The sequence below is a fragment of the Hemiscyllium ocellatum genome, chromosome 5, assembly GCF_020745735.1.
Source record: "Hemiscyllium ocellatum isolate sHemOce1 chromosome 5, sHemOce1.pat.X.cur, whole genome shotgun sequence".
In the NCBI taxonomy this organism is placed as follows: domain Eukaryota; kingdom Metazoa; phylum Chordata; class Chondrichthyes; order Orectolobiformes; family Hemiscylliidae; genus Hemiscyllium; species Hemiscyllium ocellatum.
Window position 1 is genome coordinate 71,391,521 of NC_083405.1, and position 72,089 is coordinate 71,463,609.

At 40.9% G+C, this 72,089-nt stretch overlaps 1 protein-coding gene across 1 annotated transcript; it reads left to right on the forward strand.

The window, feature by feature from the left end:
* Positions 1–859: 859 nt before the first annotated feature.
* On the forward strand, positions 860–40,992 carry pdia4 (protein disulfide isomerase family A, member 4). The gene is made up of 10 exons (XM_060825500.1): positions 860–1,122; positions 18,191–18,365; positions 23,407–23,612; positions 30,744–30,882; positions 31,150–31,355; positions 33,897–34,055; positions 34,734–34,885; positions 35,235–35,391; positions 37,838–38,071; positions 40,290–40,992. The coding sequence occupies exons 1-10, from the start codon at positions 1,041–1,043 to the stop codon at positions 40,703–40,705; spliced, it is 1,926 nt and encodes a 641-aa protein (XP_060681483.1). The 5' UTR covers positions 860–1,040; the 3' UTR covers positions 40,706–40,992.
* Positions 40,993–72,089: the final 31,097 nt, after the last annotated feature.

Consider the following 72,089-nt stretch of genomic DNA (forward strand, 5'->3'; position numbering starts at 1 on the left):
GGGTATGTTGTTAAAACGGTCTTGGGTTATTAATAGCCGAAAATGTGTTGCTGGAAAAGCGCAGCAGGTCAGGCAGCATCCAAGGAGTTGGAGAATCGACGTTTCGGGCATGAGCCCTTCTTTAGGAATTCTTTAGGAATTCTGAATCAGGGGTTATGTCTGAAACGTCGATTCTCCCGTTCCTTGGATGCTGCCTGACCTGCTGCGCTTTTCCAGCAACACAATTTCGGCTCTGATCTCCAGCATCTGCAGTCCTCACTTTCCCCTTGGGTTATTAATATCCAGAGTAAACCCAAAAGACCAGGGAAAAGGTGAATAAAAGCCTGTAGTTCCTCACTGCAAAATTCTCACCTTCTTAATATTTATATGGCTGCTCCAGTAAGTTTTGCATCAATGGTAAACCCCTAGGGGTAGATTGTATGGAATTAAGTGATGGCAATGCTCTTTTCCTCAAAACCATCCCTTTATCTATCTAATTTGGTATTTAGAAATCTGTAAATTTCTGAATAGTCTGGAAGGCTGACCTTCCATAGCCCTCTGGGTTAGAGAATTGGATTTTGAACAGCGAACGCCACCTTATGCGTAGAGTGACGTACTGCCACCCTGAGAGTTGAATCTTTAAATATAAAAGCTCATGTGACTCAGGCTTACGTTGAATACAATACTTCGCACCCACCCATACAGTAACATCAATACAAGCGGTTCCCCAGACAAGCCCCACCACTCCGCCACTCACTTGCTCCCACGTCGAGCTGCGCTCCGCTCACCCCGCCTTTCCGACTCTCCGAGTGGCATCATCCCATTGGGCAGCCTGGCTGGCCAATAGGAAACGGGCAGCTCAGGGAAGCTTGCCGAATGGGAAGAGCGACGCGTCTCCGTCCGACTCGCGCAGGCGCGGTGGCCCGGGGATATACCCGCGAGGGAGCGCGAGCCGGAGTTTTTGAAGTGGAGGACAGTTGTTGAGCGCGAGGTAGAGTCTCCGAGGTGGGGGAGGGGGAAACGCCTGAGCTCCTCTGGGACTAGAACCGTACTGAGCTCGAATGGAGCTGAAGAAAGTGTCGTTGCTACTGCTCCTCCTCCTGACACAGCTCGCCCTGACCACGTTGGCCCAGGATGAGACGGGTAAGCACCGCTCAGGTGGCATCCACGGATTCTCGTCTCCAGCCAGTGCAGCCGCCGGTTCCCCCCTCCGCCTCATGCATGCAACCTCCCCCGTAGACGGTTCATTTGCAGACCGGTTTCGTACTCGCTCCTGTTCCCCAAGATAGTCAGTCCAATCGGTCTCGATGCGTCGCGACACCACTTGCAGGCACCGGAACTTGATTTTGAAGTCCTCCAAAGAAACTGTGACCTTTTGAGCAGGAGTAGACAAAATCGTGAGCTTGTTAATGTGTTTTGAGAGCAGAACTTTGGGCGTGATGCAGGCAGGGTACACGATGTTGATGGACTCAGTTGCATACGAGGCGTTGCTTTCTATTCGGCTTAGTTACATGTTTGCTAAACTAATAAAATACAAAAATGTGCTAACAATAGTGATCTGTTCACTGACTTGTAGTTAGTGTTAAAGGTAACACACGTGGAACATACTTTGTGTTCAAGCGTTTGTGATTGGTATGAAACATTTTCAGCATTTGGCTCATCAACTTGGTGCTAAACAAATCTGTGGATGCTGGAAATCTGAAATAAGAACTGAAAATGTTGGAACTCAGCGGGTCTGGCAATATCTCTGGAGAGAAAGCAGGTAGTATTTGGAGTCCGGTGACCCTTCAGAACGGATTGTAGATAGGAAAAAAGTTGGGTATGTTTGCGGAGCATGGGGGGAATAATAAATGAAGTCTGGAGATGGAGCCTGGAGAGGGAACAGCAGCACTTGAGCAAACAAAAGGAATGGGTAAAGATCAGTCGGGGAGAATCAATAGCTGCTAATGGGGACCATTCGTGACAGGCATTGGGTTGATTGTGGGAACAGCTGGTGTGATGCTAAAGTTGTGTGTATGGAGTTGGGGGAAGGACATGGAGGAAGGTGATTGGGTCCTCTGTTGTTTAACTTTTTTTGCAAATGCTTACAGTCTTCATTCATCAATGTTTAAAATCAAAGCTAGGTATTCTGGTCAAATCAAAGGTAACTAAAATGTGGAAGGTCCCCTCAGATGTAGTGGTTGAAAGTTCCAGACAAAAGAACCAAAGACCGTGGATACTAAAAATCAGAAACTAGAACATAAATTGCAAGAAAATCTCAGATGCTTCTGAAGAAGGGTCACTAGACCAGAACTATTGATTCTGCTTTCTCTCCACAGATGCTGCTGCTTGACCTGCTGAGTTTCTCCAGCAATTTATTTTCAAATCCAGACAAAGTTGATTAGGTGGATTTCACTTCTGGCTATTCTATGAAATTGGCAATGAGATGTTTTGTGATTCATTATGCATTTAAGTTAGTGACTGTAGTTGTTTAATTACCTTATTCTGGTCTCAGCATTTAGATAAACTTTTTCTGATCTATGAATGAAAATTTCTTACATTTGCTTTTAAAGACTATTTTGTGCTTTTAGCGAGTGTGACATTCATGAGTGCACAGCAGGAAATGGATGTATTTTAAAATGTCAACTAAATTTGTGGTCATGGAGTTGATTTGGATTAGATTAGATTACTTAGTGTGGAAACAGGCCCTTCGGCCCATGGATGACAAGCAGTAAAAAGTACAAGCAAACAAAAATTGTTGGGGAAATTCAATAGGTCTGTCAGTATCTGTGGAGAAAAGAAGTTATTGTTTCAAGTCCTGTGCTTCAGAACCAAGTATGTATTAATAGGATATTAGCAGAAATTTAGTCCTTTATGATTTGATAGATTTCCTGCTGTCTCAAACTCTTATCCTGTTGTATGGCTGATTCAAATTTGGAAAGCAACAAGCCTGTCATTTGAGTACATTTGCATTTTATTTTGGGGACTGTTAGAAGTGTGCAGTGTATTGCCTGGCAAGTATGTCCCTTTATTTCCCAGTAACATTTGTTAACAAATGGCTTCCTTTTTTTTGCCCCAGTAACACAATATGATCTTTCTTTTGTTACTCTGTCATAACCAAATCTTTGATACTCCAGCTGAAACATCACAAAAAGTCAGTACATTCAATTCTGTAGGATAAAAGCAACTTAGTGACTGCAGTGAATTGATATAACTACACTACATAAATGCAGTCAGTACTAGAATTCATTGTAATACTAATTTTCAGTGGATATCTTTTTAAGCAATATTCATTTGGCAGATTAACGTACTTAAAAATAAATCTTTTTGACAACTGTGGATTCCTAAACATAGTAGCTAGTTGGCAAGTTTAAAAAAAATTAAGTAATATTGGCCAAGATGCAATTAAAGTCCCTGCTCCTGAGATTTTTAAATCTACTGGAGCAGTTAGAAAAATCTTTGGTTTCTGTCACCCCAAGACAATAGGGCATTAATTCAAGGGAGATCTTGAATGTGCACAAATTGATTGTGTGCTTTAAGCCTATAACACTTTTTTTTAAAGCAAAATAAATTGCCAACAGCAATTTAATGTTAAGCTTTGCACAACTAATTGGACACATGGAAAAGCTGATGGATATCACTGCAATTGCTTATGGATGTTGGGACTGAATTGGGCAAGTTGAATTAACATTGAAAAATCAGCACTGGTGATCCCTCAATCCTTTTGCATTTTGCCACATTATAGAATTGTGGATCTGGGTATATGAGACAAATAGTTGAAGATGCTTAGTAGTTCAGGCAACATCTGTGGTTAGTTTTTCGGGCCCAGTAATCTATCTTCAGCAATTTTGTTTTTGTCTGACCTATGTTTTTGAAATCCTTTGAGATCTGATTGCTGAAACTAATGGAAAATCTTCAGACTGCATTTTAGTTTCCGATGATAAACTGTTGGAGCTTCTGCTATTGAAACTTTAATTTTGCTTCAAACTTTTCTAGAGGTAGTGCTGCTTTCAGCTCTGGGCTCTGATTTTTACTGGCAGACAACACTACACCCTTGCAGAACTTCTCCAGCTGCCCAAAGCTGTTAGGTGTGTACTGGGAAAAAAATGCCCACTACCTCACCCTAATGGCTGTTGCTAGGTGACAACAGTTGAGACCGTTAGGGCTTTTTGGGTCTGTTTGTTCACTGTGATTAAAGTAATAAAACTCTGAATAGCTTCACTAGGCATGTTTCCAAAGGCCTTTTGTTTTGTAAATAGGTGAACCATAGCCATATCAGCCTTTTTGGACATTCCAATTTCAAGCAAATGTTAAATCTTTTGCAAACCCATCATGTCCAATCTTGTCCCTATTCTAATTTGCGTATACATAAATATGTTCCCTAGCCAGAGAAACAACAGCCAACCTGCTGGACACACAGAACAGACAACAAGATGGGGAACCTAACAACAAAGACTGCATACTCAAACTACTGGACCTGTGCCTCACAACACACTTCACATTCAACAACCAAATATATGAACAAATCAATGGCACACCCATGGGCTCACCCATCTCTGGACTCCTAGCAGAAGTGGTAATGCAAAGATTAGAGCAAACAGTCTTACCGCAAATTCAACCCAAACTCTGGGTCAGATATGTAGATGACACCTCTGTAATCATTAAAAACACAGACAGAAATAGAAAACACACACCGGATCATCAATGCCACACTCAGAGGAATCAGATTCAGTAGAGAGGAAGTAAAGGATAATAAACTCCCATTCCTAGACATGATGGTACAGAGAACACTGAACGGACAATTCACCACAATTGTATACAGGAAAGCCACACACAGACCAAGTCCTGACCTACGAAAGCAACCACCCCAACACCCAAAAGAAGTTGCATCAAGACACTGTTCAAAAGTGCCACAACACACTGCAGCACACCAGAACTGCAAAAAGAAGAAGAAGAAGAACACCTCTACAATGTATTCGCCAAAAACGGATATCCCCACAATTTCATCAACAGACGCCCAAGGTAAAGACAACAGAATGAGGACATGCCACAACCCAAAGGAATATCCACGTTACCATACATCAAGAACATTTCTGAGCTGACAGCCAGACTATTATAACCACTAGGACTCCAACCAACAACCACTCTCCGACAACAACTCGCCAGGACAAAGGGCCCAATACCCAACATGAGCAAAACCAACATAATATACAAAATCCCATGCAAGGACGCCACATATGACAAACAGGAAGACTGCTAACGATCCGTATCCATGAACACCAACTAGCCACGAAACGACATGACCCGTTATCCTTAGTAGCCACGCGGATGACAAGCAACATGAGTTTGACTGGGACAACACTACTATTGTAGGACAAGCCAAACAGAACAACCAGGGAATTCCTAGAAGCATGACACTCATCCACAGATTCTATCAACAAACACATCGACCTGGACCCAATATAACGGCCACTGCAGCGGACAGCTGGAACTGACAACTGGAAGCGGCGGAGACAAGCCACTATAAATGCCGGAGGAAACATCACAGGAGGCTCACAAGCACTGAGGATGTCACCTAGACAGGGGACGAGACGCCTGCAACACAAATTCCCAGCTTGGCTAACAGAACCACAACATCGGAGCTACAAATAGTCTCTCTCAAATGTTGAACACCAATATGTACATTAGATTAGATTACTTACCGTGTGGAAACAGGCCCTTCGGCCCAACAAGTCCACACCGACCCGTCGAAGCACAACCACCCATACCCCTACATATACCCCTTACCTAACACTATGGGCAATTTAGCATGGCCAATTCACCCGACCCACACATCTTTGGACTGTGGGAGGAAACCGGAGCACCCAGAGGAAACCCACACAGACACGGGGAGAACGTGCAAACTCCACACAGCCAGTCGCCTGAGGTGGGAATTGAATCCAGGTCCCTGGCGCTGTGAGGCAGCAGTGCTAACCACTGTGCCACCATGCCGCCCCTCAATACTCATTCAGTGAAGAATACAGGAGAGGGGGTGCCAATGCAGCACTAAGTGTACCTAAAAATGAGGGGTCAACCCAGTGATGCTGCAACTCAGGATTATGTACATTTCCATACAATGCATGCAATATGCAATTGACCAAGCTATGTAATCGCAAAACCAATATTCTCCAATCTTGACACATTCACCCTTGAATGTTGGTGGGCAACTAGCAGATTAGACATATTGAAATACCTCCACTTTCAACAACAAGATAGATAAGTTGCTACAAAAGACAAGTCCAAATCGTTTGTATCCATCTTCAGCCAGAAGTGGCTCATAGATGATCAACCTGTTATGGTGAAAGGAAAGGCTGGTAGGTATATGTAATGCTGGATGACCAAAGAAATTGAGGGTTTGGTTAAGGAAAAAGAAGGAAGCATACATTTGGTATCACCAGGATAGATTGAGTGAATCCTTAGAGTATAAAGGCAGTGGGAGTATACTTGAGAGAAATCGGGAGGGCAAAAAGGGGACATGAGATAGCTTTGGCAAATAAAGTTAAGGAGAATCCAAAGAGTTTTTAATAAATACATTATGGACAAACTGGTAACGAGAGAGAATAGGGCCCCTCAAAGATCAGCAAAGTGGCCTTTGTGTGGAGCCATAGGAGATGGGGGAGATACTAAATGCATATTTTGCATCAGTATTTAATGTGGAAAAGGATATAGATGATACAGAATGTAGGGAAGTAGATGGTGACGTCTTGAAAAATGTCCATATTACAGAGGAGAAAGTGCTGGATGGCTTGAAATGCGTAAAGGTGGATAAATCCCCAGGACCTGATCAGGTGTGACCTAGAACTCTGTGGGAAGCTAGAGAAGTGATTGCTGGGCTTCTTGCTGAGATATATGTATCATCGATAGTCACAGGTGGGGTGCCGGAAGACTGGAGATTGGCGAATGTGGTGCAACTGTTTCAGAAGGGTGGTAAGGACAAGCTAGGGAACTATAGACCAGTGAGCCTGATGTCGATGGTGGGCAAGTTGTTGGAGGAAATCCTGAGCAACAGGGTGTACATGCCTTTGGAAAGGCAAGGACTGATTAGGGATAGTTAGCATGGCTTTTTGTGTGGGAAATCATGTCTCACAAACTTGATTGAGTTTTTTGAAGAAGCAACAAAGAGAATTGATAAGGGCAGAGCGGTAGATGTCATCTATATGGACTTCAGTAAGGCGTTTGACAAAGTTCCCCATAGTAGAATCTTTAGATCTCATGGAATACAAGGAGAACTAGCCTATTGGATATAGAACTGGCTCAAAGGTAGAAGACAGAGGGTGGTGGTGGTGGAGGGTTATTTTTCAGATTTGGAGGCCTGTGACCAGTGGAATGCCACAAGAATCCGTACTGGGTCCACTACTTTTCATCACTTATGCAAATGATTTGGATGTGAGCATAAGAGGTATAGTTAGTAAGTTTGCAGATGACTCCAAAATTGGAGGTGTCGTGGACCGCGAAGAAGGTTACCTCTGATTACAACGGGATCTTGATCAGATGAGCCAATGGGCTGAGAAGTGGCAGATAGAGTTTAATTGGATAAATGCGAGATGCTGCAATTTGGGAAAGCAAATCTTAACAGGACTTGTGTACTTAACGGCAAGGTCCTCGGGAGCGTTGCTGAACAAAAACGACCTTGGACTACAGGTTCATAGCTCCTTGAAAGTGGAGTCGCAGTAGATAGGATAGTGAAGAAGGCATTTGGTATGCTTTCCTTTGTTGGTCAGAGTATTGAGTATAGGAGTTGGGAGGCCATGTTGAACTGTACAGGACATTGGTTAGGCTACTGTTGGAATATTGCATGCAACTCTGGTCTCCTTCCTATTGGAAAAATGTTGTGAAACTTGAAAGGGTTCAGAAACTATGTCCAAGGATGTTGCCAGGATTGGAGAATGTGAGCTATAGGGAGAGCCTGAATAGGCTGGTGATGTTTTACCTGGATTGTCAGAGGCTGAGGGGTGACTATAGAGGTTTACTAAATTGAGGGGCATGGGTAGATAAATAGACAGCCTTTTCCCTTGGGTGGGGGAATCCAGAACTTGAGGGCATAGGTTTAGGATGAGAGGGGAAAGGTATAAAAGAGACCTAAGGGGCAACCTTTTCACACAGAGGGTGTTACGTGTATGGAATGAGCTGCCAGAGGAAGTGGTGGAAGCTAGTACAATTACAACACTTTAAAAGGCATCTGAATGGGTATATGAATAGGAAGGGTTGGAGGCATATGGGCCAAGTGCTGACAAGTGGGACTAGATTGGGTTGGGATATCTGATCGGCATGGTTTCCGTGCTATACACCTCTATGATTCTATAACAGATGAAGTGGCAGACTCCTAAAGTCTCTAGCTGACAGCACATCACGTGAAATGAACTAGCATTTAATGCTTGACAGCATTGACTACTGCACAGTCTGGAGATATTGATAATGTTCCAGTAGTCATTCTGAGACTTAGTATTTCAGAACTAGCTACACACAACCAAGTTATTCCAATAAGGTTACAGCACTGCCATCTAGCTAACAATGTGGAAAATTCGATAAGCATACCAGAGCAATCGAGCAGAACAAATTCAGCCTTGGCACCCTTTCATTCTACACTTGACAATAAGCAAACTAATCGAAGATGTCAACAGTGTTGTCAAGCAGCACCTACAAAAGAATAATCTGCTTGCTGATGCTAAGTTTGTGTTCCACAAGGGTGTACTAGTTCCTGGCCTGTTGTTGCAGATTTGATGCAATCATGGACAAAAGAGCTGAAATCTTGAAGTGAGAGTGACAGTCCTGGACATCAAGGCAGCAGTTGACCAAGTATGGTGTCAGAGCTCTTGTAAAACAGGATCACTGTGAATCATAGGATTGTACCAATGGAGGGTTTTGTCTCCAGCATGAAAAGGGAGGCAATTGTGGTTGTTGGAGGGTAATAGCCTCTGCTCAAGAACTTCCTGCAGGCATTCCTCAGATTAGTGTCTGAGGTCCACACTTTTTCAACTGTTTCATCAATGACCTCTTCTCCATCATAAGGTCAGAAGTGGGAATGTTTTCCATCAGCAGCAAACAATGTTCAGCATCACCTTCAACAACTCTGACTGAAGCTGCCAGCGTGCACGTCCAGCAAAATTTGGGCAACATCTAGGCTTGGGCTGAAAAAATGGCTGTACCATTTGTGAGACAATGATCATCTCCAACAATCTGCCCATTATCCTTGATGTTCAATAGTGTTACCATTCAATAATTTACCCCACTGTCAATGGCTGGGTATTACCATTGATCAGAAAATGAGCTCGACCAGCTATATGCACCGTGGTGCCCACAAGAGCAGGTCACAGACTAAGAATTCTATAACTCCCCTCCTGTTTCCATAGTGCCTGATTACCGTTTACAAGGCTTCAGTCTGGAGTATGATGTGATGCTCTGTTTGTGCCTGGATGAGTGCAGTTCCTATAACTCTTCTATATGGGCAACCCATCCAAAACCTTCAGTATTTACTCCCCTCACTGCTGGTGTGCAATAGCAAAAGTATGTACTATCTACATGATTCACTGCAAAAAATCTCCAAACTGCCTTCCACACTGCCATCTTGCCCACACCACATGGACTTGGAACTGTGCCATTTCTTTCCTGTCTCTGGGTCAACTCTAGAACTTTCTAACCATTATGGACTGCAGCATTTCAAGCAATAGTTGGTCTCCCCTCCAGGGAGATTGGGAATGGGCAATAAAGCCAATGATACCTCTGTCTCAAATAAATAATTTTTACAAAACCTTGCCTCCAGTGCAGCCCTATGGATGCCTGTAGATTTAATGACCTTTTGCAATAGACAAGGGTTCTAACCAATGCACAATCACTACCACTGAACTGCTCATTGTGATTAATGGCATTCAAAAATGTACAGAGACAGCAGCTATCTGAAAAATCTGAGCTAACTTTCGTTTAATAAATGTACAAGTTAATGTCTTTGCTAAACACCTTGCCAATGTTGATCTTTAAACATGCAACATTTGGAGAATATACCACTATAAGTGGTGGTAATATATGTAATAACGCATGATGGGTAGCAGACAGATATTGATTTGCATGTGTTGTGGTATGTCGCCTTAGAGTATTTTGTTTTTCTCTACTTGTGGTTGTTTGCTGTGGTTAAAAGTAGCATTTGCCTATCTTTAGTTCCACTTGATGGCTGTAGTGAACCACCGTTTTTAAATTCCTGCAGTCCATGTGGTGAAGAAAATTCTTAGTGCTGTTAGGTCTAGATTAGATTAGATTACTTAGTGTGGAAACAGGCTCTTCGGCCCAACAAGTCCACACTGACCCACTGAAGCGCAACCCACCATACCCCTACATTAACCCCTTACCTAACAGTACGGGCAATTTAGCATGGCCAATTCACCTGACCCGCACATCTTTGGACTGTGGGAGGAAACCGGAGCACCCGGAGGAAACCCACGCAGACACGGGAAGAACGTGCAAACTCCACACAGTCAGTTGCCTGAGTCGGGAATTGAACCCGGGTCTCAGACGCTCTGAACTCTTTACCCAGCAACAATGAAGAGACAATGTCAGTGATGCTTTTTTTTTTACTTCATTCTCATGCTCCTGCTGTTTCCTTCTAAGTGATTTGATTTCAGTAGGGTATGTAGAAATAACTTTGAGTTTTGGAGGTGAGTCTCTCCCTACAAGTATGCCAATTTTCTATTGTGCTTGGCCTGACTAACCCATAGAGTTTTCCTCTTGATTTCCAATGCGCTCAATTTTCACTGTCTGTCATTATGAAGCCCGGGTGCATATTTTTCTTGTTTCTGACCAAAATGTTATAAGCATTTTGTTTTTCCATATTATCAGGTAGGTAAACTGGGGTAACGTGACCAGGGAAATGTCTAATTCATAGAACACAAGTCTTCTGCACTGTCTGGTTGAGGGCAGGGTTGATGATTTTCATTTATACAGTGTGTTTTGTCATGTAGAGTAAAAGGATTATGTGGAACCCTAGATTTGTAATGGAGAGTTTGGGAGATAATAAATCATTCATTCAGCATTTTTGACTAAAGATTGTGTGAATGTTTTCAACCTTGGCATTTGTGAATGTCTGTCTGAGGATGGAAATATTCATGGAGCTACTCCTAATTAATTATTTAATTGTCCACTGCCATTCACTCCTACCAAAATATTACCAGGACTGGAAAGTGAACTACGATCATAAAATGAGATAATCACTGAAAGTCTCACATTTTTACTTTCCTACCGTATGTCTACTAACTCCTTTAGTGGCTTAATGTCTGTCTCAGCCTTGAATATACTTAACTATCCAACTTGATAGCCCTCTATGATAAAGAATTACAGAAATAGCATGCCTTCTGAGAAAGTCGTCTTTCGTATCCGTACTGAATGTGTGACCTCTTATACTGAGATTGTGCCCTCTTAATCCTAGATTCTCCCACAAGGGAAAACGTGTTCACATCTACGCTATTAAGCCCCACCCAAGATTCTTGTATTCTTCAATGAAGTCACCTGTCATGCATTCATTAAAATTCCAACAAGTATAGGTCTTCTCCTCAAAAAACACCCTCCATACTTGGTATCAGTCTAGTGAATGTTCTGTGAACTGCCTCCAATGCCAGTATATCTTTCCGCTAGGAGCTCCACTGTTCCCAGTGTTACAACTGTGGTCTGACTAGTGCCTTTTATGAGACTGTGTTCAGACAAATGTGTATCATGGGTAGCAAAGCCACCTTACTTTAATATTTGATTCTGTTTGAAATAAAGGCCAACATTCCATTTGTCTTCCCTATAACCTGTGAACTTTGGATACTAGCTTTTTGTGGTTCATGGACAAGGACTCCCAAATCCCTATTATGTAGATTAATTGATCTGTTCAGATCTGCCCAAACTCTGAGTTTCAACTCTGAGATCACAAGACAAGATTTTTAGGAATACAAGCTTTGAACAGCAATGTTTTGTTCATTTTCTTTTTAAAAGAAATCCAGCTCTGAGCTTCTCCAGCATCCCCTCTACTGCCCAGGAGTTAAACTGCGATATGTGCTGAGCCATGAATCTAAAGATTATATGGTGGAATACGAATTGCACAAAATGCATTCTGAATGCCTAGCTTTGAATTGCTCAATTTTTGCTTTCCTTTTATTTTTCTGTCCTATGAAAATGCCACATTTGGATGCAGGCTGCTTTTGAAGCACCTCACTTCACTGACCATTCTACTCATGAACTTGTACAAGAATGGCCAAGAAATATTAAGTATCATAACAATGTGTTTCCTCTTCACCTCAGATTTTTGTCACTGCTGCAGCTTTCAACACCTTACCAGGTATAGCAGGGTATGAAACCAATTGAGCCCAGATCCTTCAGTAGTTGTTTCATACTGGAAAATATGCAACTCAAACAAACTAAATTGTAGTTTTCCAACAACGTGTTTTTTTCCCCAAAAATTCTATGATAAAATACTATATTATACCAGCACTCATACGCACATTTAGATTTCTATTGAGATTACTTAAGCCTGTGATAAATATACAGTGGCTTGTATAAACTTTGTTTTGTAATAGCCAAAGTTATTACACTGACCAACAGTCAAATGTTCTGACTTGAATACATTTTGAAACAGAAATAATTAAAAAGCACTGCTGCCTCAGTGTCAAGGACCCTAGTTTAATTCCCTCAGGTGACTGTCTGCATGGATTTCCATTGAATCCTCCCCACATTCCAAGAATGTGCAGGTTGGTGGTTTAGCCTTGTCGAAATGCAGGTTTACAAGGATAGGTTAGGGTGATGGGTATGGGCGGGATGCTGTTTGGAGGGTCACTGTGGATTAAATGGGCCAAATGACTTGCTGCCATGCTGTTCCATGGTTCTGTTAAGTATAGCAGTTGTCATGCAGCACAGGGTGTCCTCGGTAGCAAAGTGTTTTTCATTTCTACAGGGGCTGGCTGATAGTGACTTCTGCCAAGATTGTCTTGGAAATAGGCATCTATCCCAGTTGATTTTGTCCTTTAAATGATCTCATCACTTTTTAAGACCTTGAGGTGGTTATGCCTAAATCTGAGGCATAACCTATAGGGTGCTACTGAGTTTAAAAACTGAAAGAACTATGGATGCTGTAAATCAAAAACAATCAAATTGCTGAAAAAGCTCAGCATCTCTGGCAGCATCTGTGAAGAGAAATCAGTTAACATTTCAGATCAAGTGACCATTCCTCAGAACAGCCCTGAGAAAGAATCACTTCACCTGAAATGTTAACTCTGATTTCTCTCCACAGATGCTGCCAGACCTGATGAGCTTTTCCAGCAATTTTTGTTCTTGTGCTACTGAGTTTTGTTTGGTAATGGATGTTGAAGTTGGTCAATATGGAGTCCAGTGTTTGCTCCTAGATACCCTTCACCTTGATGTTTATCATTGTCCTGGCAAATCTGTGGATGGTTTCTCAAATCAGATTTTTGCTGAAGATATGATGCTGAATATATGTCAGAATGTATGGTAGAACGTTAATGCATTTGTGGAGTACTTCTCTTGGCGTGGATCCTCTTAATATTTGTGAGCAGGATTTTTAGGACAAACCAAATCAGATGTGCTTTCTATCATGTTTTTGTCCCTTGACTTTCCCTATGGCCTCTATTATTTTCTTGGACAGTATCAAGCTGCATGTTTGAGGCTGAGTGACTTGCTTTAGCATTGAGCGCAGTTAAGATTCAGCCACATAATTCTGTATCTGAATTACATAGGTCAAAATGCATTATAACAGTAGGTTTCCTGAGCCAGATTTTGAAGTGATCTGAACTTGAACCTTATTTTGGAGTTTTAAATTGAACTTTCAAGCTGCCACAACAAAATTTGAATTTGTCTCCACGTTTATCACCTGTGTAATAACAATTTCACTATACCACCATATTTGTCTGTGGATATCTGAAATAGGAAGACTCGAGTTTGGAAATGGAAGTAAAAGCAACAGCTCCTACAACCTATAGACCCTGCTGTACCATTCCGTAAGACCTTAGATGGTACGGTTGTAGCTTTGTCTCAGCTTTACTGCCAGATCCATAATGTTTGATTTCCTTAGATCAAAAGTCAGTTTCCCTGTTTTTTTTTGATGTACAGAATTTCTAAATGACCCACTTGAAGAATAAATCTCTCTGAAATGGCAGATTCCTTTTTAATTTTAAACTGTCCCATAATTTTAATTTAGATTCCCCTACCCCTCAACTTTTTTTTTCTTGCCGTAATCTAGTGTAAAGTTCACCATGTTAGATCAATCTTATCAGGAAGGCCATTTTTACTATTAAAGGCTTATATCATTATGCATTGCCATGCATGTTACTGCTTCTAAAAATGGGCAGTTGTTTGGTTCCAGGACACTGTCCTAAGGAGCTTTCCCAAATCCACAATGAACTTGTCTGCCAAGATTTTCTCTTGTATCTTGTTTTTTATCTAATCCGTTTTGAAGATGAAAATTAGTCCATGAATATTCCTGTAAAACCCAAACTGTTCAAACATATTCCTGAAAGCAGCACTTTCATCCAACGATTTGAGGATTATGGGGACTAGATTTTAGGCTGCAGTTGGGTCAACTATGATTTTATTGAATGGCAGAACAGACTCTGGATTATATAGCCTACTGTACTTTTGGATGTTCTTGCGACCCATTTGCACAACTAGTGTTTTTTTCTACTTGTTTTGATCGTAGATTTGGCTACTCTCTGTATTTTGGTTCCATTTTAAGACTGAGATAGTCAATTCTTCTATTATGCAATGGTTGTGTTCATGTGCAACCCTGCATTGTAGAAAAATAGAGTTTCAGTAACAGTGCTTATTGTTGGCACTATCTATCTCACCCTCATGTATATACATGGACTCTGCTCCCACAGTGCTTTGTGGCAAGGAGTTCCAAAGGCACTGAACTCTGAGAGAAGAAATTGTTCCTCATCTCAGGCTTAACTTGGTGCCTCTTTAGTTTGAAACTCTGCTATCTGATCCTAGACTCTCCCAAGACGGGATGCATCTTTTGAATTCACTGATGGCATGTGGTTGTCATTGGCTGGTCAGCATTTATTGTCTATCCCTACTTGGCTTTGAAAGTGATGGTGAGCTGCCTTTTTGAACTGCTGCAGTTCATGTCCATTCAGCATTGTCAAATGTCTTAAGAGGCATAAAGATAAAAAGAACGGAAACCGGCCCTTCCGTCCAACTCCGATATGCTGACTGGATATCCTAAATTAATCTAGTCCCATTTGCCAGCACTTCACCCATATCCCCCTCAACTCTTCCTATTCATATACCCATCCAGGTGCCTTTTACATGTTGTAATTGTACCAGACTCCTCCAATTCCTCTGGGAGCTCATTCCATGCACACACCACCCTCTTTGTGAAAAAGTTGTCCTTTAGCTCCTTTTTTTAAAATCTTTCCCCTCTCTCCCTAAATCTACGGTCTCTAGTTCTGGACCCTGCCCGCCCCGCCCCAGGAGACTCCACCTTCAAAGAGCTATGAACCTGCACTCCAAGGTTTCTTTGTTCAGCATTACCTAGGACCTTACCGTTAAGTGTATAATTCCTGCCCTGATTTGCCTTTCCAAAATGCAGCACCTCACGCTTATCTAAATTAAACTCCATCTGTCACTTCTCGGCCCATTGAACCATTTGATCAAAATTCTGATGTACTTTTGAGGTAACCTTCTTCACTGTCCCCTACACCTCCAATTTTGGTGTCATCTGTAAAGTTACTAACCATACCTTCTATGTCCATATCCAAATCATTCATAAGTGACGAAAAGCAGTGGACCCAGCACCAATCCTTTATGGTTCACTACTGATCAGAGGCCTCCAGTCTGAAAAGCAACCCTCCACCACCACCACCACCACCACCCTGTCTTCTACCTTTGCCAATTCTGTGTCCAAATGGCTATTTCTCCCTGTATTCCATGTGATCTAACCTTGCTAACCAATCTACCATGAGGAACCTCGCCAAAAGTCTTACTGAAGTCCATACGGATCATGTCCACTGCTTTGCCCTCATCAATCCTCTTCGTTACTACTTCAAGAAACTCAATCAAGTTTGAGATATGATTTGCCACACACAAAATCATGTTGACTGTCCCTAATTTGTTCACGCCTAACCAAAAATATGTAAACTCCATCTCTCCGGAATCCCTCCTACAACTTGCTCACCATCGATGTTGGGCTCATTTCTGTAGTTCCTAGCTATTCCTTACCACCTTTCTGAAATAGTGGTACCGCGTTAGTCACAGGTGAGGTGCCAGAAGTTGGCTATCGATGATCCAAGTATCTCAGCGATGGGCCCAACAATCACTTCCTTAGCTTCTCATGGAGTTTTAGGGTATGCCTGATCAGATCCTGGGAATTCATCAGTCCTCATGCATTCGAAACATGCATGGTCTTAAATGAGAGAACCTCTCTCTTTCTAAATTCCACTGAGTAAAGTCCCAACCTGTTCAATCTTTGCTCATAAGACAATCCCTCCATACTGGAATCATCCTATCAACCTTCTCTTGACCACCTTCAATATTTCCATTGAATAAGAGAAGCAGAACTGCACGCGGAAATCCCGTGTAGTCTATCGGTATTTTGAACCGTTGCAGTGAGACTTCTACTCTTGGCCCTTATAACAAAGGGATTGAAGTCTAACATTCCATTACCTTTTTCCTTTTACCTGTGTGCTAGCTTTCGTTTTCATATACCCCCAAGTCCCTTTTGTGTTGCAGAATCTTTCTTTCTTTCTTTCTTTCTTTCTTTGTTCTATCTGTGATTGATACCCACATGGGCCACAACTGAATCTTTTCCCTCCCGTTGCTGAGGAGTTGCCCTTAACCCCTGGCAGTGAGCCCTTTTCAGGATTTGTTGTCAGCTGTTAAGAATGGTATTTCTGTACCAAGCTAATCTATGATTGCCACTACATTTCTTTACACTCCCACTTGAGTGGCCCCAGCACCATGGTGCATAGCATAGTTTACTCCCCTTCCTCCGGTCGCTGCTCTTGTCCACACCAACCTCTAGAACCTCAAACCTGTTGGACCATTGCAAGGGTGCGGTTTCAGCATTGCTCCCTTTTGAATCCCTATATGTGCTCTTTTACAGTTAAACCACATTTAACGACAGACTAAATTTGAAATCCTAAGAGGGTGTGACTCCTTCCTGGAACAAATGTCCAGTTAACTATCTCCCCAGTATCTCTGGGCTTATGTTCTTCAGTTTTGGTATCTCCGGCTCCATCTCTTGACCTACTTTGTTTCTATAGAAACATAAAACAGTAGCTTGGCCTCTGTGTATTAAATCCATTAAGTTACTAAATATCCCAGCAAAAGTACATTGCACATGATCTCATACCAGACTCCATCTTACTTAAAATAAGCTCGACAGATATAGAATATTTATTCCACTAAATTGAGACAGCAGTTGTTTAAAAGTTTTGGTTGAATCTGCTCTAGTTCAGCATCCTGTTTGCTGTAATAAACTGTTGACTTGTCCTACCCAATTGATCATCAGATTCTGTTTCAAATTTATTACTCAGTAATGTGGTTGAGGATTAGCTGTAATACAGAATGTTAAGATCTAAAAGCAGTTAGTAGTAAATTGATTTTATCAAGCAGTCACGTGTGGATGTCAACACTCGTCAGCATCTACTCTGATGGTGGAGTAACTAATTTTTCTTGAGCTAATTCTCCCTGGAGAATTCTCTTCTCATCTCCCACCCCCTCCCCCCAAAAAAATTGTCATTATGATTTCATTGCGCAGCAGACGTTTTAACTGACATCTTGGAACTCCCCACATTAAATGTAATAACATGCACTAAGTAATAGAAACATGGGTTATACACATCACTATTCTACTGTACTAATGATTTATACTGTACATGGAACTTTGCCGTAAAACGTACCAGCAGCGAGCCTTCTGACTTGCATCTTCAACTGACTATTCTGACATTGTGCAGATTGGGATAATATAGTAAACTATTTGAAGTGTATAATTTTTCGCTGGTTTCTTGAGTGCTGGTTCATAAGGTACCAATTAAAACAAAGTTTGCTGTAGTTATAAGGATCACTAAATATGACAGCATGTATTGTGTGTACATTTAAAAATGTAGTTAATGACTAGCAATTATTTAAATATTTGGATTAATAGTTTAGGAAAAACAGGCAGATAACCTATTAAGTATCCTTGCATGATTGATTTTTATTTGACTGTTTCTAGAATCTGATGGAGATGGGGATGATGATGATAGTGATGAGGAGGAGGAGGACGATGATGAAGAGGACGATGATGACTCTGTCAAGGAAGAAAATGGGGTTTGGATTTTGACAGATGCAAATTATGATTCCTTCATTGCAGGCAAGGAAGTTGTGCTAATTGAATTTCATGCCCCCTGGTAGGTAATACTTCAATGAAATTCATGATTATTGTTCACAGCAATGAGTGCACCTTTTACTATGAAGTTAATTCAAAATTAGTCAACAGAACATTATTTGGCCCATTGTATTTGTGCTTCTCCTGACAGATGTTTTGTTGTTCCACTTTCTCTGCTCCTTGCCTGTAGTACTGGTAAATAGTTTCTTTTGATCATTGCTATTGAATCTATTTTTCTGACAGTTTGTTCAATAGATTTTTTTAGTCCACAATCTTCCTTTTTCTCCTCTGTGACTGCAGAGTTAAAAGCCTTGTGGAAGCATATTGTGACAGATGGGCAAGATCCAGTATTAACTATTTCTCCATAAGTAGTATTCAGAAAAGATAAGAAAGGAAGAGGGGTTAAAAGCATTGCAGTACTGGCAAAAAAGGATGTCCTGAGGGTTCAAGGGCAGAAATCAAATTGGCTAGACCTAAAGAACAGAGGTTCAGTTACATTGCTGGATATAGTCTATCCACCACCAACTGATGGGAAGAATGCCGAGGAACAAATTTGCAGGAAGATTTAGATGCGAACATTTATCCAATTGTAATAAGGAACATTTTAATTATCCAAATACAGGCTGAGATGTTGGTACTGAGGGGCAGATGTTCCTAGATTATCTTCAGGATCATTTCCTCCAGCATTGTGTCGAGACCAGCATGAGAAGATGCATTCTTAGACATGGCTCTTAGAAATGAGGTGTGTCAAGTGGATCAAGTTAGTTCAGGAACATTTTAGGACAAAAGTCATTGTCATTCTAAACTCTGATACATTGGTCAATCTAGAGTAAGAAAAGTCTATTTAGAGTGCTGTTTTCAATGGGGCAAGAAAGGAACTGCGCAGTGTGTTGAAAGGAGCATTAGTACTGGTTAGGGACCAAAAAGGGGATTTTCAAATGGAGGCAAGGAGCATGGCTAAGATATTAGATTTTAATATGTTAAGCTCTCGCTCACACGTGCACACACACACGCGCGTGCTCTCACACACCAAGGAAGTAAACGCTTTCTAGGCCATCGTAACAGAAGGAAGCTGTCACTAGAGTTCAACAGTGAAGTACCAAACTGTTGGTACTTAGGCCAGATGAAATGCATCTGTGGGGGAAAAAAAGAAAGGGAAGTTGCAAGGCACTAACAATAGTCTTTCCAGTTTTCTGTATTGGAGAATTAAAATCATACTTTTATTCAATAAAGCTTGTAAAGATAAGCTCAGCAGTTGAATGGTCAGTTTAACTTCACTGGTGGGGAAGCTTCTGAAAACAGATATCAGGATAGAACGGATTGTTGCATGAAAGAGTGATTTGATTTCAGCAAGTATAGATTTCTAACAGGGAAATCATGTTTAATTAACTTGGAGGTTTGTTTTTGAAGAAGTAACAAGGATTGAGGGTAATTCTGTGTATATGGACTTTCAAAAGGCCTTCAGTACAGTGCTACATAACAGGATTGTGTGAGAAGTCTTATAGCTCATGGAATGCAAGGGACAGTACCAACATGAGATATAAAATATACTGAGTGATAGGAAACAGTAATAGTCAGTCAGGTTTTTTGGGCTACAGGAAGCTTTATGCAATTTACCAGGGTTTGATATTGAGACCTTGCTTTTCTTCATGTAAATGATGAGATCTTAGTGTACAGTACATTATTTCAGAATTGCAAATGGTAATGAAACTTGGAAGTTTGTGGAACCTTGAGAGGACGTGGCCAAGTTGGAGGAGTGGGCAGATAGGTGGCAGATGAAGCTCAATGCAGAGTGGTGAGGATGCATTTTAATACATGTAAAGATTTTTTTTCTGTATTTCTAGATGCAGACTGAAATAGTAAAATAACTGGGGGGAAGGGGTGGAATCTTCTCTCGGCTGTAGAATCATAGATGTACAGTGCAGAAACGGACCCATTGGTCCTACTCATCCATACTAACCAGATATCCCAACTCCTATCTTCAGCCTGAAAGCAGTCAGCTAGTTTATTTCTCCTTTTATCAGTAGCTGTATGATCTGACTTTTTTAAGTCCATTTTTATTGATACAACCTAGTAATCCTGTGCCTTCTGCAATCAAATATAAGTACCTGGAGATGAAAGATCGAGAAATTGCATTCTTCTGTCAGAATGAGCAAAATGGTTATCTCTGCAAATGCTGTGGACGAGTACCACTAAACTGACTTTCTGATTTCCTCTGTCCATAGTACCCATTTTTAGCTTCCTCTGTCTGTAGTTATGTGTACTTGTAGCAGAGTTTCATAAGTACGTTAGTGTTTTAAGTGGTAGAGTTATGTCTGGTTCATGATTCGTTATCTATAAATCACTTCTTCTGTAACATGATGGTTGCATTCTTGTGCAACCCTGTGTTAGAGAAAAATCATGCTTTAGGAACAACACTTAGTATTGGCTCCATCTCATTACAGCTGATGCACGTTTTAAAAAGTTCACACTGTACAAAGTGTCCCCAATTTGTCAATTGCATTACAGCAAATTTGCATTGATGAAACACTTGTTACAACAGAATGACCTATAGTTACAAATGATTCCAATAAATAGTAACTTAAGTACAGAAACCTCGTCTGAGTTTTGAGTCTTAAAGGTGAGTTAATTTTTTAAAATTCCTCAATTTGTGACAATTCTAGGTATTGTAGTGCTTGATTTATTACATGGTATCCAGTGAGGTATAGGAATAGAAAGAATGTAGACAGACAATATAAACTAGTGCCTGGAGGAGCAGACAAACCTTGGTGTGTATATGCGTGACACTTTTGAAGGTGGCAGGACACGTGGAGAGTAGTTAATAAAAAAGCACAGTACTGTGTTCATCAGTAGTAGAGTACAAGAGCAAGAAAATGACACTGAACTTGTATTAGACATTTATTGGATCTCAGCAGGAGTATTATGTGCAGTTTGGGTGGTACATTGTGGAAACACATTGAAGAGAGTATAGAAGAGATTTAAATGAATGGTTCCAAGGATGAGAAACTTCAGTTATGAGGAAAGATTGGTTTTACTTGCAGCAACAAAAGCTAAGAGAATACGTGAGAGTACTTTCAAAATCAGAAGAGACTAGATAGAAAGGCAGAGAAGCTGTTCCAGCTAACAAAAAGTTAGTAGTTGAAGGCGCATGGCTTTATAATGATTTTAGCAAGAAGCAAATTTGATTTGGTTTAAATGTGGAATGCATTTCCTGGGAGCGTGTTGGAGACTGGTTCTTTTGAATCATTCAACGGGTAGTTGGATATTTGTTTCTATTTAAATAATATGGAAAGCTGTGGAAAAGGCAGGAGAATGGCACAAATTATGATCCTCATTTGGAGAGGTAGTGGATCTAATGACTTCCTGAGCCGTAACGTTTGTGTGATTCTGTAACTTTGCCTCCCTCTAAATCTACCACATCCTATTTGCTCTAAGCAGCACATTTCTCTAGTGTCTGAATAATTAAAGCTCTTCAACCCTTGTACCATGTATGACAAATCTCTTTGACATGCATTTCTAGGCTCTGATGTCCTCTCTGGAATGGTATATAATATTCTGAAGGATAACTTTACAGATCACCAGTTTACATAAATTCCTTTTGTACTCTGAACTTTTGTCTACAAAATGTAGAATGTCAATGCTCTTTGACAGCTGTATCAACTTTACACCCCACTTTTCCACACTATTTGTGTATTTGTGCTACCGGGTCTCTGTTCCTAAACCCCCTTTTAAAATTTAACCACTTTTCTCCATATTGAAATGTATCACACTTCTGTATAGTAAATTTTGTTGCTGCTACCTAAGTGGGTTTTTTTAAAAAAATGTTTTTTTGTGTAATGAGTGAAGCTTGAAATAGGCATAGAAAATGAATTGTTTAGGAAAGAATTTTTAAACTGTGTTTTGAAGCTTCAATTGATTCGTGGCTGAGTAGGCAGCTTTGCTGACTGACTCAAAACATCATAGTTCAACCCTGTCACTGAGGCTCAAACATAAACATGTAGACCTCCTCATTACTGCACTGGAAGAGTCAGCTGCATGAAGGCTGGCAAGTTTCAAATGAGACATGAAACGTTATCCATCTGCATGTGAAAAATCCCATAGCACTATTTGAAGAACACAAGGAAGCTTATTCCTGATCTGTTAGCCAATGTGTATCCCTTGATCACAACTAAACAGATTACCTAGTCAATATCACTTTCTTTTGAGCTTGCTGTTTGCAAATTTATTTCCTATATTACAATGGTGACTACCTTTTTTAATCATACTTAACAGGTGATTTTTGTGAAGATTTGTAGCTCAGGTTGATAATCTCTGACGACCAGACGACACTGGCCCCATGGCATCACGGTAGCCCATCAACCTACCAACATACTGAAACTGCTATTGATAAATCTAAAGGACCCTGTACCAACAACCAGCAGAATGAGCGTCTTTTACAAAATACCCTGCAAGGACTGCACCAAACATTGCGTCAGACAGGCAGGCATGAAACTAGCCACCAAAGTACACTAGCACCAACTAGCCGCCAACACCAACGAGCGCTAGTATCCCTACACACAGACAACGAGGGACACCAGTTCAGCTGGGACAATACATTCATCCTGGGATAGGTTTAACAAAGACATACACGGGAATTTCTAGAGGCCTAGTATTCAAACTGGAATGCCAACAAATGTATTGATTTGGATCCCATTTACCAAACCTTTCGGAAAAAGAACCAAAAGTGATATCACCCACCACAACAGACCAAGACACAAGTAGAAAGCTGGACAGTACACAGCGCTTCAATGGAGGCTCACTGATGTCACTATGCTAGGTAACGAAGCATCTGAAAACCAACCTTCCAGCTCAGCGAACAAACTTACAACATGATACTTAATAGGCTTACAACACTGGGGCACCCTGAGTTCTGAAAGATGCCATGAAAATAAGTCAGTTTTCAGAATTAATATTTTGAAATATTACTGACTCTTTGGAATGTTCTATGTATATGTTACGTTTTGCAAAGAGGCCTGGCATTTAGTATGACATTAATCTCTTGAACTCTTCAAACACATCTCTAGGTGTGAACAATGTAAGCAGTTTGCAACAGCATACGAAAAGATTGCTAGTGAACTAAAAGAACATGATCCTCCCATCTATGTTGCCAAAGTCGATGGCCCATCACAATCTGGCCTGGGCGTTCGGTTTGACATTGGCATATACCCCACATTCAAAATTATAAAAAATGGAGAACCAATCCACTACAAAGGACGAATTGGAAAGGATGGTAAGTGAAATTTTCTACTCTCTTATTCTGAATAGATGTTGAAGATTTTAATGGGTGCACCATAGATTTTTTTTTTGCAACAGATTGAAGAGTTCATACATTCATTAACAATATTTAGTTGTCTGAGAATTCAACTGAGCAATTGCTGTAGCCTTGCTTGCTTTGTTCACTGTGACAAAGCAGTGGTTATTTTGGTATAGTGCATCTCAGAAGGATACTTTAATCTCAAAGATACCGTTTTGTGATGTGTATCTTAGGCGATACATTGGGCAATATCACAAAGTGCACAACTGTCTTCCATGCAGAGATTTAAATTTTATTGAATGTTTTAAAAATCTTAGCCAATTGGAATGGGTTGATGACTGACGTAGTCCTGCAGGTTGATCACCATAATCTGAGCCTGTCATGCCCAATTGCGTGAGTTCTACAAATGTTAGAGTTCATAAATGCTGACTCTCCAGTAGTTATTTTTTTGCTTGTGACATCCTGCCAGCAATTATTGTACTTAAAATTGAGAACCAGGCATCATTCCATCTGATAGAAGGTAGCAGTGATGTAGAAGATTGAATGAATCAATCAATGTTGGAATGATTCAGCATAACCATTCTATCCATAATGTTTACTCTAGCTCTTCAGTAGAACTGCCCAGTTCTGCTGCCTTGTTTTTCCCAGTTGTTTTGTTTTTTGCTTTCAAAGTGACAGGTTTTTTTTAACATCCACAAGGGAGCTGGATTTTAATCATTTTAATCTGCTTCCAATATCGTTCACACAGTCCATCCTAAATTCAACATCTCCTGTGCTTATTTTAAAACTTTCCATGTGTCACGTAATTCTTTAACAGATTTTTAATTTCTCTGAATTAAAGGATGGAGGAGTGGCAGAAAAATATAGTTAGAACTGTGATCATATTGCTCATGCTTTCAAATGATCGTATGGGCTAAGCAGGCTAATTGTCTGCTCCTCTTCCTTGGTTTTAAGCAGTCACCTTGAATCTTTTCTGATTATTACTTTTTCTGACACTGTAAACAACAACTTATTTACTCCACAAAAATACTTATTGATTTTTGTTTGCCCATCGAGTCGTCATCCCTTAAGGATGGTGACTTCTTGGACTTTTCTGCTGGTTCGAGTCAGACCTGGCCCATCAGAAGCTGGTTATGGTTTTTTGGTCAACCATCAACTCCAAACATTACTGCAGGTATTTCTCAGGTTAATGTCCTAGGCCCAACCATCTTTAGCTGCTTAATTCATGACTTTCCCTCACCATAAGGTTAGAAGTGGGGGATGTTTGCCAATGTTCAACACCATTTGCAGTGATTCAGATACTGAAGCAATCAATGTCAAAATGTAACAAGCCCTGGACAATAACCAAGTTTGAATTGGAAGTGGCAAGTATCATGCATGGCACGAATGCCAGGCAATGACCATCAGCAATACGAGGCAACCTATCAACCACCTTTTCACATTCAATGGTGTTGCCATCTCTGAATTCCCACCCACCCCCAAACAACACATTTCAGCTCACCACAGTGGCTGCACAGGCAGGTCCAATGCCAGGAATACAGGAGTGTAATGGAATACTCCACATTTGCCTAGATGAGTGTAGCTCCAGGAACAGTCAAGAAGTTTGACACTATACGGGACAAAGTGACCTGCTTGATTGGCACCACACCCGCAAACATTCATTTACTCCACCACTGACCCAAACAAGCAGGAGACTGGGAGAGCACCATCAGGAGGTGGATATGTCTGATGTTTCGGGTATAACCCTTCTCCAGGAACAGCAGCAATGTTTACATATGTACAAGATGCAGTGCAGAAATTCACTAAACATCCTTAGTTCAACACTTACCCAACCTACAATTACTTTCATCTAGAAGGATAAGAGCAGTGGATACATGGGAACAGCACTACTTACAAGTACTCCTGCAAGCCACTCACCACCATTACTTGAAAATATATTGCCATTTATTCACATTCACTGGGTCAGAATCCTGGCCTTCCCACAAGGATATTGTGGGTCCACCTATTACCATAACTGCAGCAGTTCAAGAAAGCAGCGGGTGAATTTAGAAAAAAGACATGCCTGAGCACTAGCCAGTGATGTTACTTCTGTAAAGATTGTGCATTTGTCCACTTAAATGTATCCTCTAGCACAGAGAGCAAGAAACTTTGGGGAGAGAAATGAAGTTTTGGTTTCATTGGGTGAGTTTGACAAGCGAAAGGATAAAACTGTTGTGGATTAGGTTTCAGTTGCAATATTCTGCAATTGTTATGTAGCTTCATTGAGGTGCTCACAATTGGGAAATTTTTTTGGGGTTTTAGTTTGGCAGTTTTTGGCTGGACCGATGTTGAAAAACCTTTCTAAAGCAGGGAGATAGCCTAGAACTGTTAGAGTACTTCACTATAAGAAGCTTAGTCTGATCGTTCCAGACCAGAAGTGGTTGATTAAAACCTGAAAGTGTAAGTTGAAGCTGAGATCATCTCAACCTTCTCCCTGAATCTTCATATATCAGTCTCAATAGGAATTGAAGCCACAGTAGGGTTAATCCCTTTGAATGTGATAGAGATTAGAATTCTCTGGTGTGAGTGCAAGAAAGGAATGTTATTGAGATTAATGAGATTTTTACTATATTTTACAATCTTTCAACTTGTTATAAGTAGTTTGATTTATTCTCTCTTGCAAAAAAATCATACATGTGTTCTATTGTTTAAAACCAAATTTGCAGCATTGCATCTTGAATTTTTAGGGAATCTTGTTGAAATCTAAAGGTAGCAATCCACAATGCCAAATACTTTTGTAAACAGATTTGACCATGTGATCAAATATTTTTACAAATCTGTAATGATTCCATTAGAACTGTTTGAACTAATTACTGTCATGACAAGATTTCTACAAAATAAATATGAAATGAGAACATGAAGACTGCTTGTTCATGTTTTTTCAGTTTGGATTTTGGGTTAGCTTGTGATGTTAATATTTCTATTCTAATTGAAAACCTTGGATAAAAATGAACTTGGAATGAATGCAGCTTGGCGTGTAGAGGACAAGCAGATCCACAATTTGTAATTAAAATGAAACAACACTGTCAAAGGCTGCCAGTAGTGTTTGTATGGAAGACTAAAACGTTACAATTTGAAATAGTGTGTGCGTGAAGAGACATCAAAACAAAATTAGTCCAGTATCTAAAATGTGACATGAGGCTCGAAGTCCTTGTTGCTCTCTACAGAAACATGTTTGTCTTTTTGTTAATACTTCAGATTTCGTTTATTAGTGAAATCTATTTATTTCAAATATAGAACATAGAAAAATACAGCACAGAACAGGCCCTTTGGCCCATGATGTTGTGCTGAGATTTAATCCAAATGTGAAATATAGTAACAACCTACGCACCCCTCAACTCTCTGCTATCCATGTGTGTCCAGCAGTCACTTAAATGTCCCCAATGACACTGCTTTCATCACCACAGCTGGCAACACATTGCGTGCATTCACGACTCTCTGCGTAAAGAACTTGCCTCTGGCACCTCCTTTACACCTTCCTCCCTCCTAATATCTTCAAACTGACTCCTCATACCAGTCAGTCCTGCCCTGGGGAAAAGTCTCTGGCTATTGACTCTATCCATTCCACTCATTATCTTGTATACTTCGATCAGGTCTCAAATTCTTCAAATTCCTTCCCAAACAAGTCCTCCTTCCTAGCCTTGCCTATGTTGTTTGTGCCAACGTGGATCACAACAACTGACTCCTCTCCCTCCTGCTCCAGTATCCTTTTCAAGCTGTTCAGAAATGTCCTGTACCCTGGCACCGGGCAGGCAACACACCATGCAGGACTCCCGATCTGGCTCACAAAGGATACTATCTGACCCCCGAATTATAGAATCCCCTATAAAAGCTACATGTCTTTTTGCCCCCCCTCTTGAATGGCCTTCTGCACCATGGTGCCATGGTCAGCTGGCTCATCTTGTCTACAGCCCTTTTCCTCATCTATACAGGGAGCAAAAATCTCATACCTGTTGGACAAGGTTAAGGGCTGAAGCTCCTCCACTCCTGATTTCAGAATACCCCTACCTGCCTCACTTACAGCCACACCCTGTTGTTCCTGATCACTAACTGAATTTGAATAACTTAATCTACCGGGTGTGACTGCCTCCTGAAACAGAGTCCAGGTAACTCTCCCCCTCCCAAATGTGCCGCAGAGTTTAAAGCTCACGTTTCAGATCATCAGTTCTGGTCTGGAGTTCTTCTAGCAACCAACACTTACTACAGATGTGGCCACTGCTGTTCACAATGGGATCAGCCAGCTCCCACATCATACAGCTACTGCACATCACCTCTCAGCTCTTAAACTCGATTTCCCCCTGTTAATGAAGCCAAAACACCATGTGCTTTCTTAACAACCCTATCCACTTGGGTGGCAACTTTGAGGGATCTATATACTTGCACACCCAGATCCCTCTGTTCCTCCACACTGCCAAGAATCCTGTCTTAAATCCTATATTCAGCATTCGAGTTTGACCTTCCAAAATGCATCACTTCGCATTTTTCCAGGTTGAACTCCATCTGCCATTTCTCAGCCCAGCTCTGCATCCTGTCTTATGTCACGTTGCAACCTGCACCTCAAACCTTCGTGTCATCTGCAAATTTACTAACCCACCCCTCAACCTCCTCATCCAAGTCATTTATAAAAACTACAAAGAGCAGAGGCCCAAGAACAGAGCCCTGCGGGACACCATTCAACACTGAACCCCAGGCAGAATACTTTCCATCGACAACCACACACTGCCTTCTGTCCACCAGCCAATTCTGATTCCACATAGCCAAATTTCCCTGTATCCCATACTTCCTGACTTAATGAATGAGCCTACCATGGGGAACCTTATCAAATGCCTTGCTGAAGTCCATATACACCACATCCACTGCTCGACCTTCGTCTTGACACCTCCTCGGAGAACTCGGTAAGATTTGAGGCATGACCTGCCCCTCACAAAGCCATGCTGACTGCCTTTAATCACACTATGCTTTGCCAAATACTCATAATTCCTATCCCTCAGAATTCTTTCCAAAACTTTGACCACAGATGTAAGACTGACTGCTCTGTGATTGCCAGGGATTTGCCTATTGATTAGACTGATTAGACTTACAGTGTGGAAACAGGCCCTTCGGCCCAACAAGTCCACACCGACCCGCCGAAGCGCAACCCACCCATACCCCTACATTTACCCCTTACCTAACACTACGGGCAATTTAGCATGGCCAATTCACCTGTCCCGCACATCTTTGGACTGTGGGAGGAAACCGGAGCACCCGGAGGAAACCCACGCAGACACGGGGAGAACGTGCAAACTCCACACAGTCAGTCGCCTGAGGCGGGAATCGAACCCAGGTCCCTGGCGCTGTGAGGCTTTTACCCTTCTTGAAAAGAGAAACAACATTCGCCTCTCTCCAATCCTCCGGTACGACTCCCGTAGAGAGTGAGGAGGCAAATATCCTCCTTGCCAGCAGCTTAGCAACCTCCTTTCTCGTTTCACGGAATAGCCTGGGATAAATCTGATCTGGCCCTGGGGACTTATCAATCTTAATATTTTCCAAACTTTCCGCACATCAACTTCATCAATTTTTGTTCTGGTCAAGACAGTCTCCCAGTTCCTCAGTTTTCATTCACAACAAGTTCCCTTTCCTTGGTGAAAACTGAAGCAATAAAAGAAACTCATTTAGGGCTTCCCCTATCTGCTCAGATTCCACGCACAAGTTCCCTCCACTATCCCTGATCAGCCCTACCTTCTCCCTGATCATTCTCTTATTTCTCACATAGGAGTAAAATGCCTTTGGGTTCTCCCTAATTCTTCTTGCCAAGCTGTTTTCATGCCCTCTCCTGCCTCTCCTCAGTCCATTTCTGACCTCCTTTCCAACAAGCCTGTAATCCTCTAAAACTGTGCTAGATCTTTGCTTCCTCCACCTTGCGTACACTGGCTTTTTCTTTTTGACGAGAAGCTCCTCTGTTCTCATCATCCGAGGTTCCTTAATCTTACCCCTTCTTACCTGTCTCAGAAGAACAAATTTGTGCATCATTCGCAACAGCTGCTCCTTAAATAGTCTCCACATGTCTGTTGTGACCTTTCTATGGAACAATTGCTCCCAGTCTGAGATTCCCAACTCCTGTCTGATAGCGTCATAATTTCCTTTTCTCCAATTAAATATCTTCCCTCAGTAACTGGTTCTTTCACTCTCCAGGGCTATGCTAAATGTGTGGCAGTTGTGATCACTGTCACCAAAGTGCTCTCCCATTGTGAGATCTGACTCCCGTCCTGGCTCATTGCCAAGCACCAAATCCAAAATGGCCTCTCCCCTCATCAGTCTGTCTACATACTAAGTAAGGAAACCCTCCTGAACAGACCTGACAAAAACTGCTCCATCCAAACCATCTGCACTTAGGGGGTTCCAGTCAATATTGGGAAAGTTGAAATCACCCTTAACAACAACCCTGCTACTTCTGCATTTTTCCAGAATCTGCCTGCCTATGAGTTCTTCAATCTCTCTTACTCCTATTAGGTGGTCTGTAGAAAACCCCCAATGTGGTGGCTGTTCCTAACTTCCACCCATACTGACTCAGTAGACAAACCTTCCTTAACATCCTTTGTTTCTGTAGCTGTAATGCACTGTCTGATTAGCACTGCTATACCCTCTCCTGTTTTTCCACCTTCCCTGTTCTTTTTAAATGTTCTAAACTCTGGAACATCAAGCAACCATTCCTGCCCCTGTGAAACCCACGTCTCCATTATGGCCACAACATCGTAGCCCCAAGTACTGATCCATGCACTTTCCATCTTTCTGAAGATTAAATAACTGTAAAAATTCATTTTAAAGTGCAACAGTTAGCTAGCAAAGCATGCACCTTTTTATGAAATTTTGTTTTTGAATGGAATTGTGCATTTATTCACTTAAATGTCATCTTTAGATCTTTTTACAGCTATAGAATTGAGCACAATAATGGCTTACATAACATTTTTCACAACACAGCCTCACGTGGATCCTCCCAGTATCCTTAAGTAATTACATTTTTCAAGTGAGTATGTAATACTATTTTCCAACAATTATCCTTTTGTTCTAATATCATAAAACTTTCTGCAGACATTTTATCTAAAGTGAAAGAAGTAGCTTCCCCTGACTGGGCTCCTCCACCTGAAGCAACACTTGTGTTGACGGAAGATAATTTTGATGATGTGGTTAATAAAGCTGATATCATCCTCGTTGAGTTCTACGCTCCTTGGTCAGTGTACACGCTTTTCATGTTTTAAATTTTTCATGTATCTGAAAATTTGAGTGTTACCATTTTTTAAAATAAAATGTGCCACAAAACAGTGGAAATAGTAAAATAATGCCTTTTGCATGTCTGCAAAATAATCTGAGGTTCTGCATTGTCGAAAGAAATACTACCTTATGAAGCTTTCTAAAAGAACTGTGTGCATTTTAGTCTGTAGCTTGCACTTCTATTATGATTTTATGTATAATGCCAATTGTATTGACTTTGTTGCAGGTGTGGACACTGTAAAAAGCTTGCTCCACAGTATGAGGAAGCTGCCCAGGAACTTAGCAAGCGTCCAGTGCCGATTTTACTTGCTAAAGTAGATGCCACGACTGAAACAAAGCTTGCTAACAAGTATCAGGTCACTGGCTATCCTACCCTGAAAATTTTCCGCAAGGGTAAACCCTCTGAATATAATGGACCAAGGGATACATATGGTAATGTGGCATTTTATTGTCTGTTGAAAGCTGGTTCTTTTAAATAGTGAGGCTCTATAATGTTTTATTTTTAACAATTTGATGTTAGAATAAACCTGTGACTAATGCTCACTGAAGTAGGGCCATTGTTATAGAATGTTCTATGAATGTCCTTAAGTATCCATTCCAGCTTCCAGTTTACATTGAGCCCATTGCAGCAGATTATGAACATGAACAGGTTGGCCTCAATTTTTTTAAAAAAAGGAAAAGCATGTCCATGTATAGTGTCAGAAATTTCTGCCCTTCGTGTTCTTCTATTTCTTTGAACATAAAGATGAGAGAAATTTAAATGTGGAAATTTAGCAAACCGTTTGAGCAAATAATGTAATATATGATCACTAAAACGGGATTCATGGCTCTCTCTGATATGTTAGCTTGAATTGAGACTTGAGTAATGGACAGATAGCAGTAGATTTAAAGGGATTTGTTTTTTCAGGTTTGACAGGCTGAAAACAGTAGGTTACTTCAAAAATTTGTACTTGGCCACAGCAGTTTACAAACTTGCATGAAGGATTCTGTTTTGCTGTCTTGCCTTGATTCTCCCTAAGCTTGTTCCCTCTTTTCCCATTCCTGTATAATTTCGTGGAAGACTGCCTTTACTAGCCTAATTATATGATCCAGTATGGTTCAAATGTAGACTATCCAAACAGCCAGCTTTTCACTCATTTCTAGTTCTACCTCTGGTACAGACATGGACCATGACCACTGGATCCACCCCCTCTCACTGCAAGTAATATAGCCCAGGTATCCTGATACCTGGAGCTGGACATACAGCCAGAGCCAATTGGACTTTGTGCTGTTTATTATACTGTGCCCAATGGTCATTGTCAGTTAGTTCATTTACCCCATAGCCCTTGCTGTCATCCAAACAAGCTGGAAAAACCTGTGGGACTGTTCTTGATCTCTCCTTACTTGACTGATTAACAGTCATATGGCCCTGACTCTGACTATTGGCCAAATCAGATGACCCCCTCCTCTGGGGATGTCATTGCCCCCTGGAATAGTGTCTAGATTTATTGCCTTTTTCCTGGTGTGCCATAGCATCTGTGGCTAGGTGTCCTGCCCAGTGACTGAGCCAAAGCTCTGCAACTGTAGATAATCTGACTTTTAATAGTCATATTGAAAGCCCTTGATTAATCCATACCTTTTTAAGTGACAAGTCATTTCATACCTCAAACCTTTTTCCAATAATTTATCTACCACCAGGTTTAGGCCAACTGGTATGTAATTACTATCCTAGTTAATCCTCTTTCAACAAACTATGCCAGTTAACATACCAAAATGCCTTAGAGAGTCTGACTACCAATCTCGGATGCTTTTTTAATCTGGATTAATGCTTCATTCTATTTTCGGGGATGGTGAACACATCTCTATTTTCTGTCACTGCCTATGCCATCCAATTGTCTTGCTACTCTCTACAACTTTTGTGCTTTATCTTTCACTGAAAAGGGATGCAAAATACGAGATAAGAAAATGCCTGTTAATTGCAACTAGTAGTAAGCAGATGGTGGGCTTTAACTGAAGACTCCCTTGTGGACCTATGAATTAAAAATCCACTGACATTCTGGGTTATGTGGTGGTGTGTTTGCATCACCCTACAAGTAAGGTACATAAGTCACTCCAAAACTATTATTCAATACCTGGTGCAGTGGAATATAACAATACCTGACTTTTCAGCTTTCACACACTAGTTACTTTTCTGTTTTCAGAGACCCTGCTTTCTAAGTTATGCTTCTTTGCACTTTACATACTTGTAGACCGCCTTTGGTTTTCTGCTTTTTTAAAATTCGTCAATATTTTGTCAAACGTTACTTTTGCTAATTTTCTTTTTCATTTCACCCCTTCACTGTCATTGAGCTCTCGCATCTGACACTTTTTTTTTCCCCTTTTGCTTATCCCACTTCCTATGCTCGTTTGATAGCTGATAGGGTGGGGACTCTCAAAAGCAAAACCAGCCCTGTTTATTGATATGTATTCTGAAGTCCCTCAGAATCTTCCTCCTTTAATGTCACCTGCTTTTCTGTCACTTTGACTATCAAGGAATTGTTTTCGGTCAACTTGTGCAAGGTCACATCTCTGCCCATTAGAAGTTTCTCTTTACCCACTTTAGGAGAGCAGGAGGAGAAATCTCCCATCATAATGCTATCAAACTGATCTCCTTTCGCCTGTACAAATTAATTGCCTAAAACCAAGCCCAGATTAATGTCTTTTAGTTTGCTAATAATTAGCTTGCTTAAAATAAAATTCACAGCAGTTTAAGCATTTACTGATTCCATTGTCCATTGACTTACTAAAGTGCTCATTTTTGTGGGGTTATACATAGTATTCTACCAAACAAATGTTTCCTACATGTTTTGTGAATTAAGCTCCAGGAAAGTCTGTTTCCCTTACAAGGGAAGAAATTGTTGAGAGTTACAATACTGTGTAATGTGTAAGTTCTGTATGTTACAGTATGTGGTGTTGTCTTAATAAAAGTCATGCTTCTCATTTTTATTTACTCAGGTATTATTGAATATATGATTGAACAATCTGGCCCACCTTCCAAACAAATTCAAGCTCTTAAACAAGTTCAAGAATTCCTTAAGGATGGTGATGATGTCATAATTATAGGCATTTTTAATAGTGAGCAAGATCCAGCTTATAACATTTATCAAGATGCATGTGAGTAATTTATAATGCTGTACTAGATAATCATACAGGCTGTGGTTTTAGCCTCTGGCCTGGTTTGTGTATCCAGTTCGAAAATTCATTGATCCTTATGCAGAATAAGCTTCAAAGCTGTTGTTTTCATGCAGGTTCATTGGCTTGGTCTGCCATTGCATTTTGTATTTTAAAACATATCATTTGTGTTTGAGCCAGATGTGTGATTTTTGTGCATCCTCTTTAGCATGCCTTCTTTTGAAGTGCCAATAGCAATGGAATAAATAGGCAGAGGACTAGAATTTCAAGTGGCTTTCATGTTGCACAATGGCAAAAAGAATCCTACTGCAGACTAATTTTATCGGTTTGAAATTGTCTTTGGCTCTCCAATTAATATTTTGTAATGGAGCTAGTGAAGTCCATGCAGGGCAAGTTGTGTAATTGATTGGGAGTAATGAACAAAAATCTATACCCAAGAGACTTCAGGTGATTACAAGAAAATGTACTACTCGAATCAAATTTAGAATATTAATATTAATTCTGCCTGTTATTAACAAAAAGAAGTCTGTGATCAAGATGACTTTCTTCTGGCCATTGGTAGTTTAGCAGGTCTAACAAGTGGCTGGTCATATTCTTGCAGTGAATGTCATGAGTTCTGTTGGGATGCATGTGTAATAACTTTTTTTTTAAAATTTTTAGGTAACTCTATCAGAGATGACTATAGATTGCATCACACCTTCAGCAATGAAATACAGGACTTCTTAAAAGCATCACCAGGACAGCTACTTATGATGCAACCTGAAAAATTTAATTCTGCATATGAGCCCAAAGTGCATACTTTGACAATCAAGGTATGTGCTTTCCTCCAATTTGTTGCCTCTCATAGTCCTGAATTTGTCATGAATGCTGGTTCTAGATATTAAATTCCTAATGCTCCAGGCTGCCCACATCCTCCCATATACTCAAATCCTCTTCATCATTTCATGGCATTTAACTTTTTTAGTTGAAGGTGACAGAATCCTAAAGTTGAGATTTTCTGGTGCCTTTAAATCAGTGTCTCAAGATTAAGTACTGCCTTCACTATCTTCACATTGCCTCATCCTAAAATTTATTCCAAGAGTGTAGTTGAAATATTTAATCTTGTTGCCTTATGAATTAATACTCATTTATGCAAATTTATTCACAAATTATCATTTGCAGGACTCGTTACCTCCTTCTGAAGTGACAGATTTTATTACAAATAATGCTTTGCCTTTAGTTGGGCATCGTAAGCAAAGCAATGATGCAAAACGATACAGCAAACGTCCGTTGGTGGTAGTGTATTATGGCGTGGACTTCAGTTTTGATTATCGTGTGGGTAAGTGTTATGCACATTATTCTAAAACAAATCTAAGAGTAACTTACATTTGTCTTATGATTTTACTCCACATCTGACCTTATTCCAAATGTTTACAAGTTGCAATCAGTTTGACACAATAGAATCATGCAACACAAAAGTAACCCTTCAGCCAATTAAGTCTGCATCAACAAAAAGTGACTTCCATTTTTCACTACTTGACCTGTAGCTTGAATGTTATGAGATATCAAGTGCTCATCTAATTCCTTTTTTTTTTCCCCAGAAAGGATCTGAGGTTTTCTGTTTGTTACCCTTGGGAGTATTCTGAAATTTCTCCACCCTCTGGGTGAAAAAACATTTCCTTAAATCCTCTCTAAATATATATCTAGCTTTGCTCTTCAGAATAAAGTCCAGCATTGCACTGTCCCTTCATTGGAGTTGTTTTTTAAAAAAAACTGACCTGAATACATTTCAAGAAATCTGTCCGTTTTACATCATGACTGTTCCAATTAATGTTAGGGATGTTAAAAATTAGAGGTTCACTATAGGGATTTCATGTGCCTCAGTGAATTGTTTATATACATATTGCCTTCTTTTCTATTGCCTGCGGTTTGCTTGTTTGGGGGTCTGTACTACACTCCCAGCTGGGTGATTGTCTTTTGTTCCTAAACTCCACCGACACAGCCTCGTTTCAAGACAATATCCCGAGCTAGTTCCTTGTGGACATGCCCTATACAGATCAGAAATACCTCCAGTTCAATTACTCTTCTGAATGCTGGATGAGTATACTACAATTTTGTCTCTTAGCCTTCCTGAGCCAATTCATGTGAATACATAAATATATCCCACTGTTGGAGTAAGACCTAGGTTAAACTTGCCTTTGACCCACACAGACAAAAGACTGTCAGGTCATTTGTCAAATTTTACAGTTCTTGATTTTCTTATCCTTGGTTTGTGTTGCAGTTACATAGTTAGATTAGCAAGCTTTTGTGTTTCAAAAATTAAAATCATTTATTCACTCTCAACCTGCCCAGAAAAAATTCCGTGTATCATCCCTCGCCTCTCCTGCACAAAGAATAGAGGCTAATGAAATTAAAATTGTTAGTTTGTGATTATCTCAGTTGCTTTTGTGGCAAGCTGTAGTTTATTAAATTTTAAACCAGGATCTTGTAAAGTGAATAGTTTTCAGTGCGCTGTGATTTTTTTTGTAACAGCACTTAATTTTCAGATTAACTCTAAATTTGTAACAGGTCACGGGAGTCTGTTGGTTTCTTCCAGAGCAAGATATTGCTTGATAACTTGCAGCTAATTTGATTTATTTTTTCTAGAATTCTTGTTTTTTAGCAAAACAATTTACTAGTATTTAAAAATAGGCAGTGGGATCATGGCCCCGCAGCTCGTGATTTCCTTCAAATACAAAGCGAAAGTGGTTTCAAATTCAAAGTGAAGGTGGGTTCCTGAGTTTTTAAGAGTTTTCAGAGTAATTTTGGATTAGGGTGGCCATCATGCTGCCATGACAGGTTGTCACAATTGGTCTTAACACTGATTTTTGCTGCTGTTTCCAAGAAATCTGATTTTTCCTAGTCATAGTAGATCTCTGCTTCCTTCTCCCTGACCCTCTGAATTGTGACCTCTCCCCATGTTCAGTCCATCCTCACAACAAACTCCCTTTGCCTTGCCCCACTGCCCTTTCCTGTACCTGTATTTCTGAACAAGATTCAGTTCCTGTCGGATCTTCCCAGGATTATCTAAGTGTGTGGTCTCCATGGTACAGAAGTGCTAGGCTAGGGGTATTGTAATCTATCTATTTTTCTTTTTGGAATATTCCTGCTTTTCTTTCCTGAACAGAGAGGTCTTTTGAATGATGACAGGCAGGTAGAGCAACTCCTTCATTCATCTTTGCAAAAACATTGTGCATTATAACAATCACTGATCAACACTTCTGTGCCATCAGAGCTTGCTTTCATAAATCTGGAGTTTTGAATTGGATCTGAAACTTGAATGGGGACCACAAGTTCAGGAAAGTGAATTGGTGTGGTGGGGAGTCAGCAAGTACAAGGGCTAGCAAAAGGCAGGCATGGACAAAGCTAGCAAGTTGAGAGCTAATGGGGTAGCTCCAAATAGTATCAAATGTATCATTGAGCATTGAAATGATTTTCATAAAAGTTACAGACCCGATTTGCTTTCTTTTAAATGAGAACAAAGTTAAGTTGATTTTTAAACAGGGATTTACTGTACTTTTACCCACATCCTCATTTACCCATTCTTGTCCTTCCACAACTCTTGCTGCTCCCACTGTTCCTTTCGGGCATTTTTCTCAGTGCGTTTATATTTTTTAAAAAGCAACAAAAATGTTGGCTGGTGCATTTGTTTGGGAGTATCAAATATGACAACTTTTCCATTTGTGTACTTAACTCAAAATGCTGAATACTGACTATTAACTTTTGTATGTTGCTTGTAATTCCAGCTACACAGTACTGGCGGAAGAAAGTATTAGAAGTAGCTAAGGATTTTCCTGAGTATACTTTTGCCATTGCTGATGAAGAGGATTATTCATCAGAACTAAATAGCCTGGGTTTGGCAGACAGTGGTGAAGAAGTGAATGCAGCAATTCTCGATGTAGCTGGCAAGAAGTATACAATGGAACCAGAAGAATTTGATTCTGATACACTGAGAGAATTTGTGATGGCATTTAAGAAAGGTATGATCACTTTAAAATGTAACTACTATGAAGAAAATTAAATGATCTAATTTATGTTTAGTTTGAGGATACTTGTTGAATTCAGGACATTTCTCTCTAAACAAACAAGTTCAGAAATAACGGTGTTGTAGAACACTGGGGCCTTGGGGTTCAGATACATGATTCTTTGAAGTTTGTGTCACATACAGACTGGTGGTTAAAAGAGCATTTGGTACTCTTGCCTTCATTACTCAGTCATTTGAATATAGGAGTTGGGAACTCGTGTTGCGGTAGTACAAGACATTGAGGCGTCTTCTGGAATACTGTGTTCGGTTCTAGCCACCCAGTTACAAGATGGATTTTAATCTGGAGAAATGCAGAAAAAATTTACCAGGATGTTGTTGGGTATAGAAGGTTTAAGTAATAAGGAAAGGCTGGGACTTCTTTCACTGGAGTGTAGGAGGTTGAAAGGTGACCTGATGAAGTTTATATAATAATGAGTATAGATAGAGTTAATGGTAGTTGCCTTTTCCCAAGGATGGGGGATTTCAAGGCTAGAGAGGAGAGAGGTTTCAAAAAAAAGAAGCAAGAGGCAGATTCTTTTTTTTGAGGGTGATTTGCATGTGGAGTGAATTTTGAGGAAGTGGATGTGGGTACATTTACAATATTTAAAAGACATTTGTATTAGTACATGGAACGGCTTTGGAGGGATAAGAGCCAGGAGCAGGCATGTGGGATAGTTTAATTTGGTATTATATTTGGCATGGACTAGTTGGATCAAGGGGTCTGGTTCCATGCTGTATAATTCGGACTCTATTTCAAAAAGGTTAGAGTGTGATCAAGTATGAGTACTAACTTTGGAATTGGATGTAGGGGGAATCTCCCAGATGAGTTTTCTCAAACAATGATTTGAATGACCAGACTCTGACTTAAACTTTTAAAACTGCACATTGGTTAAGGCATCTAGTTGACAAACTTATGGCATTGAAAGTTATGCCCATCAAATATAAGCTAACCATTAGCAGGAAACTGATTTAGCAGTTGGAATTTGGGTGGGAGTCCTCATTTAAAAATAGGTGGATTTTGCTGACCAGTGTGGAGGAGGCCACAAGATGCGGATTCTCACTTGAAATTTCATACTATTGTAGCTGCATTTTTGTCCATTCATTTAATGTCTACGTGTGCAATATCTGTCAACATCCCTGGTTACATTATCAAGACGTCTTGTCCCTGGAAAAGCACAGCAGGTCAGACAGCATCCGATGAGCAGGAGAATCAACAGTCTTCATCAGGAATTATGTTCAAAACGTTGACTCTCCTACTCATCGGATGCTGCCTGACTGTACGTTTCCAGCCCCATACTTTTTGACTCTGATCTGTAGTCCTCACCATCTCTGGTTATATTCCCACCTAACTTTGTATCACTCAGAAATTTCAATATATTATTCAATCTCTTGTCAAATAAAGCATGAGGTAAGGTAGCAGAAGTAGGCCATTGGCTCACTGAGACTGCTCCATCATGCAATGAGATTATGACTATTCTCACAATCCTCAACTCCACTTCCCCACCTTTTTTCCCAAAACACTTTATCCCTTCATCCTCAAAATCTTAATGTAAATTGTAAATAAGGCTCCAACACTCATGTTTGTGGCACTTAAGCAGTAAGCTTGTAGTATCTTCAATCACAAGATGTGGGCATTGCTGAATGCCAGCATTTGTCTTTTGTTCTATTGTTCTGTTTTCTCTTGTATTTGGTAACGTCTACTCTGCTGGGACAGATCGAAAATCTGGGAAGTTTGGGAAAACCTAACTCGTGCAACCATTAGCTCTTCAACCATCTCTATTAGAACCTTTTAGGATGTAGGCGATCAGGTTATGGAAATTTGTGACTGCTTTTTTCATTGGATCTTCTCCAGCACTTTGTTTCCATCTGTTCATGTTTTTCTCATTTTTCTCTTTTGGAGCCTCTTGTCCATCTTTCAGTTCCCAGCAAGTGTGCCTCATCATGCTTTTTAAAATTATATTGAACATCTATTTGTTGTTTTTAAAGGAAGAGTTTAACCCTACTTCATCAAACTTTTTGACACCCTGATATTTGTATTGCTTTTCCTTGCACCTCTGAAGTGCCTTGAGATTTTTCTATTAACTTGCTGTAAATATGCTGAATAACTAGTTCTGAATTATTTTGTGCATTAAGGGCTGCAGGTATTCACAAATTCCTTGCCTATCTTTTAACAGGTAAATTAAAGCCAATTGTCAAGTCACAGCCAGTTCCAAAGAGTAACAAAGGACCAGTAAAAGTGGTGGTGGGCAAAACATTTTCTGAAATAGTTATGGACAAAAAGAAAGATGTCCTGATAGAATTCTATGCACCATGGTGTGGACATTGCAAAAAACTGGAGCCAGTGTATTTAGAACTTGGAAAGAAGTATAAAAATGAAGAAAACCTAATCATTGCAAAGATGGATGCAACAGCAAATGACGTACCAAATGATAAGTACAAAACAGAGGGATTTCCTACCATCTATTTTGCTCCAAGTAATAATAAAGACAATCCTATTCAATATGATAAGGGTGACCGAGACCTTGAATCTTTGAGCAATTTTGTGGAAGAACATGCAACCAAACTATCAAGAAGAAAAGATGAACTATAACGAGTCTTTGCTACTTTATTCACTTATAGGGAACCTCGGAAGCTTCCAACCATGCAGTTTGGGTTTAAGGTGAAATGACCAGTTTCGAAATCTTAATACCTAAAAATAAATCACTGGGATAAGAGATTGAACTTTTGCCTGCCGAGAAATTTTGTTTCTACCTGTATGATTGAGGTATTTACCTAGAATGTGTGAAATCACTGTTTTGTGAAGTTTGTATGGTTTGTCATTCGATTTATATTTTGGTTTAAAAAAAGCCTTCCAATAAAGACAACCTAAGGAATTTATTTTTGGAAGATTTTTTCTCTAACCTCTTAATCGAACTGTTGACAGCAAGTTTGCTTCTGGCATTGGGTATGAAGTCAAAGGCATAATGTCTACCATTTTGGGAAATCATGTATTGTGAACAATTCTCTTTATTTTCTCCTTCTGCCTTTTTCCAGGCTCTCCCTTCCAGCTTCTTGAAGGTCTCAGGATAAGACCGATGCAGTACTCTTAGATTGTCACTGGAAGTTCATCTGAATTTTAACTCTTCAATTCAAAGTCACTATGGGAATGTGCCTGTTCCAGATTCTGGCCTTGTCTGTGCCCTGCAGTAGTTACAGCAAAATAAGCAATACATAGGAAACAAAGTGAGCACAATGTATTAGATTCTGAAAAGGTTTCTGAAATTCTCCTCTTCTGTTGTGCCATTTCTGTTCCATTTTTAAAACTATGCAGTGCAGTGACTCTTAAATAATCTACAGCAAAAATTACCATTGTATACAATGCCACATGTTTCTAATCCCAATTTTAGGCTTAATTGTGCAGGATGAAAACAAAAAGGAACTTAATTTATCAAGCTCCTTTCATTTCTTGGACACCAAATATTTTAATATTGTTGTGAGTGTTAGTGTTGTGACATTTTTACAAAGGTTTTTGTTAAAGTCTGCCAAATGTTTCATCTTCAACAAAATTCTATTGAGTAAAATTACAACTCAAACTCCTGGTGATGAATTATCAAATTAGAAGTGAGTTATCTGCCTTTCAGTTCTAAAATCAGAAGGCCAAGAGGCAAAATTGAAAATGATACTCTTTGTGAGTGAGTGTAGAAAACAAGCAATGGTATTTAAATGTTTTTGTTAGCTTGTTTTGTCTCATTTTGATGACATCAGCACAAAAGTGACATAAGTGACAAAAGTGACCATATCCACATTTCTTTGCAAAACCCATTTTAATTTCTTGGATCAGGAGAAATGTTACATTTCTGGTCAAGAGGTAATTGAAACATCCAAACCCAAAGGGAAGAAAAAAAAACAAGAACTGTCCAGATAATGAGAAGCAACTGGCCTTTGGATGTTCATGAACAGGGGATGCAGCTTGCCTCTTCCCTGAATGTCCCATCCTGAGAAGTTGGCAACACTGGTTAAAAATTAAGTGAAAATGCCATTTTCAGACAAAACATCCAGCTCTTGAAAACCTTTGTTTGCAATACTTAATGCTTGAAAGTAGGAAACATGAAGTAGATCCACTGTCTCGTGTGTGCAGGTTTTGATAAAGATCAGATGTCTAGTTACCTGGTGATTGATTCAAAGAATCCCCATATTATTGCTGAAGTCTTTATCATACCTGTATATGGGGAAGAAAAGATAGTGACATGTTTTTGATGCTGCAAAAGAGAGACAAAATTCCACTTTGTGATGTGGTTAAAGAACAAATTGGCAGCATCAGCTGATACCAAGGAGACGCTGCAAGAGAAGTTAGCTACTAGTGGAAAGTTTGCAGATAAGTTAATTGGTCAGAAGCTGGCAGTGTCTACTTATACCAATGCATGGAATGTTGATGTCATCTGTACAGATTTTTTTATTTTGAAGGAGCTACTTAAATTAGTAAAAATATGATATCACATACTTAAAGGAAAGTGAACTTTCCTTCAAGTGGGCCATGTGTTGGAGCAGCACTGACAAAGTAGACTCTATGACTGGGGAAGTCGAAGGAGCTGTCAGTAAGATGAAAGAGCAAAATCCTCAGCTTCAGGTCGGTCATTGTCCAACAATGCCACCAAAGCTAGCTGCAATATTAGTGCAAGCTCTGGAAATCATGCACTACATAAAATCACATCCATTGAAATCATGCTTACTCACTATTTTTTGTGTATGTAGAATGGTAACCAAGTATCCGAGTTCACTACATCTCGGACATTTTCAGCCATTTAAATTAGCTGAATACTAAAATGCAGGGGAAGAATATGACAGTCCTGACCATTGCAGATAAACTTTAAGGTTTCAGGTCAACTGGGATTTTTTAGAGACTATGGCAGAGGCAGCAGCAGACAAGTGTGTACAGCTTCCTATTCAAATGTCTCAATGCAGCAGGAGAAGTTTGATTTCTATTTCTCCCTCGACCACAATAGAAGACTGCCTGGATATGTGATCTACTTATTCACTATATTGTGATTAATTGCAAAAGCTGATGCAAAAACAAAAAGAAATATGCAGAACCATAGATGGAACACAGAATAAAGCTGAAGTTTGGAGAGGTGTCTGTTTTAACTGACTGTAATATATGAATATCTGGCAATTTTGAACCAAATTGGTTGTAAAAGCATAGTTTTTATAAACTAGCATATTGAACATTGACATTTTTTTAATAAGAGGGAGAACTGGCCAGTGGAGCAAGCTTTGCAGCTTCCCTTCAATTCCTCTTTGGATCAAAAGGCTTTATGCATGCCAGCAGGCCCAGGTTTCCCACTAACTTGGTACAATTGTAATTTACTTTGTTTTACACTGTATTGAATTTTAATTACATGTCATTTCAATTATTTAGTTGTAATTTATAAAAATATTCTTACAAATATGAAACTGTCTAAAATTCAGACCTTTGAACTGAATGCAGGAGGTGGAACAGATTCAGGGTCATGAAGAGTTGGAAATAGTTGACTTGAATAGCTTTTGAAAATGTCTGCACTTGCGGTCAAAGGTAGTAGTGTCATTCAGTCGTAGAAGTGTACGGCATGGAAACAGACCCTTCATTCCAACTCTCCATGCTGACCAGATATTCCAACCTAATCTAGTTCCCTTTGCCAGCACCTGGCCCATATCCCTCTGAACCCTTCCTATTTATATATCCATCCTGATGCCTCTTAAATGTTGCAGTTGTACCACTTCCTCTGGCAGCTTATTCCATAAATACACCACCCTCTGCATGAAAGTGTTGCTTTTAGGTCCCTTTGATATCTTCCCATCTCATCCTAAACCCATGCCTTCTAGATCTGGACTCTTTCCCCCTGCTCTCCCCAGGAGAGACTTTGATTATTTACTCTATCTAGTGGAGGGGCCAACATTAAATGAAGTAAAACACTTGGAATCTGATCCAATTTCTGCATCATATTGCTAAAGACTGCAGGCAGAGGCTGCATGGGTCAAGTAGGTTATTGTTGACTCTAAAGATAACAGTAGTGGAATGGAAATCACAGTTCGGAGTGTGTTCCAGTCAATATTTATCTTTGAACTAACATTACTATGTAGCTTATTGCTGTTTAAGGGAATTGGCTGTAAGCTAATTTCAGTGGTTGCACTTAAAATATGCTTCACTACCCAAAGCAGTGGTTCCCAATCTTCAATAACAAACACTTCAACGAGACAAACAATTTGCGCCTCAGGTGACTGTGCAAACTCCACACATTCTCCCCGTGTCTGCATGGGTTTCCTCCGGGTGCTCCGGTTTCCTCCCACAGTCCAAAAATGCACAGTTAGGTGAATTGGCCACGCTAAATTGCCCATAGTGTTAGGTAGGGGAATCGGTCCGGGTGGGTGCGCGTTGGTGTGGACGTGTTGGACCGAAGGGCCTGTTTCCACACTAAGTAATCTATTTCCACAGCACATGCATTTTTTATAGTTATTAGAGGTTTGCAAAATAGTGAATAAAGAAACTAAAGGGTCAAACACTGTTTCAAATTCACTGGAGGTATAGTTAGTAAGTTTGTAGATTGGAGATGTAGTGGACAGCAAAGAAGGTTACCTCCGAGTAGAACAGGATCTTGGTCAGATGCGCTAATGGGTTGAGGAGTGGCAGGTGGAGTTTAATTTAGATACATGCGAGGTGCTGCATTTTGCAAAAGCAAATCCGAGCAGGACCTATACACTTAATGGTAAGATCCTAGGGAGTGTTGCTGAACAAGGAGACCTTTGGAGTGCAGGTTCGCAGCTCCTTGAAAGTGGAGTCGCAGGTAGATAGAATAGTGAAGAAGGCATTTGGCATGCTTTCCTTTATTGGTCAGAGTATTGAGTACAGGAGTTGGGAGATCATTTTGTAGCTATATAGGATGTTTGTTAGGACATTTTTTGGAATATTGTGTGCAATTCTGGTCTTCCTATTGGAAGGAAAACTTGAAAGGGTTCAGAAAAGATTTACAAGAATATTGTCAGGTTTGGAGGGTTTGAGCTATAAGGAGAGGCTGAATAGTTTGGGGCTGTTTTCCCTGGAGCATCAAAGGCTGAGAGGGTGACCTTTTTATAGAGATTTATAAAATCATGAGGGGTATTGATAGAGTAAATAGACAAAGTTTTTTCCCTGGGGATGGGGGAGTCCAGAACTAGAGGGTGTGGGTTTAGGGTGAGGGGGGAAAGATATAAAAGGGACCTAAGGGGTAACTTTTTCACGCACAGGGTGGTGCGTGTATGAAATGAGCTGTTCGAGGAAATGGTACAATTGCAACATTTAAGAGGCATCTGGATGGGTATGTGAATAGAAAGGATTCAGAGGGATTTGGGCCAAGTGCTGGCAAAGGGAACTAGATTAAGTTGGGATATCTGATCAGCATGGCTGAGTTGGAATGAAGGGTCTGTTTCCATGCTGTATATCTCTGACTCCCTTGCAAGTACATTACCTTTGACCGCAAGTGCAAACATTTTCAAAAGCTATTCAAGTCAATATTGCCAAATCAAATGGACTGAGGAGAGCCAGGAGGGGGCATGAAAAAAGCTTGGCAAGAAGGATTAGGGAGAACCCAAAGGCATTTTACTCCTATGTGAGGAATAAGAGAATGATCAGGGAGAAGGTAGGGCTGCTCAGGGATAGTGGAGGGAACTTGTGCGTGGAATCTGAGCAGATAGGGGAAGACCTAAATGAGTTTCTTTTATTGCTTCGGTTTTCACCAAGGAAAGGGAACTTGTTGTGAATGAAAACTTTGAGGAACTGGGATACAGTCTTGACCAGAACAAAATTGATGAAGTTGATGTGCTGGAAAATTTGGAAATATTAAGATTGATAAGTCCCCAGGGCCAGACCAGATTTATCCCAGGCTACTCCGTGAAGCGAGAAAGGAGGTTGCTAAGCTGCTGGCGAGGAGGATATTTGCCTCCTCACTCTCTACGGGAGTCGTACCGGAGGATTGGAGAGAGGCGAATGTTGTTTCTCTTTTCAAGAAGGGTAATAAGGGAATCCTGGCAATTATAGACCAGTCAGTCTTACATATGTGGTCAGCAAAGTTTTGGAAAGAATTCTGAGGGATCGGAATTATGAGTATTTGGCAAAGCATAGTGTGATTAAAGGCAGTCAGCATGGCTTTGTGAGGGGCAGGTCATGCCTCAAATCTTACTAAGTTCTCCGAGGAGGTGTCAAGATGAAGGTCGAGCAGTGGATGTGGTGTATATGGACTTCAGCAGGGCATTTGATAAGGTTCCCCATGGTAGGCTCATTCATTAAGTCAGGAAGTATGGGATACAGGGAGATTTGGCTATGTGGAATCAGAATTGGCTGGTGGACAGAAGGCAGTGTGTGGTTGTCGATGGAAAGTATTCTGCCTGGAGTTCAGTGTTGAATGGTGTCCAGCAGGGCTCTGTTCTTGGGCCTCTGCTCTTTGTAGTTTTTATAAATGACTTGGATGAGGAGGTTGAGGGGTCGGTTAGTAAATTTGCAGATGACATGACGATTCGAGGTGCAGGTTGCAACATGACATAAGACAGGATGCAGAGCTGGGCTGAGAAATGGCAGATGGAGTTCAACCTGGATAAATGCGAAGTGATGCATTTTGGAAGGTCAAACTCGAATGCTGAATATAGGATTTAAGACAGGATTCTTGGCAGTGTGGAGGAACAGAGGGATCTGTGTGTGCAAGTACATAGATCCCTCAAAGTTGCCACCCAAGTGGATAGGGTTGTTAGGAAAGCAAATGGTGTTTTGGCTTCATTAACAAGGGGAATCGAGTTTAAGAGCTGTGATGTTTTGCTACAGCTCTACAAGTTCCTGGTGAGACCACATTTGGAATATTGTGTCCAGTTCTGGCCACCCCACTATAGGAAAGATAGAGGCTTTGGAGAGAGTGCAAAGAAGGCTTATCAGGATGCTGCCTGGACTAGAGGGCTTGCCTTATGAATAAGCTTGGACTTTACTCTGAAGAGAAGGAGGAAGAGAGGAGACCTGATCGAGGTATACAAGATAATGAGTTGGATAGATAGAGACTTTTCCCCAGGGCAGGATTGACTGGTACGAGGAGTCATAATTTGAAGATATTAGGAGGAAAGTATAAAGGAGATGTAGAGGTAGGTTCATTATGCAGAGAGTTGTGAATGCACGGAATGCGTTGCCAGCTGTGGTGGTGGAAGCAGAGTCATTGGGGACATCTAAGCAACTGCTGGACATGCACATGGATAGCAGTGAGTTGAGGGGTGTGCAGGTTTTGTTATATTTTACATGAGGATTAAACCTCGGCACAACATCGTGGGCCAAAGGGCCTGTTCTGTGCTGTACTTTTCTATGTCCTATGTTCTAAAACTCTTCATGACCCTGAATTTGTTCCACCTACTGCATTCAGTTCAGGGTCTGAATTTTAGACACTTTTTCATAGCTGTAACAATATTTTTATAAATTACAACTAAATAATTGAAATGACACAATTAAAATTCATACAATGCAAAACAAAGTAAATTACAATTGTATCAAGTTAGTGGGAAACCTGGGCCTGCTGGGACACGTGAAACCTTTTGATCCAAAGAGGAGAATTTGAGGGGAAGCTGTGAAGCTTGCTCCATTAGCAAGTGCTCCCTCATTTTGTTTTCTTAAAATTGTCAACGTTCAATATGCTAGTTTATAAAAGTTATGCTTTTAGGACCAACAATAGTAGGTCCAAAATTGCCAGATATTCATATATTACAGTCAGTTAAAAACAGGCACCTCTCCAAACTTAAGCTTTATTCTGTGTTCCATCTGTGGTTCTGCATATTTCTTTTCCTTTTTGCATCAGCTTTTGCAATTAATCACAATATAGTGAATAAGTAGATCCCATGGTAGGCTACTGCAAAAAAGAGGTATGGCATTGAGGGGGAGTTGGAGGTTTGGATTAGGAATTGGCTGGCTGGAAGAAGACAGAGGGTAGTAGTTGATGGTAAAGGTTCATCTTGGAGTGCAGTTACCAGCGGTGTTCCGCAAGGATCTGTTTTGGGACCATTGCTGTTTGTCATTTTTATAAATGACCTGGAGGAGGGGCTAGAAGGTTGGGTGAGCAAGTTTGCGGATGATACGAAAGTCGGTGGAGTTGTTGACAGTGCGGAAGGATGTGGCAGGTTACAGCGGGATATAGATAAGCTGCAGAGCTGGGCAGAAATGTGGCAAATGGAGTTCAACGTAGGTAAGTGTGAAGTGATTCACTTTGGTAAGAGTAACAAGAAGATGGAGGACTGGGCTAATGGTCGGATACTTGGTAGTGTGGATGAGCAGAGGGATTTTGGTGTCCATGTACACAGATCTCTGAAAGTTGCCACCCAGGTAAATAGTGCTGTGAAGAAGGCATATGGTGTACTGGCTTTTATTGGTATAGGAATTGAGTTCCGGAGTCCTGAGGTCATGTTACAGTTGTATAAGACTCTGGTGCAGCCACATCTGGAGTACTGTGTGCAGTTTTGGTCGCCATACTATAGGAAGGATTTGGAGGCACTAGAACGGGTGCAGAGGAGGTTTACCAGGATGTTGCCTGGTATGGTAGGACGATCGTATGAGGAAAGGCTGAGGCACTTGGGGCTGTTTTCATTGGAGAAAAGAAGGTTTAGGGGTGACTTGATAGAGGTGTATAAGATGATTAGGGGTTTAGATAGGGTTGACCATGAGAATCTTTTTCCACGTATGGAGTCAGATATTACAAGGGGGCATAGCTTTAAATTAAGGGGTGGTAGGTATAGGACAGATGTTAGGGGCAGATTCTTTACTTAGCGAGTCGGGAGTTCATGGAATGCCCTGCCAGTAACAGTGGTGGACTCTCCCTCTTTATGGGCATTTAAACGGGAGAAATAGAAATCAAACTTCTCCTGCTGCATTGAGACATTTGAATAGGAAGCTGTACACACTTGTCTGCTGCTGCCTCTGCCATAGTCTCTGTAAAAAAAAAAAATCCCAGTTGACCTGAAACCTTAAAGTTTATTTGCAATGGTCAGGATTATCATGTTCTTCCCCTGCATTTTAGTATGAAGGAGCAGTGCTCCCAAAGCTAGTGCTTCCAAATAAACCTATTGGACTTTAATCTGGTGTTGTGCGATTTTTGACTTTATGTTCCAAACTGTTCTAGTGATTCCAACTCCTTATCAAACCATTGAGCCATAGTAATTCAGTTACTTCTCTTCCAAAGCACTATTTTTACATTTCAGCAAGCATCATAATTAAGCACTGTTAACTGAAAAAGGTGACATCACATTCTAGTACAGCTGAATATTTAAGTATTTAACCAATAGCAGTTGCACAATTGGAGAGGCATTGCTTCACAATAGCCTCTTTCCTGGCCTAGCTACAACTCTCTTGTTTCTAGTGAAATTCAACTTGTGCAATCTCAGCAAAACAAAGCATACAGCAGTAACTTAATTCTTTATCTTACTAATTCCTGACTAATAATTTAAATACTAAATGTAACAGACTCCCTGTCTTGGAAGAGACAAACTTTGTCTAACCTCTGTTTCAACTTTAACCATACCAATTCCAGGTTATTTATTCTGCAATTCATTTAGCACCACAAGCATCTTGTGACATTACAATTATGACAAGGCACTGAGCAATTACTCATACTATTAATGCCATTTTTGGTTAGGAGTGTTGATAGAAACTGAAGCATAGAAAAGTTGAAAATAGGACTAGGCCATTCAGCCCTTTGAACCTGCTCCGCCATTAAATTAAATGTGATTGTGTCCAGCAGTCCCTTAAGTGATAAAGTGGTTAAGGCGGCTGATGGGATATTTGCCTTTATTAGCTGAGGCACAGAGTTTTAAGGTCAGTGATGTGCTGAATCTATATAAAATGGTTAGGCTACAGCTAGAGTATTGTGTGAGATTCTGGACAGCACGTGATTGGAGGAATGAGAGTGCACAGGAGAGATGCAAAAGTGATTTATCAGGTGATACCCTGGCTTAAGAGTTTCAATTATGAAGTGAGATTAGATAGCCCTTGGGGCTGTTTTCCTTGAAGCAAAAAGAGACTGAGCAGGGACATGATTGAGGGGTATAAAATTGAGAGCCATAGACTAGAAGAAACTTTCCCTTCATGGAAGGATCAATGATCAGGAGCATAGATTTAAGGAAGGGAGGTTTAAAGGGAATGTGAGAATTTTTGCTTTACAAAAATAGTGACACGAATCTGAAATCCCCCGTCTGTGGTAGAAGCAGAAATGTTCATACATTTAAATACATCTGAAATGTTGTGCTTCTGATACCAAGGCTATGGGCCCAATACTGGAACACGTGATTGGAATAGTTAGGTGATTTTTGACTGCTGCAGACTTGATGGGCTGAAGAGCTTTTTTCTGATAATGCAGACTACTATGGCTGATAATCCAACTTAAAACTCTGTTCCTGCATTCTCCCTATTCCCTCTGAGCCCTTTCAAACTAAGAACTACATATAACTGCAAGGAGCAAATTACTGCAAATTCTGGAATCTGAACTGAAAACAAAAAATGTTGGAGATCTCAACAGGTTAGGCAGCATATATGGACAGAAATCAAACGAATGTTTCGAGTCTCTATTACTCTTCAGAGCTGAAGTGAAACCTGGAAGGAGCAGCATATATGCAATTGTGGGACTGGGAACCATTGGAGTGCTGGGGCAGAAAGAATGTTGATAGACACACTGTTCTGATCACTTAATCTGAACTATCTGTTCAGATGATGCCATTTCAGTACATGTAAATGTTTCTTGAAAACACTGAATGTTTTGGCCTCAACTTCTTTCTTTCGCAGAGAATTTCATAGGCTCATCACTGTATGGGTGAAGAAATGTCTCTTCATCTCAGTCATAAATGCTGTATCTGTAACTTTAACCTGTGACCCTGGTGCTGGACTCACTGATCATTGGGAACATCCTTCTTGAGTTTATCCTGTTTAGCATTTTGAATGTAATTATGAGATCCTAATTGTTCTTTTAAACTCCATTGAACAACATCCTAATCAACCCACTCTCTCTTTTTACATCTGTCCTGCCATCTCAGGAATCAGTCTGGTAAACTTCCATTGTACTTTCCCCATAGCCAGAATATCATTCTTCAGGTAAGGAGACCAAAAACTGCACATAAAACTGCAAGGTGTGTTCTCACTTAAGCCTTCTACAATTACAAGACATCCCTGCTCCTGCACTGAAATCATCTTGCTATGAAGGGCAACATACCATTTGTTGTCTTCACTGCCTGCTGCAACCAGATGCTTACTTTCAGCGATCGGTTTACATGCTGCCCTCAAAGGGGCTTGGTATACTTGTGCATGAAAGACAGAAAACTAACACAAAGATGCAATGTGTAATTAGAAAACCTAATGGAATGTTGGCACTTATTTCAAGGGATTTAGAGGAAAGGGTCCTGGTGAGACCACATCTGGAATTGGATTAGATTAGATTCCCTACAGTATGGAAACAGGCCCTTTGGCCTAACAAGTAGTTTCAGGCTTCTTCATTTTTTCGGCGGCAATTGGAGCAGGAGGAGCGAAAGACAGAACCAGTGCCCCACGGGAAGGTAATTTTTAAATATAAGAACTTACCTCTGGAGTTTCAGGCATATATTGTGGGCGGCACGGTGGCACAGTGGTTAGCACTGCTGCCTCACAGCACCTGTAGACCCGGGTTCAATTCCTGACTCAGGCGACTGTGGAGTTTGCACGTTCTCCCCGTGTCTGCATGGGTTTCCTCCGGGTGCTCCGGTTTCCTCCCACAGTCACAAAGATGTGCGGGTCAGGTGAATTGGCCAAGCTAAATTGCCCATAGTGTTAGGTAAGGGGTAAATGTAGGGGTATGGGTGGGTTGCGCTTCGGCGGGTCAGTGTGGACTTGTTGGGCCGAAGGGCCTGTTTCCACACTGTAAGTCTAATCTAATCTAATATTTTGGGAGCAGCTGAATCCCAAGACACTACATGTTTGGCTCCTATTCTCTAACCAAATAAAAGGACTCTCACGTTTTGCTAAGGGGAGGTGTTTCAATAGATATTTCTTGTGTATCATGTGATTGATTGATTAAAAGTTTATTATTTGGTTAGTTGAATAAGATGTCAGAGAAGTATTAGAAATTATTTAACTCATAAATTTGTATAAATTAATTAAATAAGTAGAGATGGCTGAAGAGGTGATGTGCAGTAGCTGTATGATGTGGGAGCTGGCTGATCCCATTGTGAACAGCAGTGGCCACATCTGCAGCAAATGTTGGTTGCTAGGAGAACTCCAGACCAGAATTGATGATCTGAAACTTGAGCTTTAAATTCTGCCTTACATTTGGGAGGGGGAGAGTTACCTGGACTCTGTTTCAGGAGGCAGTCACATCCGGTAGATTAAGTTATTCAAATTCAGTTATTGATCAGGAACAACAGGGTGTGGCTGTAAGTGAGGCAGGTAGGGGTATTCTGAAATCAGGAGTGGAGGAGCTTCAGCCCTTGACCTTGTCCAACAGGTATGAGATTTTTGCTCCCTGTTTGGATGAGGAACAGGGCTGTAGACAAGATGAGCCAGCTGACCATGGCACCATGGTGCAGAAGGCCATTCAAGAAGGGGAGCAAAAAGACATTTAGTTTTTATAGGGGATTCTATAATTCGGGGGTCAGATAGTATCCTTTGTGAGCTAGATCGGGAGTCCCGCATGGTGTGTTGCCTGCCCGGTGCCAGGGTGCAGGACATTTCCGAATGGCTTGAAAGGATACTGGAGCAGGAGGGAGAGGATTCAATTGTTGTGGTCCACGTTGGCACAAATAACATAGGCAAGGCTAGGAAGGAGGACCTGTTTGCGGAGTATCGAGCACTAGGAAGGAATTTGAAGAACAGGTCCTCGAGGGTCATAATCTCTGGATTACTGTCTGAGTTACATATTAATTGGAATAGGGATAAGAAAATTAGGGAAGTAGATGTGTGGCTAAGAGACTTGTGTGGGAAAGAGGGATTCCATTTCATTGGATATTGGCATCAGTTTTGTAACCGGGGAAATCTGTACCGATGGTTCAGGTGGAGACTGCCCCAATCTGGAACCAGTGTTCTGGTGTAAAGGATAAATAAGGTGGTCACGAGGACTTTAAACTTATGAGTCAGGGGGAAGGGAAAAGGAAAGCAACTGGGAGTATGGAGTCAAGTAGAAAGATAAACAGCAGGTTATCATGTGTGCAGGGTTTAAGTTCGAGGCAGACTAGGCATTAAGCAAAAAGGAAGGATAACTTAGGTTATAGTACTAGAGGTGATGGAAATCATGAGGAAAAGAAAATTAGCATTAAGGTGCTTTACCTGAATGCTCGTGGTATTCATTGAGTCATAGAGATATACAACATAGAAACAGACACTTTGGTCCAACCTGTCTACGTCGACCAGATATCCCAACCCAATCTAGTCCCACCTGCCAGCACCCGGCCCATATCCCTCCAAACCCTTCCTATTCATATACTCATGCCTCTTAAATGTTGCAATTGTACCAGCCTCCACCACTTCCTCTGGCAGCTAATACCATACACATACCACCCACTGCGTGAAAAAGTTGCCCCTTAGGTCTCTTTTATATCTTTCCCCTCTCACCCTAAACCTATGCCCTCTAGTTCTGGACTCCCCGATCCCAGGGAAAAGACTTTGTCTATTTATCCTATCCATGTCCCTCATAATTTTGTAAACCAATTAGATGAATTAACAGCAGAAATCAGTGTGAATGATTATGATGTGGTAGGCATCACAGAGACATGGTTGCAGTTAAACATCGAAGGATTTTAACTTATGGAAAAGACAGGGAGATGGGCAGAGGGGGTTGGGTTGTCTTGCTCGTTAAGAATGAAATTAAATATATGGCGCTGATTGACATAGGGTCAGATGCTGTGGAGTCTGTGTGCGTGGAGTTGAGGAACCACAAAGGCAATAAAACATAACTCCCATTATGTACAGAACCCCCAGAAGTAGTCAGGACCAGTATGCAAGATGTACCAGGAAATAGATAGGGCATGTCAGAAAAGCAAGGTCACAGTGATTGTGGGGGACTTCAATATGCAAATGGACTGGGTGAATAATGTTGCCGGTGGATCCAAAGAAAGGGAATTCATGGAATGCTAACAGGATGGCTTTTTGGAACAGCTTGTGATGGAGCCCACAAGGGAACAAGCTATGCTGGACTTCATGCTATGTAATGAACCAGACTTTATAAAAGTAAGGGAACACTTAGGCGACAGCAATCATAATATGTTAGAGTTCAGACTGCAGTCAGAAAGAGAGAAGGCAAAATCGGATGTAATGGTGTTACAGTTAAATAAAGGTAATCACAAGGACATGAAAGAGGAACTGGCGAAAGTTGACTGGAAGCAGAGTCCAGTGGTGAAGACAGCAGGCATTTCTGGTGTAATTGAGGACACAGTACAGAGTTCATCCCAAAGAAAAGAAAGATTATCCAGGGAGTGGGGATTAGATGACCTTGGCTGACAATCGAAATCAGGACATGTATCAAAGAAAAAGAGAGAGCTTAGAAAGTGTCCAAGAGCAGTGGGAAATCAGAAGATTGGGAAGACTACAAAAACAAACAGAGGATAACTAAGAGAGAAGTAAGGAAGAAGAAGATCAAATATGAAGGTACGCTAGCCAGTAATATTAGAAATGATAGTAAAAGTTTCTTTCAGTACATAAGAAACAAACGAGAGGCAAAAGTAGAAATTGGCCACTCCAAATTGATGCAGGGAGGCAAGGAAATAGGTGATGAATTTATTAGATACTTTCAGTCAGTCTCCACAGTGAAAGACATGAGTCATATCCCAACAATCAAGGAGAGTCAAGGGGCAGAGTTGAGTATGGTAGCCATTACAAAAGAGCAAGTGCTGGAAAAGCTGAAATATCTAAAATTGATAAATCTCCTGGTCCCGATGGGCTACATCCTAGAGTTCTGAGGGAGGTGGCTGAAGAAATAACGGAGACGTTGATTGTAATCTTTCAAAAATCACTACAGGCAGGGAAAGTCTCAGATGGTTGGAAAATCACTGTTCTAACCCTCTTGTTCAAGAAAGGATCAAGACAAAAGATGGAAAATTTATAGGCTGATTAGCCTAACCTCAATTGTAGGTAAAATTCTAGAATCCATAGTAAAGGATGAGATTTCTAAATTCTTGGAATTGCAGGTCAGATTAGAACAAGTCAGTGTGGATTTAGTAAGGGGAGGTCATGTCTGACAAACCTGTTAGAATTCTTTGAAGAGATAACAAGTAGGTTAGACCAGGGAGACCTAGTGGATGTTATCTTCCTAGACTTCCAAAAGGCCTTTGATAAGGTGCCTTGACGGGAGGCTGCTGAGTAAGGTGAGGGCCCATGGTGTTCGAGATGAGCTACTGGCATGGATTAAGGATTGGCTGTCTGACAGAAGGCAGAGAGTTGGGATAGAAGGTTCTTTTTTGGAAACGCAGCTAGTGACAAGTGGTGTCCCGCAGGGTTCAGTGTTGGGGATGCAACTGTTCACTTTATATATGAATGATCTGGATGAAGGGACTGGAGGCATTCTGGCAAAGTTTGCTGATGATACAAAATTAGGCCGACAGGCAGGTAGTACTGAGGAGGTGAGGAGACTGCAGAAAGATTTAGACAGTTTAGGACAGTGGTCCAAGAAAAGGCTGATGAAAGTCAATGTGAGAAAATGCAAGGTCTTTCACGTCTGAACACAGAAGACAGGGACAGATGGACTGTTTTCTAAATGGTGAGAAAATTCCTAAAGCTAAAGTACGAAGGGATCTGGGAATGCTAGTTCAGGGTTCTCTAAAGGTTGACTTGCAGGTTGAGTCCATGGTTAAAAAAGCAAATGTAATGTTGTCATTTATCTCAGCAGTGATGTGCTACTGAGACTTTACAGAGCTCTGGTTAGGTCCATTTAGAATACTATGTCCAATTTTGGGCCCACACCTCAGGAAGGACATACTGACACTGGAGTATGTCCAGTGGAGATTCACCCAGATGACCCCTGGAATGGTAAGCCTTACATATGATGAACAGTTGAGGGTCCTGAGATTCTATTCATTAATAGTTTAGAAGGATGAGGGGAGATCCAATAGAAATTTAAAAGATAATGCATGGCTTAGAAAGGGTGGACGCTGGGAATTGTTTCCGTCAGGTGGGAATACTAGGACTCATGGGCACTGCCTTAGAATTAGAGGGGGTCAATTTAAAATGGAAAGGAGGAGACTTTTCTTCAGCCAGAATGTGGTGGGCCTGTGGAATTCATTGCCTTGGAGCACAGTGGAGGGCAGAACGTTATATGTCTTCAAGGCAGAGATTGATAAATTCTTAATCTCGCTAGAAATTAAGGGATACAGGGACAGTGCAGGTAAGTGGTGCTGAAATGCCCATCAGTCATGGCTGAATGGCAGAGTGGACCCAATGGGCTGCATGACTTTACTTCCACTCCTATGTTTTATGACCACCCTCCGAAGAGTAAACCACCCAGACTTATTCCCCTACCCTATATTTACCCCTGACCAAAGCACCTAACACCTGGGCATGACCAATTCACCTGACCTACACACCTTTGGATTGTGGGAGGAAACCAGAGCACCCAGAGGAAATCTGCACAGACACAGGGAGAATGTGCAAACTCCACACAGACAGCCGCCCAAGGGGGAATCGAACCTGGGTCCCTGGTGCTGTGAAGCAACAGTGCTAACCACTGTGCTGCCCCAATGTGCAGTTTTGGGGTCCTGAGGTGAGGAAGCATGTTTATTAACAACGCTATTTCCATAACGACAATATCAGAGTTACATGTGGTCTGGGTTGTGTGTATTAAAGTACATTGCAAACACAATTGGCTAAGCACGTTACACTTACTCCATAAGATAAATTGACTGAAGGTGATGCTGGAATGTCACTCAATACTATGTAATTATCTTAAACGTACAGGTCTGTCGGGTTTGGAAGTTTTGCTATGATGCATTAGGAATGTGCAATTATTAGGGAGCAATGTTCAGCACCATTCATGACTCCGAAATTACAAAAGCAGTCTGTGGCTGTGTGCAAAATAATGTCTAATTCCAACAACATGGAATTTATCTATTATCCATTATTTATTATCTACATTCAAATGTCATTAGCATAGCTGAATTACCACTACCAACATTAACTGGAAACTGAGCTGAACCATCCATGTAAATATGATGTTTACAGCAACAGGTCAAAGTAACTTAACTTGTGTCACCTAATACCTGGATGACAAGAATTTCAACAACACTCAAGACCCGGCATCAAGATGTTGGTAGTGGAGTAGGCAGAATCTGGGTTCCTGAGCCTGGGGCTTGTCCACTCTGTCCACTTTTCTTTCTTTTATTCTCATTTTTGGTTTTCTTTTTAATTTTTCCTTCTATTTACCTTCCGAGGAGAGCTCAGTCATGGCAGAATCAGCAGCAACTGCATCAGCAGTGAAGGTGGAAGGCTGTAAGAAGGTGGCTTCTTCAGGATCCAAAGCCAAAGTGTAGTAGCAGCTGATGAGCCTGGAATGAACTCAAAATTGGCCTTCCTCCAATTTAGAACTTTAACTTTTAGTTTAGGTCTATCCTTTTCCATAGCTACTTTAAAACCAATAGAATTATGATCACTGGCCCCAAAGTGCACCCCCACTGGCATTTCAGTCACTTGCCCTACCTTATTTCCTAAGAGAAGGTTATGCTTTGCTCCTTCTCTAGTAGGTACATCCATGTACTGAATAAGAAGATTTTCTTGGACACATAACAAGTCTTTCTCCATCCAAGTTCTTAACATTATGGCAGTCCAGTCCATGTTTGGAAACTTAAAATTCCCAACCATTACAATTATATATGAGATCTCCTTACAAATTTGCTTCTCAATTTCTGCAGACTACTGGGGGTCCAATAGTACAATCCCAATCAGGTGATCATTGCCTTCTTATTTCTCAGTTCCACTGAAATAACTTCACTGGATGTACTCCCAGGAGTATCCTCTCTAAGTATAGACTTAATATTATTCCTAGCCAAAAACACCACTCCATCTCTTTTCTCCCCCTTTCTATCCTTCCTACAGCATCAATACTCTAGAACATTAGGCTGCCAGTCCTGCACTTCCTTGAGCTATGTTTCTATAATAACTATGATATCCCAGTCCCATGTTCCCAACCATTCCCTAAGCTCATCTGCCTTACTTGGTAGCCCTCTTATTTTGAAATAATTGCAGTTTAATTTCTCAGTATTATCTTGTTCTCTGCATTGCTCTTACCTGTCGTGACTATTTGATTTGCTGATCTTCTCAGCTGTACCAGCCTCAGATTTATCCTGCTGTACTATTTTGAAGCCTCTTGAGTAGCACTAGCAAATCTCCCCGTCAGGATATTGGTCCCCTTCCAATTCAGGTGCAGACTGACCTTCTTGTACACGGTGCTTCTACCCCTCAAGAGATCCCAATGATCAAAAAATCCGAATTCCTGCCACCTGCACCAACACCTCAGCCACGCATTCACCTGATCCATCCATCATTCATTCTCCGTCATGGAGCAGGGAGTAATCCAGATATTGTAGGGAATCTGTATGATTAGAGAAATTGAGTCTCTGGTTAAGAATAAGAAGGCGGCATCTGTCAGTATAGACAGAATTGAGTGCATCCTTCAATGAGTATACCTGCAATCAGTGAATACTCAAAAGGGAAGTAAGTAGGACAAAAAGAGGACATGAGGTAATTTTGGCAAATAGGGATAAGGAGAATCCAAAGACATCTGATAAATATATTAAAGGCAAAAGAGCAACCAGGGAGAGAATAAGGCCTCTTAAAGCTCAACAATACTGTTTATGTGTGGAATCGCAGGGGTTGGGTGAGTTACTAAATACGTATTTCATGTCAATATTTACTGTGGAAAATATGAAAGCTAGAGAATATGGAGAAATAAACAGTGATAACTTGAGTTATGTTACAGAGGAGGAAGTGCTGGATATTTTAAAACACATAACCATGGATAAATCCCCGAGCTCTGATCAGTAGTATTTTAGAACTTTATGGGAAGCTTGGGAGATGATTGCTGGACCCCCTGCTCATGAAAGCCAACACACCATATGCCTTCTTAACAATCCTATCAACCTGGGTGGCAACTTTGAGGGATCTATGGACATGGACCCCAAAATCCTCTGTTCTTCCATACTGCCAAGAATCCTGTCTGTAACCCTGTATTTTGCGTTCAAATTTGACCTTCCGAAGTGAATGACTTCACACGTTTCCAGGTTGAACTCCAACTGCCACTTATCAGCCCAGTTTTGCATCCTGTCAATGTCCTGTTGCAATCTACAACAGCCTTTCACACTATCCACAGCTCTACCAACCTTCATGTCATCGGCAAACTTACTAATCCATTCTTGTAACAGTATTTTTAAGTTGGGATGATTGGTTGGGTTTTCAGATAGGTTAAGTTACTAAGTAGTCTGTTCTCTTTTGTTTGTGTTCTTCAGTAATCTTGTAAATATGTTCTGTTTTATTTAAAAATAAGTGGTTTGACCAGCTGCATCACTCCTGGAATATCTGTGTTACACCTGCTTAAAACAACTAGCAAAATTAGGGTCTGGGCTAATTTCTTGAAATGTTTTGAGGGTGTCTGGCCTGGTCCATAACACAAAGAAGATGATGAAGGCAAAATAGTGGATGTTGTCTGTATGGATGTGAGCATGGTAGACTGGTTGGCAAGATTAGATCATATGGAATCCAGGGAGAGCTAGACATATATATTATATATACACAAAATTGGCTTGAAGGTAGGAGACAGAGGGTGGTGGTGGAGGTTTTTTTTAACTGGAAGCCTGTGACCAACAGGGTGCTGCAAGAATTAGTACTGGGTCCACTGCTTTTCGTCATTTATGTAAATGATTTGTCTGTAAATTTTGAAAGAATGAATTTGCAGATGACATTCAAATTGGTGGTATAATGCACAGTGAAGAAGATTATCTCAGAATTCAATGGGACCTTGATCAGCTGGGCCAATGGCTGAAGAGTGGCAGATGGTGTTTAATTTAGATGAATGCGAAGTGCTGCATTTTGGTAAGGCAAATCAGGGCAGGACGTTTACACCTGATGGTAAGTCCTGGGGAGTGTTGCCAAACAAAGAGATCTTGGGGTGCAACTTTACTTGTGACTCCATCTTCATGGAACTATAAACAGGATTGTGAAGAATGCTTTTGGTATGCTTGCCTTTATTGGTCACTGCATTGAATATAGGAGTTGGGAGGTCATGTTGTGGCTGTACACGACATTGGTTAGGCCACTTTTGGAATACTACATTCAGTTCTGGTTTCCCTGCTTTCGGAAGGATGTTGTTAAACTTGAAATGATGCAGAAAAGATTTACTTGGATATTGCCAGGGTTGGAGGATTTGAGCTAAAGGGAGAGTCTGAATAGTGTGGGGCTATTTTCCCTGGAGTGTTGGATGGTGAGGGATGAATTTACAAAGGTTTATAAAATCATAAAGGGCATGGAGAGGGTGAATAGCCAAGAAAGATATAAAAGGGACCTAAGAGGCAACATTTTCACTGAGAGGGTGGTGCTTTTGTGGAATGAGTTGCAAGAGGAAGTGATGGAGGCTGGTACAATTAAAACATGTGAAAGGCATCTGGATGGTTATGTTTGGAGGGATATGAGCCGAATGAAGGCAAACGGGACTAGATGAACTTAGCACTTCTGGTCGTATGGGTAAGTTGGATCAAAGAGTCTGTTTGCATACTATATGACTCTACTTGTGCCACATACAACTGGCATAAGGTAAATAAAGTCAAAAAGCTAACTGTGTGGCTCAAAGATTGGTTTGGAGGAATGGGTTTTGGTTCATAGGCACTGGCAGCAGGACTGGAGTAGAAGGGAATTGTTCCAGTGAGATTGGTTTTTCTTGAACCATGCTGGGGCAGTATCCTGGTAAATCAAGTAACTATGGCTGTAGAGAGTGCTTTAAACCAAACAGAGGGGCAGATGGTTCATGGGAGGGAATACATAGGCTTACAAAGCAAAAGGATATGGCAGTGTTACAGGGCAGCTATTTGAGTAATGATACATTTGAAATGCTGTGTACAGTTCTGGTCATCACACTGTAGGCTTTTGGGAAGATAGATATTGCCTATACTGGAGTCTATTAGTTATTAGAGGAAAAAGTGAGGTCTGCAGATGCTGGAGATCAGAGCTGAAAACGTGTTGCTGGTTAAAGCGCAGCAGGTCAGGCAGCATCCAAGGAACAGGAAATTCGACGTTTCGGGCATTCCTGATGAAGGGCTTATGCCCGAAACGTCGAATTTCCTGTTCCTTGGATGCTGCCTGAACTGCTGCGCTTTAACCAGCAACACATTATCAGCTCTATTAGTTATTAGGAAAGGTTTCAGGAACTTGGATCATTTTCACAAGAGTGTCATAAACTGGTGGGTGACCAAACAGAAGTGTATGAAATTATGAGAGGCATGAATAGGGTAGGTACTTGGAGTCTTAATTCCCGGGGGAAAATATCAAATACTAGGGGACATAGATTTACTCTTCACTCTTTCTTCACATGACATGCCCTCTAGTCCAGGCAGCATCCTGGTAAATCTCCTCTGCACCTATCTAAAGCTTCCACATCCTTCCTATAATGAGGCAACCAGAACTGAGCACAATATTCCAAGTGTGGTCTAACCAGGGCTTTATAGAGGTGCACCATAACCTCGCGGCTCTTAAACTCAATTCCCCTGCTAATGAAAGTGAACAACCTTCTTAACAACTTTATCAACTTGGGTGGCAACTTTGAGGGATCTATGGACATGGACCCCAAGATTCCTCTGTTCGTCCATACTACAAAGATTCCTGCCTTTAAACCTGGAACCTGCATTCAAATTCAAACTTTCAAAATGAATCACTTCACACTTTTCCAGGTTGCACTCCATCTACCACTAATCAGCCCAGCTCTGCATCCTACCAATGTCCTGTTGCAACCTACAACAGTCCTCTCTACTATCCACAACTCCACCATTGGCAAACTTACTAATTCACCCTTCCACTTTGTCATCCAAGTAATTTATAAAAATGACAAAGAGCAGAGGTCCCAGAACAGATCTCTGCGGAACATCGCTGGTCACCCAGCTGCAGGCTAAATACTTTCCATCTACTACCTTCCTCTGTCTTCTAAGGGCCAGCCAATTCTGTATTCAGAGAGCTAAATTTCCTTGTATCCCATGCCTCCTTTACTTTCTGAACGAGCCTACTATGGGGAACTCTATCAAATGCCTTGCTAAAATCCACATACACTACATCCACAGCTCTACCTTCACCAATGTGTTTTGTCACATCCTCAAAGAATTCAATAAGGCTTGTGGGGTATGACCTGCCCCTCACAAAAATCATGCTGACTATCTCTGATTCAGGAATGAGATGGGTCAACTTGCAGCATGGGTTGGTACCTGGGATTTCGATGTTGTGGCAATTTCAAAGGCATGGGTAGAGCAGAGACAGGAATGGTTGTTACGCATTCTGGGATTTAAATTTTTCAGGAAGAGCAGACAAGATGGCAAAAGGGGAGTAGTGTGGCATTGTTAGTTAAGGGCAGTATTATAGTTGCAGAAATGACCTTTGAGGACTCATCTGCTGAGGTAGTATGGGCTGAGGTTAGAAACAGGAAACGAGAGGTCACTCTGTTGGGAGTTTTCTGTAGGCCCACAGATGTAGAGGAAAAGATAGCAAAGATGATTATTGATAGGAAAGATAGTGATAGGGTAGTTGTTTGGGGTCTTTAACTTTCCAAATATTGACTGGGAATACTATATTCAAGTACTTTAGATGGGTCAGTTTTTGTCCAGTATGTGCTGGAGGATTTCCTGACATAGTATGTAGACAGGCCAACAACTGGTGAGGCCACATTAGATTTGGTACTGGGTAATGAACCTGGCCAGGTGTTAGATTTGGAGGTATGTGAGCACTTTGGTGATAATGACCACAATTCAATTATGTTTACTTTAATAATAGAGAGGGATAGGTATATACTGCAGGGCAAGAGTTATAGTTGGGGGAAAGGCAATTATAATACAACTAGGCAAGACTTAGGATGCATGGGATGGGGCAGGAAACTGCAGGGGGTGGGCACAACTGAAATGTGGAGCTTATTCAAGGAAGAGCTGCTGAAGTCCTTGATAAGTATGTATCTGTCAGGCAGGGCTGTTGAGGGCGGGAGCTGTGGTTTACTAAGGAAGTTGAATCTCTTGTCAAGAGGAAGGTTAGATTCTGATTAGATTAGATTCCCTATAGTATGGAAACAGGTCCTTCAGCCCAACAAGTCCATACCGGCCCTCCAAAGAATAACCTACCCAGACCCATTCTCGTACTCTATATTTACCCTTGACTAATGTACCTAACACAATTGCCAATTTAGCATAGCCAATTCACCTGACCTGCACATCTTTGAATTGTGGGAGGAAACTGAAGCACCTGGAGGTAACCCATGTAGACAGGGTGAGAATGTGCAAACTCTACACAAACAGTTGCCCAAGGTTGGAATCAAACCTGGGTCCCTGGCGCTGTGAAGCAGCAGTGTTAATGACTGAGGCACTGTGCCAAAGAAGAAGGTTTATGTTAGGATAAGATGTGCAGGCTCCACATAGTAGGCTATGCAGAAATTATGGAGGTATGGGATTGAGGGTGATTTAGTGGTTTGGATCAGAAATTGGCTAACTGAAAGAAGATAGAGGATAGTGGTTGATGTGAAATGTTCATCTTGAAGTTTAGTTACTAGTGGTGTACCGCAATGATCTGTTTTGGATCCACTGCTGTTTGTCATTTTTTATAAATAACCTGGATGAGAGCGTAGAAGGGTTGGTTAGTAAATTTGCAGATGACACCAAGGTCAGTAGAATTATGGATAGTGTTGAAGGATTTGCAGGTTACAGAGGGACATAGATAAGCTGCAAATGTGTTGCTGGTCAAAGCACAGCAGGCCAGGCAGCATCTCAGGAATAGAGAATTCGACGTTTCGAGCATAAGCCCTTCATCAGGAATAAGAGAGAGAGAGCCAAGCAGGCTAAGATAAAAGGTAGGGAGGAGGGACTAGGGGGAGGGGCGATGGAGGTGGGATAGGTGGAAGGAGGTCAAGGTGAGGGTGATAGGCCGGAGTGGGGTGGGGGCGGAGAGGTCAGGAAGAGGATTGCAGATTAGGAGGGCGGTGCTGAGTTGAGGGAACCGACTGAGACAAGGTGGGGGGAGGGGAAATGAGGCAGGTACAGGTTGTCCTGGTTGGATCCAAATTTTGTTGGTTGGAATGTAGTTCGGAGTCCGTGTGGGATCAGTCGGTTCCTTAGGCAGGTGCTGAGGAAGGAGATGTGGCTGTGGTAACGAGTCTGTTTGAGAACGTGGCTGAAGAGTTTCTGTGCAGAGGAGATGACCTGGGGGGTGCAGTGAGAGAGGGACTCACTGAAATCCTTGTAGAGGGAGGAAGAGAGCTTCTTCAAGGAAGGCATCCTTGTAAGAGGATTCGCAGTAGGTTAAAATCTTCGAGTAAAAAATGAGGTCTGCAGATGCTGGAGATCACAGCTGCAAATGTGTTGCTGGTCAAAGCACAGCAGACCAGGCAGCATCTCAGGAATAGAGAATTCGACGTTTCGAGCATAAGCCCTTCATCAGGAATAAGAGAGAGAGAGCCAAGCAGGCTAAGATAAAAGGTAGGGAGGAGGGACTAGGGGGAGGGGCGATGGAGGTGGGATAGGTGGAAGGAGGTCAAGGTGAGCTGCAGAGCTGGGCTGAGAGGTGGCAAATGGAGTTTAATGCAGAAAACTGAGATGATTCACTTTGGAAGGAGTAAGAGGAATACAGAGTACTGGGCTAATGGTAAGATTCTTGGTAGCTGGAAATGTGTTGCTGGAAAAGCGCAGCAGGTCAGGCAGCATCCAAGGAACAGGAAATTCGACGTTTCGGGCATAAGCCCTTCATCAGGAACATGCCCGAAACGTCGAATTTCCTGTTCCTTGGATGCTGTCTGACCTGCTGCGCTTTTCCAGCAACACATTTTCAACTCAGAATGACATCAGGGTCAGCTTGATATGATGGGCCGCCTGTTTCTGTGCGGTACTGTTCTATGTTCTGTGCTCTATGCAAGTACAAGAATAGGATTAAAAAGGTACAAGAAAGGTATTAGCAGAATAAAGGAAAATGGTTGAACAAGGAAGTCTTGATTTTTAAGCTAGAAAATCTTTCAAATAGCACCTATTTACTAAATGAATATTTTGCATCAGTATTTGGATGGGTATATAAATAGGAAGGGTTTGGAGGGATGTGTGGTGGGTGCTGGCAGATGGGACTAGATTGGGTTGGGCTATCTGGTCAGCATGGACCGAAGGGTCTGTTTCCATGCTGTACATCTCTATAACTCTATAATAAGTATTTTCTTCAACTGATTTTCTCAAAATTACTCTTTGACAAGTAAAAGACTAGTCAAGTGAAGTAGTGAGAAGGGGGGAAGAGAGAACAAGGAAATCTGTAACTGACTTTGTAAGCAAATATCAACGATAACCCACTACCATCGGACCAGCCGAAAGAACTAATGGTTTAAGAGCTATAAATGGTTTGAAATTTGAATATATTTCTTAGTCAGTGTAAGTTAGTTCCGGGAACAATGTCACACCAGACCAATACAAAGGTAAAATGAATACTTTATCAATACCGAATTGTTATCTGTAAATGTACTTAAATTTTTAGAAAAAAGGGAATATTATTGAGTAGTTGTATCATAGGTGCATTCTGGGAAATACGATTATGCAAATAACAGAATTCTGACAATGACAGAAAACCAGTTTTGGAAAGATGAGCAGGAGTTTATTTTACATTTATAGCTTTTAGAAAAAAATAAGCTCAATAAATATGATCAAACATTTTGTTTCACATAGCAATTTTCCATGTTTTAGACAGCCTGTATACTTGTTAATTTCACATTTATTTTAGTTGATTACGAGATAGTCACCAGATGGCGCTGTAGAACAAGCCGATACTGAATTAGAAACTGCCAAACTGAAAATAATTGCTGCTCATTTGTAAGTATAATTTTTTTTAACATCAAGCAACACCAGGTTATAGTCCAACAGGTTTATTTGGAAGCACTAGCTTCCAACTGGTATTGTGTGATTTTTAACTTTGCCCACCCAGTCCAACACCAGCACCTCCACATCCATTATAAGTACTGAACTTATTGATCAATGTACCTACTGTACATAGTACTTATTGTTACTGCACCATCATGTTTATGCACTTGGTGTCAATTAAGCAGGCTGCTTTGTTGTGAATGTTGTCAGACTTTTTAAGTGTTGTTGGGCAATATTCCATTCCTGAAGAAGGGCTGAAGAAGGGTTTATGCCCGAAATGTCTATTCTCCTGCTCCTTGGATGCTGCCTGGTCTGCTGCGCTTTTCCAGCAACACATTTTTCAGCAATATTCCATTACACTCCTGACTTGTGTCTTGTAAATAGTGGGCAGGTTTTGGGGTGAATTACTTGCGGCAGGATTCCTAGCCTCTGACCTGCTCTTGTGTATATATATTAAAATGGTTACAAAAACAGGTTACAGGAAAAGTTCAGCAGATCTGGCAGTATCTGTGCAGAGAAGTCAAAGTTAATGTTTTGGATCCAGTGACCCTTCATCAAAACTCCGTGGCTGATTATCACCCCAGAGTTCTGCGGAAGGGTGACCAGACCTGAAATATTAACTTTGATGTCTCTGCACAGGTGCTGCAAGACCTGCTGAGCTTTTCCATGCAAATGTTGACAACATTCACATTTTTTTTTCAGTTTTTATGAAGATGGTCAGTCCTGTTGAGCTCAGTTTCTGGTCAATGGTAACCCCTCCAGATACTAATAGTGGGGATTTTGTCAATGTTAATGGTTTTTGCTGAGCAAATGCTGCTTGATAGCACTGTTGATATTCTCATCCATCACGGTACTGATGAATTCAGCAGGCTTTTATTTAATAATGGGACATGGGCATTGCTGGTTGGCCAAAATTTATTGCCTGGCCCTAGTTTCCTTTGCAAAGGTGGTGGTGAGCTGCCTTCTTGAACCACTGCAGTACAAATATTTTAAAAATATTTAATAAATGGGGTGATAATCAGCCATGGTGGAATTTTCCTACATTTTGTGTAGACAATGTACCTGGGCAATCTTCCACATTACCAGTCAGTGTTTTAGCTGTACTGGAACAGTTTGACTGGGGCACGAAAGGTTCAGACTGACAAGTCTTCAGTATTATTGCTGGAATGTTCAGGGTCTTTGCTCTTTTACAGATTACCCAAGAGCCTGTCATTTTGAAGAAAAAAAGTTGTATTGAATTCTCACCTTAAGCCTGAAGCTAATTTTTTTATTTACATTATTAGACTATCTCCCGAATTCCTTAATTAGACATCCTTGGGAACATACCAACATTATTATAGTCACAAAAGAAATCTTGAGCTGAAACCAAAAGTAAATTTTTTTTTCCAATATAACATGATTATTATTGCATTGGATTAGCACTCACCACATGTAGATCACCTCACTCAATGATACTTCTTATCCTTTAGCTAGAGTGCCACTCATTATTGGCATGTTCTAATTGCACATTTCAAACACATTTTCATAATGGACTCAAAAGATTCTTCGGCTTCTGTTTATCTGCACCCACCTTGTGAACTGTTCTTGATATATGTTATTTCTCTCATCCCTCACTTACATTAATTAAAATTCCATTTAATGTTTCTTTAATTTTGAGAAACCACCACAAGTAATTCAATTTTGATTATTTCAAATTAGTTTATCTATTAAATATTTGTTAATGCCTTGATAATTTAATTTTTTGTCTCACACCCAACTGAACACATTAACCATCTTATGCTGTGATGATGTCAAGTGGCTGAGTATGTCTGGAACATATTCTTCAGTGCAGATTCAATGTGCATTTCCACATGTTAGTTACTTAATGTTTACTATATCCCATTTGCACACAGAGTCATAGAGTTGTACAGCATGGAAACAGTCCCTTTGGTCCACTTGTCCATGCCGACCAGATACCCTAAGTTAACCTTGTCCCATTTGCCAACATTTGATCCATATCCCTCGAAACCCTTCCTATTCATATACCCATGCAGATGTCTCTTAAATGTTGTTATTGTACCAGCCTCCACCACTTCCTCTGGCAGATTATTCCACACACGCATCACTCTCTGCGTGAAAACGTAGCCCCTGAAATCCCTTTAAATAGGTCCCTTTATATCTCATCCCTCTCACCTTAAACCTATGCCCTCTAGCTTTGGACTCCCCACCCCTTGAGAAAAGCCCTTGGCAACTTACCCTATCCATGCCCCTCATGATTTTATAAATCTCTATAAAGCCTATCCTTCTATTTCAAACAATCCAACCTAGACAATATCTTTGTAAATCTTTTCTGAACCCTTTCACGTTTCACAGCGTCTTTCTGTTATGACACAGGGTAAACCCCTCTGCTAATTTAAACCCGACACACAGAGAAGCTCACCTCGCATCATAATCTGTTAAACTTCAAGAGACAAAGAACTCTCGCAGAGGTCACTATTTAAAGTAAGATTTATCAGTTTTGTTCTTTAAGTCCAAAGGAGAACATTAGACAACTATTTACAACTCCTTTCTCTTAAACCTACCTTTTACCTCCCACTCAACAATACTAGTCTGCTAAATTCCCTCTTAAATTTACAGCAAATCAATTTCAAACCCAGTTGTCATCTTCGAATGTTGAACTTTCTCTGTAGATTTTTCTCTAGGTCGGCTTCGATCTTCTGCTGCACAAATTTCTTATGGACAGATACCTTTCAGAGAGCTCTTTGGTGAGCAGTCTATACTTGTTGGTGCTTGACAGTTCTCCCCCTACCTGTTAGAAATGTCTGGTTTTATGCCCCAAAACATTGAATTATTTCATCGGTTTGATGTCATCAAAACATTAAATTCAAATTCGATTGAGGAAGGCGTTCAACAAGGTTCCCCATGGGAGACTGATTAGCAAGGATAGATATCAAGGAATACAGGGAGAACTAGACATTTAGATACAGAACTGGCTCAAAGGTAGAAGATAGAGAGTGGTGGTAGAGGATTGTTTTTCAGACTGGAGGCCTGTGACCAGTGGAGTGGCACAAGGATTGGTGCTGGGTCCTCTACTTTTTGTCATTTACATAAATGATTTGGGTTCGTGCATAAGAGATACAATTAGTAAGTTTGCAGATGACACCAAAATTGGAGGTGTTGTGGACAGCAAAGCAGGTTACCTCAGATTACAACAGGATCTTGGCCAGATGGGCCAATGGGCTGAGAAGTGGTAGAAGGAGTTTAATTCAGATAAATGTGAGGTGCTGCATTTTGGGAAAGCAAATCTTAGCAGGACTTATACACTTAATGGTAAGGTCTTGGGAGTGTTGCTGAACAAAGAGACCTTGGAGTGCAGGTTCATAGCTCCTTGAAAGTGGAGTCGCAGGTAGATGGGACAGTGAAGAAGGTATTTGGTATGCTTTCCTTTATTGGTCAGAGTATTGAGTACAGGAGTTGGGAGGTCATATTGGGGCTGTACAGGACATTGGTTAGGTCACTGTTGGAATATTGCATGCAATTGTGGTCTCCTTCCTATCGGAAAGATGTTGTGAAACTTGAAAGGTTTCAGAAACGATTTACAAGGATGTTGCCAGGGTTGGAGGATTTGAGCTATAGGGAGCGACTGAACAGGCTGGGACTGTTTTCCTCGGAACTTCAGAAGCTGAAGGGTGACCTCATAGAGATTTACAAAATTATGACGGGGCATGGATAGGATAAATAGACCAAGTCTTTTCCCTGGAGTCGGGAAGTCCAGAACTAGAGGGCATAGGTTTAGGGTGAGAGGGGAAAGATATAAAAGAGACCTAAGGGGCAACGTTTTCACGCAGAGAGTGTTACGTGAATGGAATGAGCTGAGAGAGGAAGTGGTGGAGGCTGGTACAATTGCAACATTTAAGAGTCATTTGGATGGGTATATGGATAGGAAGGGTTTGAAGGGATATGGGCCGGGTGCTGGCAGGTAGGACTGTATTGGGTTGGGAATATCTGGTCGGCATGGATGGGTTGGACTGAAGGATCTGTTTCCATGCTGTACCTCTCTGTGACTCTATGACTCTATAATTTGGTCTCTGGGGTATAATTTAAACTGATTGGCCAAATTTGAATTTGTTTTTGAACAATGGCAACACAACACCAGCTATGTGTGTAAACCAAATGTTACATTTTTAAATTGTTCAGCACACTCTGTACTTTCAGTCAGTCAATGTTAGCTTCCTCTCTCTCTTAAAGGCACAGTAAACACCTATATCTTCATAACAGCTCCCCCTTAAGAAAAAATGAACCATCATAATGAAAAGATGGCTTTTTTTCTATTCCTTAACCATATTACCATGACGTGCATATGACTTTAATCAAAGTTCATATTAACTTCATCTCACATGTATATAATGTTCAAATGATACAAATCTCATCCAACACTTTATCAACGACAACGCACCTGTGATTATATTCTTATGATCTGCAACAAGTACGATTTTGTAAATTAAAAGTCTATAACATAAGACTCCAACAGTCTCATATTCTTATCTTTAAGGTGTTCCAAGAATGTTAGAGGATTTAAACCGTGTATACAACCATCTCCGATACATTGTTCATGGCATACAAATTAAAATGTTGTAAGGCAGTACCAAACTGAAGAATTCTTTTTCAATCGTGGAGTGATTCCTCTGGTTGATGCTGAGTTTCTTTGAAAAGTAACCTACTGGCAGTTCAAACCCATCATCATCTTCCTGTAGCAGTACAGCTCCAACCCCTATGTTACTAGAATCAATGGCAACTTTGCTAGGTTTCAACAGGTTTGGTGTAGCTAAAACTGGTGCAGTGGTTAACATTGCTTTTAAATGGACGATTGCCTTCCGGCATTGTTCTGTCCACCGAAACTTTGTGTCTTCTTCAGCAAATGGGTTGACAGTGCCACTACACTGATGACGTTTGGAACAAAGTTTCGATAGAGTCTGCTTAGTCCCAAGAATCGAAGCACCTCTTTCTTCGAGGTTGATTGTGAAAGTTCTTCTTTGCTTTACATGGGGTCAACCCTCCATGACCGATGTTATGCCCCAAGAACGTCACCTCTGCTTTTGCAAATGCAGTTTTGTTTAAATTTATTACGAGTTTTATTTCTTGTAGTCATTCAAAGAGCTCTGTCAACTGTACCATGTGATCTTTCCAGGACTTACTAAAGATCACTACATTGTCCAAATAGACTGCACAGTTTGTTAACCTAGCCACAACTTTGGAATGTGATGGGTGTGTTCTTCATTCCAAAGGGTATCACTTTGAATTGATACAACCCATTTGGGGTTACAAATGCAGAAATTGTTTTGCCGTTTTGATAAAGATACCTACCAGTAACCACGCAGTAACTCCAACTTGTTGATGTAACTGGTTTATCCAACTTTCTCTATACAGTCCTCCAATCTCAGCATTGGATATGAGTCCGATTCTGTAACAGCATTGACCTTTTGATAATCCACACCACAAAATCATTGAGTCCCGTCAGGTTTGGGAACTAAGATGATCAGCAAACCCCACTTGCTGTGGCTCAGTTCGATGATATTCTTGTTGAGCATGGCCTCCACCTCCTTCTGGACCTGTCTGGCTTTGAAAGGATTAAGCTAATAGGAATGTTGTTTTATCAGAACAGTATTCCCTACGTTTAGTTCATCTACAATAGTATTAGTCCTCCTCATCTGATTCCTACGTATGTCCTCATACTGCAGTATCAAATCTTTCAACTGCGTTCTATGCTCATGAGACAGATAGCTTACTAATCTATCCCACTCCTCAAGGACTTCTTCATTTTTTGATCTATTTTGAGGTACAGCAAATTTCACATCATCTGGATTTGATACCTCTCTCTGTGGGGCAGTAACTAACACCTGTTTCTCCAGTTCTTTCTCTCTAGTATGTTACGG

What these genes read in the sequence shown, in the direction of transcription:
- pdia4 (XM_060825500.1), top strand. Translation starts at nt 1,041, where the DNA reads ATGGAGCTGAAGAAAGTGTCGTTGCTACTGCTCCTCCTCCTGACACAG. An exon ending in TGGACCAAGGGATACATATG is followed by an intron (nt 31,356 to 33,896) that starts GTAATGTGGCAT and finishes TTATTTACTCAG; the next exon opens with GTATTATTGAATATATGATT. An exon ending in TAACATTTATCAAGATGCAT is followed by an intron (nt 34,056 to 34,733) that starts GTGAGTAATTTA and finishes TAAAATTTTTAG; the next exon opens with GTAACTCTATCAGAGATGAC.